Genomic DNA, 72,089 nt, shown 5'->3' on the forward strand with positions numbered 1-72,089 from the left:
ATAAAGTTTTTCTGATGAGTTTCATCAATAAAGTTTTTCTGATGAGTCTTTATTGATGAAACACAGTGGAAAATGAGAGAAATTTTTGTTTAGTGATTTTCAACTAAATATATATATATATATATATATATATATATATATATATATATATATATATAAATATATATATATATATATATATATATATATATATATATATATATATATATATATATATATATATATATATATATTGATAAATGTTGTATATTGCTGGAAATACAACTCTTGTCTGTTTAAGAGTGATCAATATCTTTTTGAAAAAAATAGATCAAATAATAATATTAAAATATTTTAAATGAGAAAATACAACTTTATAATGGAACTTGAAGTTTCATGCCATTCGGCAATCATCAGCCATATTATTCAAATATCAATAATATAAATAATATATTATTCAAATATATTATTCAAATATCAGATATTTGAATAATATGGCTGATGATTGCCGAATGGCATGAAACTTCAAGTTCCATTATAAAGTTGTTTTTTCTCATTTAAAATATCTTAATATTAATATTATATATATATATATATATATATATATATATATATATATATATATATATATATATATATATATATATATATATATATATATATAAGCAGTAATGAATTATTTTGCTTGGGTTCATGCACATATGTATTATATTGCATTAATGAACAATAGAAAATAATAATATTAAGTATTGATTCTTATAAAGCTTTCATCAGATTCAACTTCCATTCAGTTTAATTACTATCTATAGTCATATAAGTAAACAAAAATTACCACTTCTCATTCGTTGTTTAAACTCAAAATTCAATTGCTTTTGGTCAAGAATTAATAGATCAATATCTAGATCTCCTTCCATTGGAACAGGGTTTGTTTTCAATGATTTAAAAGGTAGCCATTTTTCACGTACCTTTTGATAAGAAAAAATTTAATCAAGATAACATAAAAATTTAAATTAAGGAATATATTATATAAAACCAACTTTTTAAAAATAACTTAAATTTCATAAAATCAACTGAAATGAAAATATTAACAATTTAAAAATATAAATTGTTAGAATGCTTTACTTTTTACTATGACGTGTATAAAACCTTTTTATAAGTAGGTTATTGATTTTTTTAATAACCTACTACTAATCTTTTGATTTTCTCCAAATAATTGCACAAGAGAAGAAACCATTTTTAAAAATAAAATAATTGCACAAGAGAAGCAACCACTTTTAAAAATAAAATGATAAATATAAATTTTGGGCCTGAATTAAGATTCAGACTCTAAATTCATCATATCGCATTAACGAATTGCAATCACCTACTATTGCCTTTTATATCGTCACAATTAGATTTTCCTTTAAAAAAAATTGTTTTGGGATTTTATTTTGTGTATACTTATTATTTTGTATATACATATTAGTTTCACTATCCTGATCATTTATTAACTTAATATGCCAAACATACTTACAATAATTAAAGTCATTATAATATTAATCTTATTAATTAATTTTTTATTTTAATCTATATTTTATTATTATAATTTTTATTACACTTGTTCTTATTAATCAAGTAACTTTATTGTTACTGTTGTTATTATTCTTATTACTATTACTATTATTGTTATCATTATTATCATTTTTATTATTATTACTATTACTACTATTATGAGAATTAGTTGTAGATGATAATCTAACTTTAATGATTAGAGAAATGATGTTGTTGCTTGGGTGTTAGAAAAAATACATTTTGAGTGTCTGTAAACTTGTTTTACAACTTGTTATCTAAAAATATCACTAACACTTTTGTCCATGAACACAATGGAATCCAAACTAGATCAAGTTCAATCTTTCTAGCTGATGTTCAGTGTGTACTGAGCACCAGCAACATAATGATAAATTTAGTATTACTTTTAATAAATTTTCACAAAAAAACTTTTAATTTTACCTAAATATAATTTTTTAGTTATATTAAATTATTAGATTATTTAACCACATTTGTCTGTAAAATATATTACTGATAATAATTATTTTTCAGTTAAATAAACTTCCTTAAGATGACTCTAGAACCAAAGATACTATTAAACTTTGTTTATCAATTTAGCTAAAAATATTTTTAAAAAATGTTTAAAGTTAATATTTATTTAGTTTTATGAATTATAATTTATAACTAAACACAATCTTACCTTAGAAAACAAAGGATGTCTGTTCCAACTAAACCCACAATATAACACACTCGCAGGACATACTTCCAAATGACGCATAAGACTAATGCTATTTAGTTTAAATGGACAACCATTAACAAAATTAATGCATGGGCGAAGTTGCTTTGTGCAAACAAATTCATGTTCCTTTTGTTTACAACTATGATAATGAAGACCACACTCAAATTTGCACTGTATAATTGGGCAGTTAGAAAACTTTAAACAGTGCTTGACGTAGCATGTCAAACAATGCAAATGAATGCCTTCTGAGTTCATAATCTTTTAAAAATTATCTCTAAAAAAATAAAAATTCTAACATAACAGCTAAATAATTTTGCCCGAACTGTATGGGTAGGTATGAGTAGAGATGTGACATGTTTTTTTGGTCATTTTTTTTGGAAAAAAAAACACAGGGGTCCGTTTTTTCGTTTTTTTAGGAAATATTTAAAAAATTAATTGTTTAAGCTACTAAATTTAATTTAATGGCAATATTTTAGTTCATATTTTAATTCCTGATTTAAATAGGACAATTAATACTGAAATTTATTGAAATTATTTTTATTTTGGTATGCTTAAAGGTTAACACAGTTGAAACAGTCCTGTATAAAAACTTCTTAGATAACTTTATCTTCCTTAATTTTATCTTTATTGGTTTTAGTGTAGATTGACACAATAAACATTGTTTATTTACATTTATTATATTTAATTAGTTTTAACAATTGATGAATGTGACTTGACTGAATGACAAGTCAAGCAAGAATGAGTTTTTGTTGATGGACTAGAGATGATAACTCTTTTGAGCAGTGACCATGATAGAATTTGTAGAATAGAGAAAGAGATGCAACTTTATGACATTGAGAAAGAGGCTCAAGCTTAGCATGCTTAGCATAGAAGAAAAAGAGCATCATTAGAAGAACCAGTCCAAATATGACAACAGCATTCTATACAGGGACAAATAAGAGATTTGTAGAGGTAGAGAATGGAATCAAGGGTAAGAAAATGACAATCATGATAAAGGGATGCTAATTTAGCAAACGATTGTATATTTTGTTTACATGAAAGGTCAGTAGTAAACAATAATCCAAGAAGGTGTAAAAAAGAAGACTCATTGAGAGGGTTGCCATTTATTAATATATGAATTCGAGAGTATTGTGGTAGTTGTTTGCAAGATTGGCTGCCTATTCTAAGCTATCAAAAAGAGAAGACTTTTTGTCAAGACAGGAGTAAGAAGTTGAGTCATCAGCAAAAAGAGCTACTTTAGATGCAGGGTTGTCGGGAAGATCAATAATGTAGATAAGAAACAAAACAGGACCAAGGATAGAACTTTGAGGTACCCCAGAAGTTACTGGAAATAGATAAGACTGTAGGCCCTTGAGGATGATTTTAATATAGCAGTTAGAAAGAAATGATTTGATAATACCAGATACACAATTTGAAACAAGCTCACGAAGAAGACCAGCATGCCAAACTTTGTTAAAAGCTTTAAATACATACATATATATATATATATATATATATATATATATATATATATATATATATATATATATATATATATATATATATATATATATATATATATATGTATATATATATATATATACACATATATATAACCCCCTCCCCTTTAGATAAAAAATCAGAACTCAGTTCTTTTTTATGTGCAGTGGTTATCTTTTGTAAATAATTCAAGTCTAATTTAAGTTTAATTGTCCAATAATTAGTTCATGCGTAAGGTCATTTTCTATTCAACAGATCCCTAAAATTGTTTAAAAAATGTTTATATTAAAAAGGTCAACTTGTTACTCAAATGAAGGGAAGTTTTATATAAACTTTACCACATTAAAAACACTGAGTAGTGATCGTCTATCTAAAGGGGTTTTAAAGCACCATAATATCTATATCTATATCTATCTATCTATCTATCTATCTATCTATCTATCTATCTATCTATCTATATATATATATATATATATATATATATATATATATATATATATATATATATATATATATATATATATATATATATATATATGTATATATATATATATATATATATATATATATATATATATATATATATATATATTTATAAAGAGAAAGAATATCTTTAAATTATTGAGTGATTTCTTTTTGTTCTTCTTGTTGGTAATCAATTATGATTAAGCTCTCTATACAGGGGGCAGAAATAAAATCTTAGTCACCCATTTATTACCCATTAGCTAATTTGGTTCAGAGGTTTAAACCTCTGAACCAAATTAGCAAAATGGAAAAAGTTAAATGTTCCTTTTGCCATAAGATTTATAAAAATTGAACTTGAAAAACAAGAATGTTAAAGAATTTTGCAAGTGTTCTGATATAGAGCTCTATGAAAATGTCTAGATAAATAAATCATGTCATTAGGAAAAAAATCCAGATAAAAATAAATTACAAATAAATTATGAATTATCAGGTGAAGGTGATCTGGGAAACTCCGTAAATAATAATAATTCAAAATTTTTAAATTTTTCTTGAAATTAAGTTTAGTATAGGGCTTTTTTTTTAAGGGCCTACTAGCGATATATATTTTTAAGTGATACCAGCAATAATATTAACTTAATTTCCTTGAAATTAAGTTCAGTATAAGGCTTTTTTTTAAAGGGCCTACTAGCGATATATATTAATAAGGGCCTACTAGCAATATATATTTTTTTTGACAAAAATAACAAACAAATAATGTAAAATTAAATTACTACACAATATACAAATGCTCAAATAAGTAAACAATCTTAATAGACTGCTTATTTTTTGAGCATTTGAAGTCTAATATTGAATTTTGCACGGTATTATGTACTAATATATTTACATTATCAAAATTAAAATGGTACCTTTCTTATATAACAAGAATAGTTTCACAGCTGTTAGTACAACAAAGCAAAAAATAAACATTCCACACAGTATGCGTAGATATATAACTAACCTAAAGCTAATTTAACTTTGCTATAAAAAATTTATGTTGCAAAACGTTTTTTTGCAACTCCAGGTATAAGACATAATATTTTCACATTTATCAAATACTGGATCGCTATATATCCCTGGAAAGAGCTATTTAAAACAGTATTTTTAAGATAAAAATTTTTAAATCGAACAATTCTACAAAAGGTTATTAGTGTTTTTTTGATATATGGATTTGTCGAAAAAGCTGTGACCAAATTTGGAGTTTTTGCTTAACCTAAAATATCATAACTTTGAAAATTTTTATCAAAATTCATAAGACTTTTTATAAAAAGAAACGTCTTAAAAAGGAGAAAATTATAAATAAATAAAAACAAATCTGGATCATTAAAATGTTATTTACAATACCCTCTAATATATTTTAAAATCATTTTAAAAAGAAAATGTTAAATGTTATGTTTTATTTAAATTTTGAACGTTTATTTGAAATTTTTAAATTTTTTTCTTCTGCCACTAATATATAAAATGAGGTATGTCTTCATCTATATTCTAGACCTGTAAAAAATCTTTTTGATTTAAGCCCAGAGTTTGCCATCAAACCATAAAATCACTCCTTAACAAGCCTATATTTGTAAAAAGCAAAAATATAATATAATATAAATGAACAAAAAATTGAGACAAAAATTTCCTATGAAAGTCTTAATTAAAACTAAAGTTGGTGCCAGATGCCAGTGTTAAAAATAGCTTTGAAGAAGCTTGTTATTATTATTAAAATCAGTTTATCAAAACTATTAAATCAATTCAGTAACTTACTGAATTGATTTAATAGTTTTGTAACTAAACTATTAAAACAATTCAGTAAAATCATAAAAATCTTGTATTAATGCATTTATAAAACCTTATAAAAATCAAATAAATTAACTAATAAAATACTACAACTAATTTGTTCTGTAACAGCTAAATTAAGAAAAAAATTTTGCTCTATTAAAAACTTATCATCCTAATCAACCTAAAGGGCTCACTGTAATATTTTGTTTAATTAATATTATTTTATAGGTTATGCTTGTTTGTGAATACATACTTGTAGTCTACAACTAGTAGACTACAAGTAAGTATTTGGAAATATTAATGTATATTGTCAATATTAATGTATGTATATATATATGTATATATATATATATATATATATATATATATATATATATATATATATATATATATATATATATATATATATATATATATATATATATATATATATATATATATGCATGTATGTATGTATGTATGTATGTATGCATGTATGAATGTATGTATGTATGTATGTATGTATGTATGTATGTATGTATGTATGTATGTATGTATGTATGTATGTATGTATGTATGTATGTATCTATCTATGTATGTATGTATGTATGTATGTATGTATGTATCTATGTATGTATGTATGTATGTATGTATGTATGTATGTATGTATGTATGTATATATGTATGTATGTATGTGTGTATGTATGATACATACGTACATACATACAAACATACATACATACATACATACATTAATTTGTATGTATACGTACATTGTATGTATACATACATATATAATTATTATATATGTATGTATGTATACATACAATGTACGTATATATATATATTCTATATATATATATATATATATATATATATATATATATATATATATATATATATATATATATATATATATATATATATATATATATATATATATATATTATATATATATTAATACTCAACCATTGCGAAGGTAATGCAAAATTTAAATACTTTTTAGCTACAATATTAAAAAAATTATTTTTGGGTCCATTGACAATAACAACAACAACAACAAAAACCTTAACAAAACTTAAAAAAATATTTAAAAAAGTTTAAAAAAACTTACAAAATGAATTTCGTTTAATCTTTACATGACGACCTATTAATTATAGAGAATAATTTATGTTATTGGATTATGAAATTTAATTAACATTTACCCCATTTAAATTAGGCGTGTTCAATACTATTGAAAGGAATTCGGTACTTGGTAAGTTTAGGACAAACTTACTAAATACAGTCGTCCCCCGGTTAACGAACCCCCCTGTTAGCGAACTTTCGGTTAACGAACCGAAAGTTTGCCCAAAATCCTCCCCCGTTTAACGAACCGGAACTCGGTTAACGAACCGGGACCGCCAAATGGCGTGCACACGCGCGTGAAGGTCGGGCGCGCCGTCCAGCATTTCCCCCTCAGTTTTGTGAGTGTCATGGAAGCCTGGGAGGTGAATGGTTGTGCTAAGTGTGCTTTTGTTGTTTCATTTTTTTCTTTTCTTGTTTCACTAATATTTTTCATGCATTTTTGTGCTTTTTTCTAGGTTTTTTTCCCACTTGCGATTTTTTCGATTTTTCAAAATGTCGAACCCTGCGAAAAAAAGCAGAAAAGTTTTCACTCTTGAAGAGAAAAAGACAATCATTCAAAGAGTGCAAAAAGGTGAAAAGCAAAGTGACCTGGCTAAGGAGTTTGGCCTTTGCCTATTTTATTTATCAAGTTGGACAATTTTTTGAATTTTTTCCCCCATTATTTCGGCAAAATCCACCAATTAAAAATTTTTTAATGGCGGCCTATGGGAAAACGCGTTTCGGTTAACGAACTTTTCGGATAACGAACTAGTTCGTACTCCGAATTAAGTTCGTTAACCGGGGGACGACTGTACCGTCGTCAGCGGGGGTGACAAAAATATTAGTTCCAAGTTTACTAAAAAGTGAGTAAAGCATACTTCACCTTTTGTGAAAGGCCCGTAGTAACGTGGGGGTGGAGGGGTAGAAGGAGTATTACCCTTCCCCTCCCCTCCACTCCCTCCCCCAACTTCCAAAATAATTTTCAAATAAACAATTTTGAAGTTTATAATTTAGAAAAAAGCAAGCGATAACAAATTAAGAAATAAAAGAAAAAAAGAATAGAAAGGACCTAAATTGTTTTCCGTATTTCCAAAGTATATTCCTTTGACTTAAAATTTTGACCTACGACTATTTGACCTACCCAGTAGTATTGCCCTCCTCAATATAACTTTTGTTTCTACGGGCCTGATGTGGGTTCATAGGGGTTCTATGTTCACAATAAAGCTAAATATTGTGTTGTTTTGATTCAGTTGCTTTAAATATAATATTTAGAAGCTAACTTTAGGGTGCGCAAAATATTTTCCTTTTCTGGGTTTTCACTATCACATATAAACATCAAGAGCTACGGGTTTCGGGCAGCTAGGTGACATATCAAGCTGTTTCACAAGAAGCGCTCATCAAAACACTATAAAAGTTGCTACACACCAAGTTCAGGTACATATTGTTCCAATAAAATCAAAATTGAGGGTTTTCCTGCATCTGATTGTTTGCTTCTTTAAAAATGACATTTTTATTCAAGAATTTAAGACATTACAAAAACTAATTAAATCGTTCAAATTCAATGTCCTTAAACTCTTTAAATTCATCTTGAGGCTCCTAAACCTCGCAGCCGTGGCTCTAATTGTTTTAGGGACAGTAAATGTTGCTTACACTGGCCTTGCTGTAAGTAGGCCACTGATACTATGCGCAAATGAAAACATTTACATAAATGGTTCTAAATTTTTCAATGTTGGCCAGAGAGTGAATATTTTTGAGATGGTTTGATTCAGAGAATGGTTGTCATAGCTAAACATATCATGGACCGGCGCTAGAAAGGGTTTTAATCATGGGCAGAAACCTATCATTAATATTTTCAAACTTAACAGGGAAGTAATAACTAAAACCGCGCAAATCAAATGTTGCAGCAAACTAAATGTTAAAGCCTTAAAGTTTTACTTTTTTGTATTACTTTTGTACAAGGTCCTGTCAAAGTTATTGTAAAATATAAGTAAGTTTACTTACTTTATATAAATTACTTTTAATTTACTTTACAAATTATGTAAAACGTAAGCTTATGTAATTTAAATTTTATTTTATATAGTTTATTTTTAAAAAAGATTTATTATTACTTTTAAAATAAAAAATTCATACTTAAAAAATATTATTTTATATGTAAATTGAATTTACATTTGGTAGCAAATTTCTTTTATATAATTTTATATGCAAGTTATTTTTTAATATAATTTTTTTTTAATTCGTTACTTTTATAGATAAGTGTAAGTTATAGTTTGAGGAACGTTTATACTATGTAATGTAATTTTCAAAAGTAATTAACTTTTAAATATAAAAGTAAACAGCTTTTTCATGTGAGTTACTTTTACATGTAAAAGCAAATTACTTTTTGATGTAATCTTCTTTTACATAACTTACTTTTGGAAGCAAAACAACTTACATTTATATTTGTAAATTTATATAAAAAACGTTGAAAATTACTTATGTAATTTATTTTTTGATAAAAATTAACTTACTCGTCTAAGTAAAAAAAAAGTAATTAAAAGAGCCATCCCTAGTTAAAAAACAGATTGCTTGCGCCCTCCTCTTCATATCCCCCTCCCGCTCTCGAGTTTGAAATGATTGTCTGCGGCCGTGCATTAAAAAAAAGTGAATAAAATAAACTTCATTTTACGCGCGTTTAAACTATTAGATTAGGTTTAAACGCGTTTAGATTAGGTTTAAATATTCATCTTTTTAATAATTCCCTATCACTTAGTATGTTCAAAGAATTGCTTATTCACCAATCACCAGCAAAAGATTAGTATCGAATAAAAAAATGCAATTTCAAATAAATAAATAAAATTCATTTTCCCCTATAAATTAAAAACTGACAACAAAATTTTTTTTGCTCGCATTTCGTCTGTTTACTTACTGAAATTGTAAATTATTGAGGAAGTGCAAGGAACACTGATGCTCTTAGTAGATTAGAGATAATGCGGGTTAAACCTTTTTTAAAAAAATAAAAAGATATTACCAGATTTACCAATTATTATATGTATAATGAAGGTTAATTATAATCATTGCCATTTAATGTATTGTTGAATGTAATATTCTGGTTTTACAAAAATGCCAGCCATTATGGCTTTATTTAATGGTTTAATTTAATTAACAAATCATGAATTAACATTAATGGCAAATAATGATTTATTTGAATGTTTCATTTTTCATTTAAACCAATTAGTTTAATACCACGTAATTGTTAATTATGTGTAACCGATATCAATTTGAAATGAACTGTCATACTTGTAAACGTTATAAATTAAAGTTCTGGTGGCTAAAAGCAAGTAATTGACGCAAGTAAATTATCGCAAATAAGATCTTAAATAGAAAATAAACTTTAAAATTATTATAATCTAAATCTGTAGAAACTAGTAAAACGTTAATAAAAAATGAGTCTTTCATGGAACTGTTTTGTTTTACTATGCACTGTCATACTAAGTGAAGCTATACCGCTCCCACAAGGTAATTTTTTTTTCATTCATTTAATTATATATATGTAGTGTACTATATATTTAACGAGTTAAAGTAAATAAATAAATAAATAAATAAATAAGAAAAGCTTTAATTTTTTGAAATTATCATAATTTATCATTATTAATCATAATCACAGTTTTTCAATAAATTTATGTAATGAACTTTTTTAAACATTTAAAGTTTGAAGTTAAAAGCTTTTTATAAAACGATCGTTATGTGTCATTGCTTTTTCCTGTGTTTTATTTTTTTGTGGATTAACTTTTTGAATGTTTTGTATTTTATTTTAAAGCTTCAACAACTTGTGACAACGGCAAATACTACCCCGATCCAAACAACTGTAATAAATTCTTTATATGCAGCAATGGTCAAAAATTATCACTTAGTTGCCCTTCTTCATTAGCTTGGGATAACACCATCAAAGCATGTTTAAAAAGCTCAACTTTGTGTCAAGTTTCTTCATTGCAAGTTACTGATTTGCCATTAGCTGTTTCTGTTGCATCAGCTCAAATCTTAAATACTGCAGCTCTCACCAAACCTATACTTTCTATTGCTACTGAATCTCAGCAAGCCGAAACTCCGCAAACGTCAACTTCTGCAACTGTATTACCTCCAATAATTAATTCAGTTGCAAACAAAACTGATGTTCTCACGCTTGTAACTGATTCTCCACAAACAACCAATGATATATTAGAAATCTTTTCTTTAAGTTCTATAACAGATGTATCAAAACTTACTGCTTCAGTAATGAAAGAAACCGAACAACTCAAAACTACCAGCGAAGCTCCAATATTAGCTACTCAGACGTTCAATGATGTAACCTCAACTCCTGCAACTCATTCGCTTATGTCTAATATTGCTGATGTGAATAAAACTGAAACTAATGTAACTGAATCTCCCTTAGCCACCACTCATGTTGATGAATTGAGCTCGAATTCTGCACTTGATGTATCAAAAGTTACCGTTTTAGTTTTAAATGAAACTGAACAACTTGCATCAACTTCTTCCACATCTGATATTGAGTTTTCTACAATTTTAAATACAGATCTAAACAAAACTGATCTAGTTACGCTTTCATCAGAATCTCTGCAAGATGTCACTCAAATAACAGACGAGCCAAGTACAACTTCTGCGATCGTTGTTGACACTACTTCAAAAAACTGAACAGCTTTTAACTGACGTTTGTAAATGAAGTTTTAGTATTTACCTTGGCAATGAAGTTAACAAAAACTTTTTTAGTTTTATTTAAATTGCAAACATTCTTGTTAGCATGCTTCTGTTTTGTACGTTACAAGTTGTTATGAACTCAAAAAAAAGCTTTATTAAAAAGTGTTTTAATTAAAATATACATTGTTTGTTTATCAAAGATAAATCTTAAGTTTATACGTTTTTTATTAAATAATATGTGTATATATTTATTTCGTATTTTTAATTTATTGAGTTTGAAATAACTTTTTAGACAACATTTTTGAAGTCGAACGTACACTCTAAACCCGACTAAAACTAAATGGTTCTTTAAAGAACTTATAAAAGTTCTTCACGCTTCTGCCAATGGAGCACCCGTAAAGGTTCTTTGAAGAACTATTAAAAAGGGTTCTTTGTAAGAACCCTATATAGCCGTTCTTTAAAGAACCATTAAAGGGTTCTTGATACACCCGTAAAGATTCTTGAAAGAACTGTCTGTTCGATTGTGTACGGTACAAATCGTACAGAGGGTTCTTTAAAGAATCGTCTGTACGATTTACGATTTTTTCAATATATAAAAATGGTCAAAAAATACTACTTTTTCAAATTATAAGTTCAGTTCATTCCAGGGGACGATTAAATCAACAAATTATAAATATTATAAAATTATATATATATAATCTTCAATAATAATTTGTTTACTTTTGGCGGCTATTTTCACTTATTCAAATATATATATATATATATATATATATATATATATATATATATATATATATATATATATATATATATATATATATATATATATATATATATATATATATATATATATATATTATTAAAATATTTTAAATGAGAAAATACAACTTTATAATGGAACTTGAATCACGTACACTTGACGTCAGATCTGACGTCAAGTGTACATGATTCAAGTTCCATTATAAAGTTGTATTTTCTCATTTAAAATATTTTAATATTATTTGATCTATTTTTTTCAAAAAGATATTGATAACTCTTAAATAGACAAGAGTTGTATTTCCAGCAATATACAACATTTATCAATAAAGAAATACATATTTAAAAAAACAAACAAATTAAACTACCATACAAATACATTTTAACATAATTTAAACATAATTTTATACAAAAGAAATACTGTCTATGGACATTCCAAAAACAGCAATGTATTCAGTCAGTTGTATATTCAATATTAAAAAGGTAATATGAAGCAACAAAACACGATATCGCTAAAGAAACATCGACATCACTACGATGCTCGATTACTTCTCACCCATCCAACATAATACTGCATTTTATTACATCATTTGTATTGCTGAATAAAATTTGTCATCATTACTTCTAAAAAGAAATTGTATATTTTTATCATAACCTATTAAAAATAAAAGAAAGAAAAAAGGAATTCTCTTTCTTTATATATATTAACAATAATAATAAAAATTTAGTTTCTTTTACTTTGTAACTTAATGTGTTCGCCATTCTGCAAACAGTTACAGGACGGTCGTTATTTGATATACCAAATACAACATGCTCAAAAAACAGTAATGTATTTTTCAGTTGCACAGGGTATTCAATATTAAAAAGGTAATACGAAGCAAAAACACACGACATCGCTAAAGACACATCGACATCACTACGATGCTCAATTATTTCACAGCCATCCAACATAATACTACAGTTTTTTGTTGTTATTTTTTTCCTACTCGGCATTTTAATAGTTGGTGTATGCTGTGTCGGCTGGCTGTCAAATGTAACCAAAAAATCTGTTGATTTTTTAAACAATCTTGACAATACAAGAATCGCTGCATTTAAGATGGCATCTATAATAATAACTATATATATGTACATATATTTATACATATATATATATATACATAAATATATATATATATATATATATATATATATATATATATATATATATATATATATATATAGATATATTTAGCAGTTATCGCATCCACATACTCATCTTTAAACTTGGACTTAGCGAGATTAATAATTCTATTGCCCATGGCACCCATCCATTGGTGGAGTTCTTTATCAAGGTCTTTTCCAAATCTTAACTTCATTTCATTTATAAACTTTAAATAAAATTTAAAATGTGACTAAAGTTAGACACACAAATCAAAACATCGAAAAGGTTTTACAATCAAAACGATTATATTTTCATTAAACACTTTTTTTCCCATTAATTTATCACTATATACAAAAAAAAATTATATTAAAAATTATATACAATTTAAATAAATGATAGATATCTAAAAACAGTAACTTTTTTTTTAAATCTATATAAAAATTAAAGTAAACTTAAAAACCAACCAATCTTGCAATGGAAAGCCATGGATAAATAGCTTTAATATCAACTGTGGAATTCAATTCAAAATCCTTTACTCTAGTTGACCAACTGCGTTGTTGTCGATCAAGCAGCATATTGATGTCTGGGCGGAGCTTATTACTTTCAGTTTTCATGGCATGGTGATGTTTGGCCACAGTTGTTTCATCTTAACCAACAGACAGTATGTTTGGCTAAAAAATAATAAAATCCATTATGACAATAAATATTTTGTTGATAAAGAAAATTTACTCATTATTGTTCATAACAAGCTAGCTGAATGTAAAAATAAAAATGGTATATATATAAAATTACAATATTACCAAAGCTTTAACTTTCCTAGTACTGGATTGAATATCGGCATCTTCCTTTCTTTTGCGCCCTCTACCTTATTGTCCAAATTTTTCTTTTGTGCTCAGCAACTATGTCTAAATGTACCAAAGAGGGCTCGTTCTTTCTTGAATTTATTCTTCAAACTTTCTAGCAGTGATGGCTGTCATTTATAGGATAACATACAGGTATAAAGAAAGAAATGTATTTTTAAAACATGAAAATATAAATTTAGAAATCTATAAGTGTGTGTGTATATATATATGTATACACACACACTTGACACATGCCTGTCGAAAACAGTTTAGAATAGCCCCTGATGTATGTATGTATGTATGTATGCATGTATGTATGCATGTATGTATGTATGTATGTATGTATGTATGTATGTATGTATGTATGTATGTATGTATGTATGTATGTATGTATGTATGTATGTATGTATATATATATATGTATATATATATATTTATATATTCATTGCGTGTTCTCCCTAAATCAGTCCTTAAATGTACTACTCCTTGTGGGACTTACTTGATGTATGTACACTCTGCTTTGTCAATTAATAAATAAAAAATAATAATAATAATAATAATAAAAGAAAAAAACCTACACAGATACCTAACTGATTTGGAGAAGAATTATTTCTTGATGGAAAATCACTCAAGTAGGGATATTTACTCCAAATTGAGGCAAGCACATCTGAATATTGAGTACTTGAGGGGTACCTATAGAAAACTCTTGAAGATTAGTTATGACAAAAATTTTAGTTGTAAAAACTTGGTAAATTTTAGGCAAAAAACTTGATGCTTACATGGTATATTTACTTATATCATCATATAAACATTGCAAAAGCTGGTTCCTGCAACTGTTTCTATGAAACTGAAGAAAGCAACCATCTTTGGCATCTAGTGCTGCATTAACTGATGGGGGCAAAATAGGAATTTGATAGCGCAATGGCCATGGCTTCATTGTTCTAATCAATGACTAGACGTTATTTAAATCATCACATTGGTTGTGAGTCATTCATAACTTCTAAATTACTAAAAAAAAAATTGTCTATTTTAATCAACTTGGAAGAATAATTACAACCTAGGAAATAGGAACAAACATTTATCAATCACAACAATTAGGGTGCATCCAACTCCACATAATTGCAAAAATAGATCTGTCCCTATTCTTAACACTTTCTATTGGTTCTCACAAGAAACTCTGCTAAATAATTTTAAAATTAAATAAGATTGTGGGGGGAGGGGGCAGCATTGTCCTAAAATTAGCAACAAGACCCTTGTGAGAACCAATAGAAAAATTTTAAGAATAGAGACAGATCTATTTTTGAAAGTATAGGGCGTTGGATGCATTATAACAAAAATTTATCAAGTACAAATTAAAAAAAGTAAATTAATAGTTATCAAGTTGTTAACTCACTTAAAACTATTGATTGGTCGTGGTGCAGATGGAGTTAAAAGGTTGTTAATTATCTTTAATAGCATGACTTGTTTACGCATTGTCTGGCATAAACTTGACATCATTGACTCTGTTAACGACACCAAAGTTTTTCCATCAATATCTTCCTCTGCAATGAAATTTTTATACAAATTGTTACGTATGTGTTATTATTCTAATGTAACTTTATATTAAACTTATATTGGGCACCACATTACTGGTCATCACGCTCAAATGATATACTTATAGAACAATCACATAAATTGTAGTATCTTATAAACAATTCAGAAAACACTAGCTTTGATAACAAGCATAAGCTTTAACAACAACTTAGTAAAATCACATTGTTGCCAGTTAACTCAAAAAATAACTGACTGTCAATGACGTGCAAAGAATTGAGAGTTGGTCAAGTTTAATTTCAATAATATTATATTCAAATTTGTATATAAAAAAATCTAGCTGATTTGTAAATATCTGGAAGATATTTACAAATCATCCAACTACAATAAGTAATTTAAAAAATGGAGATTCCCGCTATTTATAATATTCTAATTATATTTATTATATTTACTAATTAATTTAATAGAATTTAAATGAAATTAATTTAAAGTTAAAGCTAAAAGTAAAATAACTAAAAAATATAAACACCAGAGTAAAACTTTATTACACAAGCAACAAATTTGTTAAAATAAAAATAGATATTATAAAAAAGAACATTATCTAAGAGCAACCATCTTGCAATACATAAACGTCAAGTAATTGGTGATCACAAACATCTGATGGAAAGCACAGTTTCAATGTTTCTTCTTCTTTATCTCTAAATGCATGCAAGTGTTCAGAGTATTTATCACAAACAAGTAATTTGCCAAAAAATACCCAGTGATGTCGAAATCTTATTATATGATAAACTTTGAAAAATAATGGAATTTCTTTAGCATGTGTTTGGGGCTTAATGATAAGACTAAATTTGTCTTCTTCTAGCCCCGGTCATGTAATTATTTTTTTATAAGTTACGACTGTAAATTTTTTTTTATCGGCAAAAGTGTAAAAAAAAAAAAAAAAAAAAAAATGTACTAAAGCTAAAATTACTGTATCATTAACATGATACTGGATTCCATTACTAACATAAGTACTACACTTCCAGACTGTTTCTTTATTATCCGTAACATGTAACCAAAATTAGTCAGTAGTTTTTCTTGAATGCAAGCTGCCAAATTATCAAATGTTATAGAAGAAAGATTATAAGTTTTCTCGCTTTCATGAAAATAATCTAATGATGCTATCTCCCAACATTGCCGCAACTGATGTCATTTTGCAAGTGAGTAAGCAATGTTTTTAAAATTTCGAATTGTAGAAGCCAACTTTTTAAAATATAAATGCTTTGCTTCAAAACGCATACACCATAAATATCGAAGTGGCCCATAATCATTAATAAGTCTAGTGTAATGAAGCATAAAATGAAACTTGGGTGTAAAATTATTTGGAAAATATTCAACAAAATTCTGCAAAAAGTGCTCTACTAAAAATTGCACATATGGCAATACAGCCTTGGAAATTTTCGCAGCAAAAATGTAATCAGCTATTTCTCGGAGCTGTAGATACAACAACCAGTACGTATTAGACTTTGATACATGATTGCCAATCATAAATGGCAACAAATAAAAGATACAATATTTTTGTGAAGCCGAGCCGATAAAATTAATTGATGAAGCAGAGTGTTCAACAAATGGTACTGGCTTATTCATTCTACCATTTCTTCCTATTTCAAAAATGTTGAGCTCTATATTCATTTGCTGTATAGAAATTACCTTCTCTTCTTTAAGTTTTAATAACAATAAACTGGAATTGTACCTTCCATCATATCATGCATTATATCAGGTGGATATAATGCATGATATGATGGAAGATAAAGATTGTGAAATGTTAAAATAAGGTAAATCTAAAAAAGGGCAACGTTTTTCAACACCATACATACTTGAAGAAATCTTATCAGGACCTAAAATAGTTTCCAGGTGGTATAGATACATTTCATGAGTGCGAATTGTTGTATCAAACTCTGAGAAAACTTTGTTTTTGTTTGAATACGAAGTCATACACTGACGACAAAAAAGACCCGAATTAAAAACCCGACGAAAACCAGCAACTGCATGCAACGACAGATTATCTGCTGAGATTGTTGCCAAACCTCCAAATAATTGTATTGTACTATAACTGACACTCCGTCATTTTTTAATGTTATTAAATCCTTAATTAACGCTTTTATTATTTCTTAGTATGTTTTATGTTTATTAATTAATTTTTCTTTTACAAGAATACATAAATAAATATTTTGAAGCCTTGAGATGTATTTTTCTTCGATATTGCCAAGATAAAAGTAAAGTGCACAAATTTTGTGCACTGTGTGATGAGCACCAATAGGATTGCAAACCTCGAATTCATCAATATAAAAATGAAGTCTTAAAGCATATTTGTCATTTTTAAAAACATTATGATTATTGCAAATAAAACCATCTGAATATGAATAAAGTAAATTTGTTTTATTAGAATGGTCATTTTCTAATTTTCGTTAAATAGAACTCCATACTTCTTCTTTTTCAATTAACTTTTTAAGCAATGGTAATATAGGAACATACTGAAAAGTTTCTTTTTTTATATTTTGTTTTTCACTGAAAGTTTCATTACTAATGACATTTTCAATATTAGCTGAGTTTTTTTCAATATCATTTATACAACACAAATTTATTTCAATTGGTAAAATAAGGCCTAATTTAGACTTACTAAAAGAAATAATTTTCTTTCTCGAATTGACAACAGATAAAGCTTGATCTAAAAGCAAATGACTGTTCAATAGTTCATCTAAATTGTCAGTAGATACAAAGTTTTTGCATAATTGCTCTTTTTTAATATTGTACAGAAACTGTTATTATAATATGTTAAAAAAGATTGAACTTCATTTGCCACATCAACTTGGACAACAGATGGTATGGAGTGTTTCTCTGCTATTCCAACAATAAACATAGCAAAATGATTCTGCAAACTGCTTAGTAACTTGTCTAATGGGGAAATAGATAAATTAGCTTGAAATATATCTAAATTATTGTTAGCTATATCAACTACTAAATCATCAGAGTTGCTTTCGTCAATAAAATTTTCTGAAATTTGGCTTTCCAATACTTCAAAAGTGGAAACATTAAACTCATTTATAGTTGTTTGAGAATCATAATAAGTAGAACTATGCTTATTTCGCATGTGCTCACGTAAACATTTGACAGATTTGAAAGAAGCAGGACAGCCATCAATATTACAAACTACAACATAGCCAGCTGTATGTTCATGCATAATATGCATATGTTCTAAATACTTTTGCATTGAATATTTACAAACACCACATGTAGAACATGTAAAGCAAACAACATTATTTTTTGCTGCCATATTTATTGAATTCAAAAAACTAAATTAAAGAGAAAAAGAAATAATAGTCATTAAAAAGTTCATAGTATTAGAATTGACTGAAAAAAAAAAGAAAATTCTAACCAATAATTTTATTTCTAAGTTCTGGTAGTCCTTTTACCTCTAAGTATAAGCAAACATCTTCAACGCTCCAATTCAAATATTCTCCCATTTAATAAATGTAACAAGGGATTCTATAATATAGACTATATATGTTGATGTGTATGCTATATTAGTTATATAAATATATGTATATAACAAAAAATAACTTTCTTGAGGAAATCAAACCAGATTTTTTTAAAAAGCTTAAAAACCCTACTTTTTTCAAATAAACAAACATGCGGATATCAAATATCATGGCGTATTAAAAAAAATTGAAGAACCTTAATTGAGGGTTCTTAATTTAATCTTACTTTGAGGGTTCTTTTTACTTCTTTGTAAATAACCCGCCGGTTCTTCAAAGAACTACCGTGAATGGGGGTGACTATGAACGCTTTTTGAACATTTTTGCGTTATGGAAGAAAACTGTTTGCCTAATCACTACCATTTTTTTTGCAACAGAACATTATGCTTTTCAGCTTTCTGTAAAAGTTGTAAGCCTGATCAACACTATGAAGTACATACCTTAGTTTTCTGGTTTTACACAAGTATATACGTATTTCCGAAACGGGGTGAATATGAACCGCCGATTTGGGGTGACTTAAAACACTACATAACGTTTTCATATTACAATAATACAAAGGGGGAAAATAATGTTAAAGATCAAACAGATAACAAAAAATTTATTGTAAATAGAACAATTTTTTTTAAAATTCAGTTCATGTTAAAAAATTAACATACTACTTTTAAAACCTAGTTTTTTAATATATTTATATGTATCACAATATTTACAAAGCTATCCTACATAAAATAGCACATCAACTGTCACTATCCTTCAATTTCTCAAATGATTCACACATGCTGCATACAAAGTTGATATTTTCAATATTGAGCTCATAAAAATAATCTTTATCATAAATGAGGCTACAACACTGGAGGTGATATGGTTTACTGCAATTATCGCATTGAATCCATACATCATTGCTTAACTCTACCCACTTTTTGTTACATAAAGCACAGTACCAATTACTATCTGTGTTGTTGTTAAGCTCTGTTGAACTTGATGGCATTGAATTTTCTAAACAATGAATTCTTTTACCTGGTTCCACCTTTGGACCACGTGGTTTGCGTTTTGCAGGTGGATTTGCGCCTAATCCTAAATTATTTTTTAAAATATCTAAAACAGATTCATTAAGAATCATTACGGTGTCTTTACCACCAGGATCTTTATGTTTTCCTGGAAGGCGTTTTATAACCTCTGTTTTGTCCATAGATCCCCGTTGCTCTAAATCCGCTAATCAAAGTTTCTGGACGCAAAGTGTTATTCAATTTATTTAAAAGCGTAGGTAGGTGTTTGGGATTGCTCCTTTGATACGACTTTCTACTCTCCACTTCAAAAGAATACTCCTCCACGACTGCTTTAATCCTCTAAATACAGCAACATCTAGTGGTTGACAGAGATGAGTTGCATTTGGGGGCATTGTTATACACTTGATGTTATGTGTGTATTTTTGTGTGTAATTTATTTTCCAGAATAATATGAACAAGGTAAATTTACAATGAATATATTACTGGTAGGACTTCCAGAAGATCACATGATCTTATCATGAAGCCCTTTACAATCTATATATAAAGAAGGTCATACATTAAAAAATTACATATGCGTTATAATACTCTTCAGATGTTAAGCAAGTTTAACATAATATTTTATAATATGGGTATGTAACATTCTCAATATTGAATATTATAATATAAAGTATTCAATATATTTTGTATAAATTATATTCTTCATACAGTAAACAAAAATAATGTATTAAATCATATAAAATTGAAATACTAAAAATAGATGAATATATTTTGTGTTGAAAATATTATTTTTTTTAATTTCTTTTTAAAGGAAGGAAAAGACCACTTGAAAGAAAAATCAAAGTTAGGTAATACTATTTTATTCCAGAGAAATGGACCACGATAAGAAATACAAAACTGGTTATTTTTTGTTTTGCAAAATGGCTCTTGAATAGTTTTACTACAACGAAGTTCATATTTGTTTTTGGGTTTCAAATTATAGAGATTAGTAAATACACTAGGAGATACATTTTCTTTACATTTAAACATAAAACATAAAATATTAAAAATATTTAGTTCGTATATATTTAAAACTTTCATTTCTATAAGAAGTGGTGTTGAGCTTGAAAAACGATTTGCAAAATTAATTATGCGAGCTGCGTGTTTCTGATGCCGATAGAGAGATTTAAGTTTGGTTTTGTGAGCGCTTCCCCATATAATATTAGCATAGTTTACATGGCAATGAATAAATGAATAGTATAGTTGAGTTAGTTGTTGTTTATTTAGTATATATCTAGCTTTATATAGAATTCCAATGCTTTTAGCAACTTTCATGGAAATATTATCAATTTGTTGATGCCAAGATAAGTTTTCGTCTATCATGACTCCTAAGAATTTTATAACTTTTTCTCTTTTTATGATTGTATTGTCAATTAATAAATCAGGCAAGATATTTTGGATTCTCTTTTTTTTTAGAGGTTGGGTAAAAAAGTAAAAATTTTTTTTTATCTGTATTCAAAGATAATTTATTTTTTCTAAACCAATATGATATTATTTTTAGTTCATAATTCATTTTACTAAAAAGTATATCTATGTCTTCGTGCGACTGAAATAAATTCGTATCATCCGCAAAATTTACGGTCGTTAAGTTAGAAGCTTTGTAAAGATCATTTATGTATACTAAAAATAACAGTGGCCCAAGTATGGACCCTTGGGGGACACCACATGTTATATTCGTTATTATTTGCGATGAGGATTCTTTATTATAAACAAATTGTTTGCGATTACTTAGGTAGCTTTTGAACCAATTTAGGGTTTTATCTACTACACCGTAGCTCTCCAGCTTTTTAATTAAAATATGATGATTAACAGTATCAAAAGCCTTTGACAAGTCAATGAATACGCCTAGTGTGAATTGAGAATTCTTAAATGAGTCGGCAATACTGCGCGTTACTTGGAGAATAGCGTGTTCAGTAGAATTATTTTTTTGAAAACCAAATTGATTTTTATAGAGGAGTTTATTATCAATAAGATGAGTGTATATTCTGTTATACATTATTTTTTCCAATATTTTTGAAAAGACAGGTAGAACTGAGATAGGACGATAGTTTGTTATATTTGTATGATCACCTGTTTTAAAGATTGGAATTATTTTTGCTATTTTCAAACTATCTGGAAAAGATCCTTGAGTAATAGATGCTTCAAAGACTTTGAAGAGGATATCTTTGATCACATTAAAAGAGTCAATTATAATATTTCCATTTATATCATCAGGCCCAATTGCTTTATTCCTTTTAAATGATTTAAATGCTATTTCAAATTCATAATAACTTAGATTTGAAAAATTTATAGTTGAACTTGGTGACGATATAAATTCGTCAACAGAGTTGTTGCCTACATAAGGAATCTTATTTGATAGGTTATTTCCTATTGTTGAAAAAAACTTATTAAATTCGCCAGCTATTTCACTTGAATCGGTAACTAATTTATTTTCTACTTTTATAGCATTCGGCATCGAATTTGTGCTTGTTTTATGTTTGTTGAATCGTGGCTTCAATAACTTCAGGAGAAAAATGTGAACCAAGATTATCCCCAATTAACAATGTTGTTCTGGCTTTTGAAATAGCAACAGGTAAGTATATTTCCATAAACCATCTAGTAAATGTTCTGCTATCAAACCACCCATTAGGAGTGATGTCATAAACAGTTCCCGGTGGTCCACCTTGAGTCCAACCCTAATAAAGATTCTTTGCTTTATAAACAACAACAACCATGGGCGGCAAAAACTCTCCGACAGCATTGCCAGAAAACATTAAACTGGTCGACTGCTTTGAATATTCTTGTTTTTTTTCAACACAATTTCCATGGCCACGACGAACAATAACGGATTTGGACCCTGGATTATCTGTTATATTGGTCTCATCATAGTTGTAAATATTTTCTGGAGGTATATCCTTTAACTCTAGGTACAAATTATCAAAATATTTGTTAAGGGTTTCTTCGTTTACCACGGCTCTACTATGTTTTACATTGTCTGCAACCCTATTTGTTAAACAATGTCTCTTCATGAAAGACTGAACCCAATCTACCCCAGGCATATTATTTTTGAATCGAGCGTCCTTTATCTTCACTTTATCACAATAAGATTTGATTAAAAGTCTTATGCCCAACGAATCAAATGGTACTCTCCAGTCAGTCATATGAATAATTGTTTGGACAAATAAATTTTCAATTTTACAATCAAGTCTGGTTTGTCCGCCATGCTTTTTAGGAACTTGATCCCCAAGCTTTACTTTTTTATGTAATGTTCCTAATGGAAGCCTTCCTTATGGTAAATCCATGGTTTTTTACTTTAATTACAGCTGTTTCTATGTCTTTTTTTGTGTAGCTTGTTTTATAACCACGACTATTTTCCTTTCTTTTGTAATTTCGAGGCATAGTTCCTAAAATTTACAAAGAAAAGCCTAATTTCGTATTTAAAAAAATATCATTTTAAAATGAGCTTTTAACCGGATAAAGGCAAGCTATACTTTAAATTATTATTTTATTAAAACATTATGTACCTGAGCGTGATGCGAGCCAACTTTAATGACGTTTAGATGTGGGGTTCTTAAGATATTCCTTGATAAGTGAGTTAATTGCCCTAACCACGTAACTTGCAATGTTTATATGCGATGGAGATAAGACGGGAAAAGATAATTTTGAGGGCATCCGAAAATTATCTTCAACAGATTATTTTTAAGGCAAGTGAGTAAAAAAATTTCAATTTTTGGCTATATTTTATGTGCTACTTCATCATTTAGTAAAACTAGTACTGGTGTTCATTTTCACCCCGCTGTTCATAGTCACCCCCGATCACGGTAGTAAATAATATTTAGAACCCGCGAGTTCTTCAAAGAACCTTAAGTTTTCTCCAAGAACTTATAGGTTCTTCAAAGAACCGCGAAGAACCTTTTAGATTAACAGTGTATCCCTCGAGTATCCCTGGAGTAATAATATATTTTTGTTTAATATTCGATTTTAATAATTTTATTTTTTTAAATACTTAATTTAAATAATTTAAAAATCTTTTATTAAACTAAATCGATAATAAAAAAATTATCAAAACTCAAAAATATTATACAATTTAGTGCCGTAAGAAAATAAAATTGTGAAACCGATTACAAATTATGGAAATTACTAATTGAAAATAATTAAAATATTAGGATTATGAAACTGTTTATTAACATGAACATTTAAATTTCAAATTTTCTGAATAGTCTCTATCATTGAATATTAATAATAAACTAATGGGATTATTTTTCCATCTATATTGTAAAAAACGCCTACTTTCTTGTAACATGCTATTTTATTGATAATGTCATTATTAAAAAATTTTTTTAGGGTTTACATCGACAAAAATCATACATGGAAAAGCCACATTGCTAACTTGTGCGGTAATATTTCAAAAAATATCGGTATTTTATACAAAATAAAAAGCCTTTTTAACAAACATTTATTTACCCAATCATATTAGTTTTGAATTTGTTTTCATTTTAACTATGCAAATAGTTGTCCTAATTGAAACAGCTCCTTGTTAGCTTCGGAATAAGGTAAGGTGTGGAACATTTAACTTTATTCTGAAACAACAAAATCCTTTACTTTTATGAATTTATTATATTTTAGAGGGACTATTTTTCATTATTATATCGAATAACATTATATCGAACTTTTATATCATTATTATATATTTATATCATATATTATATATTTATAACATATTAACTTTATATCATTATATCGAACTTTTAGTATTGGAACTAAAAAACTGCACGCATGTAAACAAAATTATTATTTTTTGAACTTTTTTTTAAGTTTAAAGTAACATTAATGATTTATATAAACTTAAAAAGATTTTGAGTTTTTATAGTTAAAACTTTTTAAAAAATATTTTATTTTTTTAAACTAATTTCAGTGTCTGATTAAGATTTGTCACTGCTGACATCTTCGTCGCTTGTTACTTGCAATGTGTTTTTATCGAGTTCTCGGTAAGGCTTTACTACTGAATAAACTTGTAGGGTCAATTAGTAGCACAACAAATCTTTCAATTAAGTGGAACAAATTGATGATATTATACTTTGAGAGACAATAGGAATTTGATTGCAACGCGTTAAAGAGATCTTGAAGTTTTCCCCAAGTTATCCAGGAAAGTTTATTTTTTCTAGTAAAAAATGAAACTCGATCACAATCTGTCATTGGGTGAAATAGAGGTAAAAACTGCTGCTTAGGGCCGAAATATTCTACAAGATCGTACAAGAAATGAAGCGTTGGATCTTTCCAGTACCGAACTATATCCATAAATCTTCTGTAAAACTACAGCTTATGAAAAAGTCCTAAACCTAAAATTAGAAAAATATATTTGGTGCATTGAGCAACTGCTATACATATTGACATACTCTTGATCGTTGTAAAGCGCTCAATTTTTAAGAAATAAATATTTTTTTAAAAACAGAGCGTTTTATACTTAATTTTAGAAAAAACGACTTTTAATGGGGCTTAAAGTTTCATGTCTATCCGCAATCATCAGCTATGAAGAACAAAATCAAAAATATAAAAAACCGTTTAAAAATTACATAGGGGAGAACGGGGTGAGATGGGACATGGGGTGAAATGGGACTTGGCAATATCTCAGTGAAAAATTTAATAAAGCAAAAGTTTTTTATATATGTTATAAGTTTGGAATAGCTTCTTCATATTATTGTGTTTTTTAAGTTTCAGAAGTATTTTTTTTTTGGATTATTTGCAAATATGTAAATATCTAACAGTTTTCCTGGATTTTGAAGACATCATTAATATAAAATATTTATGTGTTGTTTGCATATATTTTTATGTTTAATGGTTTTTAATTATTCACTATTGTTTTATTTAACTACTGAAGAAATATAATTAGCATATGGCTACGAGAACTATATAAAATAAAGGTTTTCTCACACCTACTAGTGATGGGGTGACTTGGTACAGGAGAATTGGGGTGAAATGGGACACTGTTCAATTTTATCATTTTTCTAATTTACTGTACTTTAACTTTTATAATCAATATTTTTGTAAAAAAGCAAGTGAACAGAAAATCATGTTTATGTTTATGACAAGATTTCAATGTTTACTTTATAGTAAAGTGTTTTTTATCATAGAAAATAATAATAATTATATTGGATTTCTTTGTTACTATGTCCTGAAGACATCTTTCACAGAAAGTATTGTTTTAATGCCAATCATTTTTGTATTTTAAATTCAGTTTAAATAAAGTTCTTCACTATTAGCCTTATTAAATTTAATCACATTATAAGTTTTATAGGGTTGTGAGACTATTTTATTTTCATTAAAATAAATTTAAAAATTATAGCCTAATCTGGATTTTGGTTAATGCAATTAAAAAGATCATAATTATTTTTAATAATGGAGTGAGTAATATGAGTAATAGTTTTTCAGATGCCAAGCAAGTACAAACGAGTGACAAGTCGGTTAAAGCTGATGCTCATACAATAAAAGCTGCTGTGATGCCTGTCGAATCTGGCAGTTTATCACTACGAGCAGCTGCACAAGAGTATACAATTTCAAAAACAAGTTTACAGCGGAAAGTAAAGGTTAATAAAGAAACTTCTTACAGTAACTTATACTTTGATGAACAACATAAATATATTATTATTTAAGACACAAGAAGATGAACTTTCAATATATCTTCGTCAAGCATCTAATATGCATTATGGACTTGATGTTAGAGAAACAAAGCAACTTGCATATCAATACGCAATTAAAAATGACATTAAAATACCAGAAAACTGGAAAAAGAGTGAAACAGCTGGAACTGAATGGTTTTATTCATTCTTAAATCGTACAAAATTATCTATTTGTACGCCAGAAGCTACCAGCCTCAGTCGAACAACTAGTTTCAATCGCACAAATGTAGATACTTTTTTCAAAAACCTTGACAGTGTGCAGAAGCGCTATAACTTTTCTGCTGATTGCATTTACAATATTAATGAAACAGGTCTGACAATTGTTCATAAGCCAGTGAAAGTGATTGCTGGTAAAGGAGTAAAGCAAGTAGGACAGGTAACTTCTGCTGTAAGGGGAACCCTAGTTACAATGGTGGGTTGCATTAATGCCCTTGGAAATTTTATTCCACCGTTTTTGATATTTCCTCGTGTCTACTTTTTTAGCCATATGCTTAAAGGTGCACCAACAGGTACAAAAGGTGATGCTAATCCTAATGGATGGATAAATACAGAATTTTTTTTGAAATGGTTTGATCATTTTGTGGAGTATGGACATTCTAGCAAGGATCATCCATTACTTTTAATAATGGACAACCACAAAACTCATGTATATTGATTGAACTGATGAATAAAGCTAAGGAAAGCAATGTTGTGCTCTTGACATTGCCACCCCATTGCAGCCACAAACTCCAACCACTTGACAGATCAGTATTTGGGCCATTAAAGAAATTTTACAATTCAGCATGTGATTCATGGTTAAAGGCACATCCAAATGCTCCTATGACGATATATGACATTTCTGAAAATATAGGAATAGCTTATACGAGAGCCTTTACTTCCCAAAACATTCAAAGTAGTATTAAAGCAGCTGGCATTTTCCCGTACGATCCATATGTTTTCAGTGATGTCGACTTTTTATGTTCTTATGTATCTGATCGACCAATTCCAGCAAATGACAATTCTGACAAACAAACAATCCCCAATCACTGTGTATTGTATCTAAAGTTATTAATGAAAATAAACAGCAAATCAGCACTTCTGTCTACCATTGGACAGCAGAAGATATAAGGCCATTTCCAAAAGCGGGTGAAAGGGTGGCAAAGAGAAAAACTGCAAAAAGAAAATGTTCTAGGTCTCTGGTATTGACTGACACACCAACAAGAAATGAACTAGTTGAAAGTTTATCAGAATGTAAAAGAAAAAAAGAAGATAAAGATAAGAAAAAGGAAAAAAGTTACCCCCTCAGACATCAACATAATTTTGACTCAATTTAAACATCAAGTAACCTATTGAACAAAGTTACAAATGCATTTAGAATGGTATTTTATTTTTGTTAAACATAAATAAATTTTGTGTATTTTTATGTTTTATAAGGACTAGAATAAACAATAAAATAATGCTTAAAATTATTTGTTTCTATTTTTGTCCCATTTCACCCCAATCATTGTCCCATTTCACCCCAATATGGGGTGACATGGGACAAACAGTGTCACTTTAAAAAACCAAGCCCTTGAACTTAATTTGATGGTTAAATAATGGGTTTTGCAATAATTTAACATGACAATTCATTGGACTATAGTATTAAACCAATTTGTATGGTTTTTGTGTAAAATATAAAGCGCAGCACGCAAGCAAATTTTTTTGTCCCACCTCACCCCGTTCTCCCCTACTACGGTAGAATGAGTTCTGATGTTTAGTACAAGAAGACGTAATGGTAAACTAATCTCCGCTATCAAATAATGAAAGGAGAAATTTAATTTTGTGTCTACATTTAGAAACTAATTCGCCTCTTTTGTTTTGCAGATTGTTTTCTTTGTAAAATAATATTTTGAATTTTTCGTTTAAACAAAGCTTAAAAATTTTTGACGCAGGATTGTATGATTTACAGCGTTTAATAATATTCCACTTGATTGAAGATGTAAAATTGTTTTCTTTTAATTCCCATACTTCCCTAGACAACTCAGTGTCATTTTTGTTTTTTTTTATGTTAAATGATTTCAGTTAAATGATTTTTGTGTGAGTTAATAATAGATTTGATGTTTGGCATGCAGGAGTAGCTTATCTTAATTGTGTTTCTGTTAAATATTTTGTGTAGTTTGTGGTTTTTAGAAAGCATTTTCTTTGACAAGCATTTTTTTCTTATAACTATACTCCCTTTATCTCTGCTTTAATTTCGTTGTATGAATCCTTTCAGAAATGTTTCTACCGAGTTCACTGATCCTTTTAAAGTTACGCAAGGTCAACTAATTTAAAAGACATTTAAAACTAATATAAAAGATAATTTGAAGACAGTGTTGTCACTATCAGTTAAATTTTTCCATATGGTATTTTTGTATTTTTTGCTTCATTTTTATTGATTTATATTTTGATTGGTATATAAATTATTAGCTTTATATACCAATCAAAATATAAATCAATAAAAATAAAAAATTCAAATTTTTTTGCGATGGACGTGTGCTAGTTTACATATAGACTATTTGTGATCTTTTTATAAGCGTGTCTAAGTCTTAAAAGGAAAGTTACAACGCTATTAACATGTCTACCAAGTTTCATGCTTTTACCCTAAATAACTCAAATTTTGCACCAATTGACTGCTCTATTAAAAGAAGTCTTTAAAACATTAAATTGAACTCGTGTTCACTTAAATGCAATTAATTAGTTAAACGGAAAATACAATTAATTTGTATTTTCCGTTTTTGTTTCCTTTTTTTGTGATTCAATTCGAATTGCTTTTAAACTTGAAAAAATCTTTCAAGAATTTAATATTCAAAATTATATATTATGAGATAATTTATATGTAAGTTTGCATAAGATAGCGATGACGGGCTAGTTCTAAAACGTTTGTATTCGCATTATTAGGAAACTATTTAAATGTTATTTATGAATTTTTTAGTTTCAAACTAGATTTTTTAAACGTTTGTTATATTTGTAGTAAAATTACTTATAGTTGTTTTCTATTGTTTTCTATAGTTGGTTTACTTCAGTGATATGTCTTAAAAACGAAAAGGAAGCGCTGGTGCGGTAAAGAAGCGCCTTAAACAACTAAAGAAAAGATTGGTAGCGAAGATAAAAATCGCACTTTTTTATATTCAAAAAACAAACAAACTGTTTTCTCATCAAATTCTCATAGCACTGTCTCTACTGTTAAGAATACATCTCTTGCTAGCCATGCAACTACCACTACTACTTTATTTTTATTAGACCCTACTTCAATTTCAAGTGGTTTATACTGTACTTTTCACAAGTGCACTTACTGATCATTTACTTTAACACTTGCTGATCATATTACTACTGCTAATAACTGTTCTTCTGTTGACTCTGCATTTACTATTACTTTGGAAATTTCGAGTATTCTATAATGTCTTAAAAGGTCTTTTACTATATATAAAACTTGTTTTTCAAAACCAAACCTTGCATGCCGTTTCTTCTTTTCTTTAATTTTCCGCATCACGAAGATGCGGAAAATTAAAGAAAAGAAAATATGATATTTGAAAACCAAAATTTCATATATTTATACCATAAAAATCATTTTTAAATAATAAATTACCACAAGTTATCTAAAATTACAAAAAATTACGAGAAAAAATAGGAGTTGGTGTAACTTAACTTATATAAAAATGTTTTAAACACGTTATCGTATTTATAATATTTAAGCAATATGCAACCCATGTACAGCGTATCTATGCATGGGGCCATAAATAAACAGATCTCCAAAATAAATATTTGAATATCCTAAAAACATGCAGTATCGTTCTATGCATCATGTGTAGGTATTACAACTAAAGTTTTCGACGGGTACCTGGACAACCGTGTGGCTCGTTGGTTATTTTCAAATGACTGGTAACCGTTATATCATAAGTTTAAAGTTAATTTAATTCATTTTCATACTTTAAAACCATTAATCGTAATATATGAGTTTACCAATACTAATTTGGTATATAAAAGAAGATCTTTAAGATTTTGTTGTTAAAATTTTTAAGAGCTACGATTTCTTTATCACCATCAAAACATGTTTGGAATATTATTCGAGTTTCTGATTTAGATAATTACTTATTATTCCTTAATGGTTATTATTATACTCCTGTGTACAATGTTTTCCTTTACGTATAACAGAAGTTTATCCAACTCGTTTATTAATGTCTCTCGGACAAAAGCCTTTCAAAAAATGAAAGTTGGAAGATATAACTATAATACACGAGAACATGTGCATACATGCTTGGAGGCACTAGTATTTCTGAACCGTAATTGGGACTTGTGTAACTTAAAAATAAAATTGAGAAAAAGCAAACATTTCTTAGCTAAGTCACATCATCGATTTAGAAGATTTTATAATATTGAGTCTTTATAAGAGTCTTTATAAGAACAACTTTTTAAAAAAATATTAATTTTTTGTTGCCGAGTACCCGTCCATTTATTCGACGGATACCGGGACAGACATTTTCACAATATTCGGCAGCTCTAATTGCAACAGAATGTTGAAAATTTTTATTGTTAAAAGTCAGATTGCTTGCGCCCTCTTCTTCATAGCGCTCCCCCTCCTTTCAGGTTCCAAAACTTCTGCCAAAAAATTTGTCTATAGCCATGCATTTTTAAAAGAAGCAAACTTCAATTTACTCGCGTTAAAACCAATAAGTTAAGTTTTATGAACAATTTTTTTTAATAACTCCCTATCAGTTACTACGCTTGAAGAATTATTGTTTATTCATCAATCACCAGCGAAAGATTAGTTTCGAATAAACAAATTTAATTTGAAATAAATAAATAAAACTCATTTTTCCCTAATAATTCCCATAGAAAAAAATTAATATTAACTAGAAACAGATATAAGTTGAATTAAAATAGTCTAACAATTTCTACCCGCATTTCCTCTGTTTACTTACTGAAATTATTTACTTACGTAAATTATAGAGGAAGAGCGGGTAACGCTAATGCTGTTAGTAAATTAAATATAATGCGGGTTAAACCTTTAAATTAAAAAGAAAAAGATACTAACAGCATTACCAATTATTACATGTATAATGAAGGTTAATTATAATCATTGCCATTGAATGTATTGTTTAATATAATATTCTGGTTTTTCAAAAATGCTATATTATTTGATGGTTTAATTTAATTAACAAATCATAAATTAACATTAATGGCAAATAATGATTTATTTGAATGTTTTATTTTTCATTTAAACCAATTAGTTTAATACCACGTAATTGTTAATTATTTGTAACCGATATCAATTTGAAATGAATTGTCATACTGGTAAACGATATAAATTAAAATTCTGGTGGCTAAAAGCAAGTAATTGACGCAAGTAAATTATCGCAAATAAGATCTTAAATAGAAAATAAATTTTAAAATTATTATAATCTAAATCTGTAGAAACTAGTAAAACGTTAATAAAAAATGAGTCTTTCATGGAACTGTTTTGTTTTACTATGCACTGTCATACTAAGTGAAGCTATACCGCTCCCACAAGGTAATTTTTTTTTCATTCATTTAATTATATATATGTAATGTACTATATATTTAACGAGTTAAAGTAAATAAATAAAAAATAAATAAATAAGAAAAGCTTTAATTTTTTAAAATTATTAATCATAATCACAGTTTTTCAATAAATTTATGTAATGAACTTTTTCAAACATTTAAAGTTTGAAGATAAAAGCTTTTTTATAAAACGATCGTTATGTGTCATTGCTTTTTCCTGTGTTTTATTTTTTCGTGGATCAACTTTTTGAATGTTTTGTATTTTATTTTTACAGCTTCAACAACTTGTGACAACGGCCAATATTACCCCGATCCAAACAACTGTAATAAATTCTTTATATGCAGCAATGGTCAAAAATTATCACTTAGTTGCCCTTCTTCATTAGCTTGGGATAACACCATCAAAGCATGTTTAAAAAGCTCGACTTTGTGTCAAGTTTCTTCATTGCAAGTTACTGATTTGCCATTAGCTGTTTCTGTTGCATCAGCTCAAATCTTAAATACTGCAGCTCTCACCAAACCTATACTTTCTATTGCTACTGAATCTCAGCAAGCCGAAACTCCGCAAACGTCAACTTCTACAACTGAATTACCTCCAATAATTAATTCAGTTGCAAACAAAACTGATGTACTCACGCTTGTAACTGATTCTCCACAAACAACCAATGACATATTAGAAAGTTTTTCTTTAAGTTCTGTAACAGATGTATCAAAACTTACTGCTTCAGTAATGAAAGAAACTGAACAACTCAAAACTACCAGCGAAGCTCCAATATTAGCTACTCAGACGTTCAACGATGTAACCTCAACTCCTGCAACTCATTCGCTTATGTCTAATATTGCTGATGTGAATAAAACTGAAACTAATGTAACTGAATCTCCCTTAGCCACCACTCATGTTGATGAATTGAGCTCGACTTCTGCACTTGATGTAGGAAAAGTTACCATCTTAGTTTTAAATGAAACTGAACAACTTGCATCAACTTCTTCCACTTCTGATATTGAGTTTTCTACAATTATAAATGCAGATCCAAACAAAACCGATCTAGTTACGCTTGCATCAGAACCTCTGCAAGATGTCACTCAAATAAAAGACGAGCCAAGTACAACTTCTGCGATCGATGTTGACACTACTTCAAAAAACTGAACAGCTTTTAACTGACGTTTGTAAATAAAGTTTTAGTATTTACCTTGGCAATGAAGTTAACAAAAACTTGTTTAGTTTTATTTAAATTGCAAACATTCTTGTTAGTATGCTTCTGTTTTGTACGTTACAAGTTGTTATGAACTCAAAAAAAAGCTTTATTAAAAAGTGTTTTAATTAAAATATACATTGTTTGTTTATCAAAGATAAACCTTAAGTTTATACGTTTTTTCTTAAATAATATGTGTATATATTTATTTCGTATTTTTAATTTATTGAGTTTGAAATAACTTTTTAGAAAACATTTTTGAAGTCGTACGTATCCCTCGAGTATCTCTAGAGTAATAATATCTTTTTTTCAATATTAGGTTTTAATCATTCTATTTATTTAAATACTTAATTTAAATAATTTAAAAACCTATTATTAAACTAAATCGATAATAAAGAAAATTATCAAAATTCAGAAATATTATATAATTATGTGCCATAATAAAATAAAATTGTGAAAGTGATAACAAATTATGGAAATTACTAATTGAAAAAAATTAAAATAATAGGATTACGAAACTATTTATTAACATAAACATTAAAATTTCAAATTTACCGACTAAATTTTAAACTAAGTGGGTTTTCTTTTTTCCATATTTATTATAAAAAATCCCTACTTACTAGTAACAAGTTTATTTATTGATAATGTCATTATTCAAAAAGTTTTTTAGGTGTTTATATTGACAAAAATCTTAAATTAAAAATAATAAAATTTCAACGAATTAAATTTCAAAAAGCGGTAATATTTCAACAAAAATATGGTATTTTATGCATAATAAAAAGCAATTTTAACTAGCTTTTCTTAACTTATTCAAGTTAGTTGTGAATTTATTTTCATTTTAACTATGCAAATAGTAGGGAGTTGCCGTAATTGAAAGAGCTCCTTGATAGCTTCGGAATAAGGTTAAGTGTGAAACATTTAACTTTACGAAAATATAACTTCCTATACTTTTATGAGTTCATCATATTTTAGTTTTCATTTTTTTATCGAACTTTTAGTAACTAAGAAACTGCAAGTATGTAAACAGAGTTTTTTTTTTTAATTTACCCTTTGCGATTCAACTTTGTCGTTACATCGAAACTGTTACTACTAACAGTTTTATCTAATGTAAATTATTTCAACGTTTCAACGTTTCAAGGATTCAACGTTTACGTTATATAAAGAGTTAATACCGTAAGATGATCAAGTTTTAAGGGAAGTTGTTCAGACGAAAAATATGTCTCATGGTCATGCCATACGTTTTGAAACCGTGATGAATCCTACTTTCAGAAAGTAACACTTAGGGAAAAATTTTTCGAGATCTAGGAAAATAAATACTTTTTTTAAAAACACTTAAAGTCTTGTATTTTCCCTTATATTCACAATAAGTATTGTATTAAATCATTAAAAAATTTCGATAAGAGGTAACTCTAAAGACTAAACAGTTTATCAAATTTAATAATAATTGCATCAACAAATGTATAATAAAAAATGTAATAGTCTTGGAATAATTCCAAATTTAGAAATTTTTCCAAGATTATTCCATATTTTAAAAGCTTGTTGTTGTTTAAGTTATTGAATGATTTGTAAAAATAAAGTTTTTGACAAACATTTCAATATGAACATTAAAAAAACAACCGTTAAGCCAGGTATTTCCTGTCACAAGTACTTCAATTATGAAGTACTGGTGACAGAAAATACCTGGTGTCTGAGCTAATCAAGTAGTGGAAAAGATAGAAATATCCCCAAATCAAATAGTAAAGGTTGGGATAGATAGAGGAGGATTTTTAAAAGTTTATTTGAGTATTTTTGAATGTAAAGTAAATGAAATTAAAACCAAGTTCTCATACAAAGAGGGTTTAAATGACAAAAAGAGGTTTTTCATGACAAGTGTAAGGAAATGTATTTTTGATCATCGTACTTTTTGACGCAATCAAACTGTAATTATTTTCAGTTAAGTTATGTAACTAAGAACGTTTTTAGATATAAAACTAACAATATTGCTAACATATACGCTTATCTGGTTAGGGGTTAGAACCGAAGAAAGTGTCTGGCTAATGAGTAAACATCTTATAATAGTTAACTAAGTAATCTGGATTTTTTTCAACCTTCATACTATAATGTAAGTACATTTTTTGAAGTTTGAGAGTGTCTGGCCTTGCCAGACACTCTCAAACTTTGATAAGTGCCATCTTAATAAGTGTTTGGGAATGGATGCCATAATTTCTAATACTATTACAAAGAAAATTGTAAGAAAATTACGCATTAAAATTTGACGTAGTTTAGCCGGTACACCTTTGGTACCAGTTACCAGTCAAAACCACCATGATCTAAAGTATAGTTGACCATCGTTTTTACTAGTTTTAGGAGTATGCGCTGAGAAATTTTCAGCCTTTATAAAATAACGTAGGTCTGGCGGCCACAGGCTCTTAGACTATTGCAGAAGACCAAATAGTCTTATATAAAAACATACTAAAAAAACTTTTACATAAAATCATTACATTATAATGGTATAGTGATATAAATATTAGATAACAAGTATACAAATACATTTTTTACACATTTATTACTAATACAATTTACAAATTTATTACTAATGCAATGTTGAAAATATGTTTATATATAATAAAAAATAAGATTTTAATTAAGAAGCTTGCAGAGAACAAATTTAGAAAAAATCAATAACTTAATTTTTATACGTTAAAATACTCTTTTTAATAGTTTTTATAAGCAATTTAAGTTTTTAAAAATCAATATTATTTAAATTAATTAGTAAAAATTTATTCCAGATATGAGGTGCACGATAAGTAATTTTGAATTACTCAAGCTTTTAAATTATTCAAAAATCAACTATCATTACTGCACTGGAATAAATTTTAATGACAATGCTAATAATATCTATAGGACTCTTTTTTTTGAATGCAATGCTAATTTCCCAATCGTTGAAAATAAAATAACAGCTAAGAGTTGCAATACACCTTGGATTACCAAAGGCGTCAAAAAATCGTCCAAGATTAAACAAAAACTTTATACAAATTTTTTAAAAATAAAAACACCTACAAGCGAAAAAATTTACCAAGACTACAAAAATCTATTTAAAAAAAATTTGCAAAAACTTAAAAAAAAATTATTACTCCCAATTACTTAATACATTTAAAAATGTATTAAGTAATTGGGATCACCAAATTTTTATCTATAAACTTGAACGTTATTTGTCAAATCGTTAGCAATTTGTTCCGAGTAATGATGGTTATCACACCACTTGTCTTTCTATAACATGTAGAGTCCCACAAGGCTCAATTCTTAGGCCGCTCCTTTTTCTAATTTATATTATAGATTTAAGTAAAGCCTCTAAACTAACAACTATTATGTTTGCAGATGATACTAACTTATTCATATCTAAGATGATACTAACTTATTCATATCTAAGATGATACTAACTTATTCATATCTAAGATGATACTAACTTATTCATATCTAAGAGTGATATCTTTGAACTCTTTAAAACAATAAACAAAGAGCTTAGACATGTATCGAGTTGGTTTATGTGTAATTATTTAGAATAAGTTTACTCTAAATACTAATTAAATAAAGTGGACCTTATTCCATTCGCTTTCCAAAAAGCAGTTTTTTCCATTAAACCAACCTCAAATTTTTATTGATCAAATTGAAATAAAAAGGGATTCCGTAACAAAATTTTTAGGTGTTTATCTTGATGAAAACATTACTTGGAATCATCGTATTGACTATATAAGCGCTAGAATTTCAAAAAGCATAAAAGTTTTATATAAAGCACGAATCGGCCATAATAAGAAATATTTAATCAAACTTTATTATTCACTTATACGCAGTTATCTAAATTATGCTAATATTGCATAATTTAGATAACTGTGGAGAAGTACAGAAAAAAGTTGCAACGTCTTTATCGCCGTCAGAAACATGCAATCCGTTTAATCTGCTTTGCAAATCGATTTTCTTACGCAAAACAATATTTTATTGAAGTGAGAATTTTAAATATATACGAGCTAAATATATATAATATTTTATGCTTTGTGTACATAAGGAAAAATGAGTTGTCCCTATCTGCCTTCAAAGATTTTTTTACTCTGAAACCTATCAACAAATACAATTTGAGAAATACTGATTTTTTAAATAAATCTTTTTGTCAAACATACTTTAATCAATTTTGTATTGCCTATCGGGCACCACACCATTGGAATAAAATTGTTTTTCCGAATTTTGATTTTGAACTACCCATTACTTTTCGTCTTTTTAAAAGTAAATTAAAAACCCTAATTTATTTATTAGATGACGTATTATGTTATTATTTATAGTATGAATTAATAACTTTGCCTTTACTAATTTGCATTTATAAAAAATTTATTCTTATTTTGTCGGTTTTTATACTTTTTACTTAATATTTTATTATATTTTGGTGCTTATACGTTTATATAAAATATTGGTGAGTAGATCCGCGTGATCTCTCTTTTTATTATATACTATATACTTTGGAAACTTTAGAAGTTTGATATTGTTGTTGCGACCTTTGTTAAATGCTTGTTTGAATATATTTAAGGTTCTGACGACAAGATCCTTTGATCTTCTTTCAGATACCTTGATTATTTGTTATATCGTTTAGCGAAAATTTTTGAAAGTTTATTACTTTTATTTTTGACAATAAATAATTGTAATTCGACCAACAAATGTTGAAAATAATAAAAAAAAAATTTTCTCAAAATGAGCCAGCATAAGGCAAGACTTAAAAAAAAATGGAGATGGATCTGATTCTGTTGTGTACATAAAGACAAAGAATGTCTATCTTTTGAGAAAACCAGTTCATTACTTCAATAAAAAAAGACTTTGTTGACCCTGGATTCAGGGTCTTTCTAGTTAAAAATTGAACTTTCTAGTTAAATATTCTTTCGCGGTGCTCTGTGATAAGACCGTAAAGACTTCAGGGAGCAAATTAAAAATCACACATAAAAAAAAAAGATCTTCTTAAATATGCGGTGTAAGGTATAATAAAGGAGAGAATTGTTTATATGAAGCTTTGTTATCAAACAACTAAAGATATTTTATGTGTTGCTCAAAAAAGTAGTATATATTGTCGCATAATAATATATTGTATAAAAGTATTCTGCTGTATTTAAAAAAACTTTTTGGACACGAAATCTGATCTAACTTTTCGCAGTCACACGAAAAATAGAAAAAAGAACAAAAATGTCGGGAACTGTCAAAACTGTGCTAAAATCCAGTTTAATTTTAACTTAAAGTTTAATGCCTTTCGGCTATCAGCCATATTATTCAAAAGTATAAATACGCCGTCTCTGCATACCTGGCAGTCTGGTAAAACCTAGATACCCGGCAAACTTTGTTTAGATAAGTGCAGTTTTTTAGTTGAAATACTAAAAGATCGGTATAATAAAGAAAATTAATCCCTTAAAAATATAATAAATTCATAGAACACTGCTCATTTTTAGAGGTTTTAAGTTAAAGTTATTTTTACTTCAAATCTTATTTAACCACTCTTTCGAGCAGGTTGACATGAAATAGAAACCGTTGAAAACGAATTAAAAAGCGCATCTTTTTTCATTTTTTGACCATTTTTCTAAATATTTACAAATCTTCAAATAATGAGGGGGTTCTAAACTTTATGTAACTGTATCTTTTGAGCGCCAAAATATATTTTGATAAAATTTGAAACCTATTTACAATTTGTGTTTGAATTCAAGATAAAGAATTTTTTTTTTCAAAAAATAATTTCCTTCAACCAGGGGGATGCAGGAGTCATTTTTCAAGGGGTGTTCTTGCCCCTGTGATCTGACTGCCGTGATTTTTAGCAAAAAATTATCATTTTAATAAATATTAGCAAAATAATAGTTGCAATTATCTTCTTGTCAAAAATCTATTCGGAATGCAAAAAATTTTCCATCTCTACTGATACACACAAAACATGAATAAATCTCCGATAACAAAATCAGACAAATGAAATGCCACAAACAGTATTTTAAAAATTATAATATGAACAAAAATGAAAAAGAAATAGGTATTTTTTCAATCTAAACATATTCTTGAAAAATTTTCTTACAATCTCGTTGAACAGTATTCAACAACCATAGCTCTTAGCTTTTCACCGTGATGGTCGTATTTCTCAGATAAAACGAACCTTTTCAGTGTCTTGTTTAAGTTTTTATGCAATGGTTCAGATGTTTGTTCTGATGTAATACCGAGCGAGATTTGCTGCCTTTCGAGATACTCCTTGACATGGAACCTGATTATGTGAAACTTCCATCCAAGTGAAATCTTCATTGCAAATACATCATGGACATATACTTTTAAGTGAAGCATGGACTCCACAAACTTGTATATTTTTTCTTTGCAGGATATATCGAGTTTCATCACAAAACAACATTCAGCTAATAAATCAAACAAATTTAACCAAATATCAACTTGCTAAAAATAATAGTATTAACATATTCGTGTCTTCTAATTTTATTTAGGCTGGTAGGTCAATAGTCCCCTATCTGTACTAATTGAATTAAAAGCGATCTAAGAAGTGTTCAAAAAAATTTAAAAAGCAATGAATTATCTCCTTTAAACCTCCTCAGGGTTTCAATACATTCCAGATATTCAATTGGAGAATAAAGTGTCATTTCGTCCAATGATCTTAAAATTTTGGCACAGTTAGGTCCATCAAAGCCACCACCATTATATCCATGCCTGATAACCGTTTTCTTTTTAAGAAACTGCTTCAGATTTTTATCAGTGAAAAGAATATCAATAATTTTACTAACATGGTGTTCATAAATATGATATTTAGGTGGTGGAATTATGTTGATAATTTCTTCAGTCAATTTCTCATCCAACAGAGATGGATAAGTAACATTTTTATAATATTGCATCTTTACACGAGGTTTGTTATCAAATTGGTATTTTTTGAATTCATCTGCTAGTGATTTGAAAGTCCTTAGAACTCCTTTTTCATCCATCGGCCCATCACAATAGCAACACGAGTATTTGCTACCATGACCCTTGATTATAGAAAATAACTTATAGGTATTGCTTACTTAAAATATAAAATATAAATGAAATAAGATACTTACTGATAATCCATTGATGATGTTGATCAATTTGAGGTCAGAAGCCAAGGTAAACTTCAATTGATTGAGTTGAAGGAGTTAGAAAAGTGTTTTCAGATTGTGACGATTCTCTTCTACGTTTCGAACTATGTCTAAGATAATCACTTTGTTGACCTCTGTGTACTTCTGGTTTCTTGATTGAAAATCTAATACTGATGGGTCAAACACGTTCATGACAATCTTTAGAGATCCCTGTCCTCCATCAATACCAACGCGTACAACAGAGTTAAAAATATCCATTTTTCTGAAGGAGCAAACTTCAGTTACAAGCATAGATAGGTCAGTACAATAAACAATATCTTTTTCAAAAAAGTTTTTACTGATCTTGAGCTGACATTTTTTCACATCGTAAAACCTATTCAAGTAGCGTAACCTGTTTGTAACTTCAGCATAAGTGTTCTCCTGTATTCCAGATCGCCCAACATCCTTTCTTATCTCCTTCATTATTCCTAACACTGCATAATTTTGAAGATCATGGTTTATCTTCAAGTTCATGGTTGTTTCACTTCTTATATGCCTTATAGGTGATTGGTCTCTGTATACTTTAACAGGAAGAGCTTTTCCTCCTGTTGCAAGTTTTATTTTTATACAATCACCAACAGCAGATATTTTTTTTAGCGTACAAGAAATAACTCTGTCAGCGATATTTTGATTTTTTGAAGTAACTAAGGCGTAAAGATTTTAAACAGTTTTTTTTTTTGCTGCAAGGATGTTGAATACCAGGACCAACAATTTGACAGCATTCTGAGCAAAATGAATTTCTTTTTACGAATGTAATGTTTTCAGATTCTACGTAGGTGAATTCAGAAAGATTAAGTCTACTACTACTTTTAGTACATTGCCCTAACCAGCAGATAGTACAATTGCAGTTGCCATCTTTTTGTTTAATTCTTCACAACTTTTTAATTTGATCACGACCATTTATTCAGGAAGTCTCCACAGCTTTACTGATAGCTTTACCTTTCTGTTTTAAAAATAAGTTTGTCTTGCAGCTTCCGCATATTCCTGACGGATGAGACTTAGGCTCAGACTGAATCCAGGGTCCACAAAGTCTTTAATCAGATAAATCAATGAATCACTCTTCTCCAAAGATAGGCATTTTTTGTCTTTATTGACACAACAGAAACATATCCATCTCCTATTTTCTAAATGAGATCTTGCTTTTTGCGACTCATTTTGTACAAAAACGTTTTTATTTAGTATTTTCTGTATTAGATTTTTTAAATTTTATAAATCAATACTCTACAATATTGTTTAATTTAAACAAATTATCAGACAATTGACGTAATTTATTAAGACTAATTTGTCTAATTATTGTGTTTATGCCATTATTTTGATATTAGATCATTTGTAATTAGTCTCTAAATAAAATTAACTTCAATTTCAGGCACAAACCACGTGATTTGCAAACAAGAGTAGAAATACCCTTGAAAAACGCCCCCTGCATCCCCCTGTTTGAGGGCAAGTAATTTTTGAAAAGAAACAAAATATTATCTTAAATCCCATCATATATTGTAATTAGGCTTCAAATTTTATCAAAATATATTTTGACGCTCAAAAGATACAGCCACATAAAGTTTAGGACCTCCTCATTATTTAAAGGTTTTAAATATTTAGAAAAGTGGTCAAAAAATGAAAAAAGATGCGGTTATTAATTCGTTTTTAACGGTTTCTATTACGAGTCAACCTGATCGGAAGAGTGGTTGAAAAAAATCTGAAGTAAAAATAACTTTAACTTAAAACCTCTAAAAATGAGCAGTGAGAAGTATAGGATATTGTATCTTCGTAACAAAGTTAAATGTTCCACACTTAACCTTATTCCGAAGCTAACAAGGAGCTTTTCAAATTACGGTAACTCCCTTCTTTTTGCATAGTTAAAATGAAAATGTAATCACAATTAACTTGATTAAGTTAAGAAACGCTGGTCAAAATTGCTTTTTAATTATGGATAAAATACGTATGCTCGTTGAAACTTTACCGCTTTTTGAAATTTAATTCGTTGAAATTTTATTACTTTTAATTTAAGATTTTTGTCAATATAAACACCTAAAAAACTTTTTGAATAATGACATTATCAATACAATAACTTGTTACTAGTAAGCAGGTGTTTTTACAATAAATATGGAAGAAAAAAATTCACTTAGTTTATTAATAATATTCAATGATAGTCTCGACTATTCAATAGTCTCGACTATTCGGAAAATTTGAAATTTTAATGGATATGCTAATAAGTAGTTTCGTAATCCTATTATTTTAATTATTTTCAATTAGTAATTTCCATAATTTGTTATCACTTTCACAATTTTATTTTATTATGGCACATAATTATATAATATCTCTGAGTTTTGATAATTTCTTTATTATCGATTTAGTTTAATAATAGGTTTTTAAATTATTTAAATTAAGTATTTAAAAAAACAGAATTATTAAAACCTAATATTGAAAAAAAGATATTATTACTCTAGGGATACTCGAGGGATACGTACGACTTCAAAAATGTTTTCTAAAAAGTTATTTCAAACTCAATAAATTAAAAATACGAAATAAATATATGCACATATTATTTAAGAAAAAACGCATAAACTTATATCTTTGATAAACAAACAATGTATGTTTTAATTAAAACACTTTTTAATAAAGCTTTTTTTGAGTTCATAACAACTACTAACGTACAAAACAGAAGCATACTAACAAGAATGTTTGCAATTTAAATAAAACTAAACAAGTTTTTGTTAACTTCATTGCCAAGGTAAATACTGAAACTTCATTTACAAACGTCAGTTAAAAGCTGTTCAGTTTTTTGAAGTAGTGTCAACATTGATCGCAGAAATTGTACTTGGCTCGTCTGTTATTTGAGTGACATCTTGCAGAGGTTCTGATGCAAGCGTAACTAGATCAGTTTTGTTTGGATCTGCATTTATAATTGTAGAAAACTCAATATCAGAAGTGGAAGAAGTTGATGCAAGTTGTTCAGTTTCATTTAAAACTAAAATGGTAACTTTTGATACATCAAGTGCAGAAGTCGAGCTCAATTCATCAACATGAGTGGTGACTAAGGGAGATTCAGTTACATTAGTTTCAGTTTTATTCACATCAGCAATATTAGACATAAGCGAATGAGTTGCAGGAGTTGAGGTTACATCGTTGAACGTCTGAGTAGCTAATATTGGAGCTTCGCTGGTAGTTTTGAGTTGTTCAGTTTCTTTCATTACTGAAGCAGTAAGTTTTGATACATCTGTTATAGAACTTAAAGAAAAGCTTTTTAATATATCATTGGTTGTTTGTGGAGAATCAGTTACAAGCGTGAGTACATCAGTTTTGTTTGCAACTGAATTAATTATTGGAGGTAATTCAGTTGCAGAAGTTGACGTTTGCGGAGTTTCGGCTTGCTGAGATTCAGTAGCAATAGAAAGTATAGGTTTGGTGAGAGCTGCAGTATTTAAGATTTGAGCTGATGCAACAGAAACAGCTAATGGCAAATCAGTAACTTGCAATGAAGAAACTTGACACAAAGTCGAGCTTTTAAAACATGCTTTGATGGTGTTATCCCAAGCTAATGAAGAAGGGCAGCTAAGTGATAATTTTTGACCATTGCTGCATATAAAGAATTTATTACAGTTGTTTGGATCGGGGTAGTATTTGCCGTTGTCACAAGTTGTTGAAGCTGTAAAATAAAGTACAAAACATTCAAAAGGTTGATCCACAAAAAAAATAAAACGCAGGAATAAATAATGACACACAATGATCGTTTTATAAAAAGTTTTTATCCTCAACTTTTGAATGTTTATAGAGTACAGTTTAAATGTTTATAGTATACATTATCTAGATTTAATGTAAAATATTGATTAGGTGACAAAAATTTTAAATTATTGATTAATGATAAGTTATGATAATTTCAAAAGCATTCACTTTAAAGCTTTTACCCCGTTCATACTGACAAAAAAAACGTTTTTGTTTGGAATTTGTTTTAAATTATTATTTTAAAAAGCTGTATAAAACAATAGTAAAGCGAGATGGTTTTATATATATATATATATATATATATATATAAGTATGTATATATATATAAGTATGTTTATATATATATACATATATATATATATATATATATATATATATATATATATATATATATATATATATATATATATATATATATATATATATTTATATATATATATATATATATATATATATATATATATATATATATATATATATACATATATATATATATATATATATTTGGATTTATTTACTTTAACTCGTTAAATATATAGTACATTACATATATATATTTAAATGAATGAAAAAAAAATTACCTTGTGGGAGCGGTATAGCTTCACTTAGTATGACAGTGCATAGTAAAACAAAACAGTTCCATGAAAGACTCATTTTTTATTAACGTTTTACTAGTTTCTACAGATTTAAATTATAATAAAATTTTAAAATTTATTTTCTATTTAAGATCTTATTTGCAATAATTTACTTGCGTCAGCTACTTACTTTTAGCCACCAGAATTTTAATTTATATCGTTTACAAGTATGACAATTCATTACAACTTGATATCGGTTACAAATAATTAACAATTACGTGGTATTATACAAATTGGATTAAATCAAAAATAAAACATTAAGTATTAAAGCAAATCATTAATTGGCCATTACTTAATGATTTTTTAATTAACTTAAACCATCAAAATAAAGCCATTAGGGCTAGCATTTATGTATTTTTAATTTATTTTATTTATAAAACCAGAATATTACATTTCTCAACACATACAATTGCGTTGATTATTATTAGCCGTCATTATACAAATAATAATTGATAAGGTTGCTTATGCCTTCTTTTTTTATGGTCAAACCCGCGTTTTTTCTAATCTAATTACAGCATCACCTGCATCAGCATCAGCATCAGCATCACCTGCACTTCCTCTCTAACTTAAGAATCAAATCAAATATATTCTAATATTAGAATATATTTATATTAGAATGTATATTTATATTAGAATATATTTATATTAGAATATTTATAAATTTAATATATATATTCTTTAAATGGAATACCTTATATGAGTTACTCCATTTAAAGAAATTTACAAAGTGTTAATTTATTATATAACACTAAATTTGATATAATAGATCAAATAAATAGGATAAAATTGCAATAAAATGACTTTCATCACCAAATTTACACTTTTGTTAACACTGAAATTTTTTGGCGGTCCGTGAAATAACTCTTTTTAGTTTAATCATTGCACTTGAACATTTGTATTGTGGTCGGTTTTTATAAGATATAGTTTTATTTATAAGAAGCCATTTTGGTTCCAGTTGTGAAAAAACTTTTATTTTCACTATTTCGATCACAGTATTTATGGGCGAATGTAGGATTTTTGTGGGTAATGCGATATTGTTTATTCAACCCCATTTTATTTAACACCATTTTTATACGTCTTGTTTTCAAAAAGTCGTCGCTGTTTAGGTGCACTTAAAAAAAACTTAGTTTTTGTTAGAGTTGTTAACCGGAAGATTTCGTACAATTCCAGAAAAATAAAATTTTTTCGGAAGGATATTGAGAATCAGGAATTTTTTTTTGTACCGAATTTTACGAAACAAAAAAAACCGTCAATGTTCATTTCGCAAATGCAACTTACGAAATGCAGCCTTTCGCAAGTCGAATTACGAAATAAAACTATTTTGCTACTTACGAAAGTAGCGCTTACGTAAGTCGCACTTGCGAAACGAGCTCTTTCGCTAAACGACGTTTCGAAGTCTATAAAAAAATTTTGTTGGTCAAACGGATATAATTGTAAAAAAGAAAATTTTTATATACCAAAATGTTTATAAAGAAAGTTTTATTTTCAGTATTGCAACATTTGAACATTTTAAGGTTTTATTTTTTAAAATAATGATAAAAAATCAAATTTCTTTCGAAACGAAACTCTTTCGCGCCGCAACTTCTGAAACAGTTCTTAACGTAATTAAAATACTGATTTTTTATATGAAATTGATAAGTTTAAGTTTTAAAATTCTTTAAAGGAATTAAGACTTTCTTAAAATATACTTTTTAGAATGTCATTTAATGAATAAGAATTAAATAATGAAGATATCTTGAACAACGTTAACAAACGAATGTAATTGCGAAATCAGGAAACAACTCTTTTGTTGAAATCAAAAAGACCTAATTTAAGTGATGAATGCTAAAACTTAATTATATAATAAAATATAAAATGGGGCTATACAACTGCCGAAAGTTTTAAAACTCTAGCCGTTTCGGAGAGAAGTAAAAAATTTGTTGTAAGATTTTGTAGCAAAAAAATGGACACGTATAATACGACCTTCCCCGGGTCTTCGCCCCTGGAAAAAATTTTAACATAGAAGCTCACCAGGACTATACAAACGTTGAAAGATTCAGAGCTGTAGCTAGTCTGAGAGGTAGTGATAAATTAATTGCAAGATTAAGTAAGAACTGACAACAGCCAAACAACACTTAAAGTTCAATTAAAATTTGTAATGGAACTAAATATTTTACTAAGTTTTTATATATAAGAATATAAATAGTAAACCTCCATTTCTGCTAAGCCAAAGGCAATAAACAACCAAGTCGGAAGTTAACCAAAGTTGTCGATATATATATATATATATATATATATATATATATATATATATATATATATATATATATATATATATATAAACACTGGCATAGAGACATGTTGCGTAGGGAGCGTTGCCCTTTCCCTCAAAACTAACTCAAAGTTTCAGTTTTTTCTATTTAAACTTTAGCTGCGTTAAGCTCCCTTAATTTCTGTTTCAGCCCCCCCCCCCATCCTCTTCCTCTATCCTAACTTTCTTAACCTTTCTAGGTCACTGTATATATATATATATATATATATATATATATATATATATATATATATATATATATATACATATATATATATATATATATACATATACATATATATATATATATATACATATACATATATATATATATATATATATATATATATATATATATATATATATATATATATATATATATATATATATATATATATATATATATATATATATATATATATATATATATATATACAGGCCCGCCGAGAGCCATAATTTTAGACGGTGCAAGAGATATTTTTGGGCCCTTTACCCATAATTCTAATATTTTAAACTATTACTCTATGCTTTTGCTGAATCAATTGTGGTTTAATTCCACATTGGTTTTTGAAATCGGCAATTGTTCACTATGAGGATGCAATCTTGCATTACAGTTTTATTTCTAGCTACAATTATTTCATTTACTAAAGAATATTAATTTAAAGAATAATTATTAACCGTTTTGAAATATTGTTTTTTTTTTTTATGTAATTAGTTTTTCTTTCATTATTGGATTAAAGGATATTTCTGAAATAAAAATTCAGACGATTTGTTACGTTTCAACCATGTTCAATAATACAATAATCAACAAATCTCAACAAATATACTTTACTTTAAATAAATTTACTAATAAAAACAGAATTTTAACAAATAGTTTATTCCAAGAATAGTTCATTTACAAAAGCAAGAAAAGTACTTTTCTTGCTTTTTTTGAAGCGAAATTTCGAATAACTTTGTCAAAATCAATTGACCTAGATATTGAAGATTCGAGACTCAACATTGCCAAATCCACTAACCGTCCTCGTAGCATTGTAGTTCTTAAAAAGTTTTTAATCGGTTTTAGTTTGCTTAATGAGCGTTCGGCGGATGCAACTGTAGCAGGAATTGTTAAGAATATTCTCAAGCATACACAAGTATTTGGAAATAGGCCATGTAAATTAGTTCGACTAATCAAATTTAGAAGTTCAAAGGGGCTTAATTGATTCGATCCAAAATTTGCATAATGTATATTTTTAACTGTTTTATTTCCATTACAATATCTTCGCTAACATCTGCTGAATACTCTTCACCTAATAATTTTGCTTTCATTTCCAATGTATCCAAATCAATATTGAGATAATTCCACATGAAACTAAACTTATCTGAAATGCTCTGTGCTGCTTTGAATCTTACAGTATAGCCACCAATAACACTATCTAATACCACATAGAAAACAAATCTTCTAAAGCATGATTCCTCCATGGTCTCATCTTCATTTAAATCTGTAAACCCTTGATCCTCTGGCTCGCCAACAACTCTGGCTCTTTTGCAATTTGCACCACCACGTCCTCTTGATAGTTTGACTTCTATATTTAAATTCATTGCAACATTCTTTGATTCTGACCAGATATCTTTCCATTTATTCCGAAGCTCAAGAAGTTGTCTCAGTAAGTGGTTTATGTTGTCCACTTCCATATCTAAAGTTGCATTTCATCTTTTCAGTCGATTTCTTCAAAATTGTTTATTTTAAAAAATATGGAAAAGAGGGGAGGGGGGGGGGTTGCCTCAGCTGCCCCCCCACCCCAGGTTGCAACGAGCCTGTACCGTCGATATAATCACTATTTAAATATTTAAAAAGACAAGTTTTAAACAAAATGTAAAAATCATTTGAGATTCAATATTATTAGCCTTCTTAAAATGATACGTTAAGAATAAAAAAAAATATCAGTTAAAAAAGTTATTTATTTTGATTGAGCAGTTGATTAAAAGCTTTAGGATGGAATGCAAGAAGCGAACTTGACTCAAGTTCGACTTGAACTTTACATTGTAACCAATAGCGGCAGAGTATTTTTTGAGGGGAAAACCCATACTCTGCCGCTATTGGTTACAATGTAAAATTAAGTCGAACTTGACTCAATTTTGCTTCTTGCATTCTACACTAAATTTAATATTTTTATTAAAGTAGTTTGAAAAAAACACTACCAGAAGTGGGGTTCGAACCCACGCGGACATACGTCCATTGGATCTTAAGTCCAACGCCTTAACCACTCGGCCATCCTGGTAATACGTAGCCGTGGCTAATTTAAGATATTATTTTAAAAATTGTTCTTTTAATATTATTGAAATTTTATTAATAATTAAAAGGTTGACAGTGGTTTCACATTTTTTGTAAAATCAAGACCTGATTATAATAAGTGCTCGAATATCGAATTTGTTTAAATAGTCAATAAATTATAACAAACTATACTATATTATATTAAAAAAAGTGTTTGACAAAATAAACCTAATCTATAAAAATAATTATAAAAAAATGAGTATAAATGGTTTAAATAAATTTTAAATACATTGGGTCTTTTACAAAAAACGCGAAACCTGGATTTGCTCACTGGAAAAAAGTTTCAACCAGTTTTATATTTTCGCTGAGCCTTTCGATGGGTAACCGGGTACCAGCCCGTTTGTTACTGCCGGTGTAACATTATTTAATGACGGGTAACCGTTATTTGATAAGTTGTATACATTAAAATCATTGATATTAATTAATATTAACAATATTATCTTGTCATGTGAAAGATGATCTTAAAGATCTTGTTGTTAGAAATTTCAACAGTTACGATTTCTCTATGACCATCAAAATACCAGAAAACATTCAACGTGCGGAAAGTTAATCGAGTTTCTGATTCAGATCACTACTTATTATTACTCGATGATTATTATAACTCCTGTGTACAATGTATTCCTTTACGTTATTTTTTTAGAAATTTCTAGATATAGAGGATTGTTTTTTTAGAAATTGACGATTGTGCCCCTTCCCTTAGTTGACCCTGCATAAAACAGAACTCATGCAACTTGCTTATTGATTTGTCTGTCGGAAAAAAATCTTTCAAAACAAGGAAAATGAAAAAAATAGTTATGCTATTTTAAAGTTCTCACACAAGAACATGACCTCAGTACCATCAGAATACGCTTTAGATGCGGAAGATGATGGACCATAGTAATTATAATGGTAACTGATCAAATATCGCTTTGATAAGCTACCAATATAATTTATTTCAGTTAACGAAGTTGTCAGTGCTATCAGTTGGAACTGATAGCACTGACAACTTTGTTAGGTAGTGCATCCTATGGGTGAGCAACGCAGTTGTTGAAAAGGTTGAAGGAACAAGGCAATTGTTGACAAAATCACAAAAAAATGCGCTACTTTTTCACGTATTATTTGGTTGCAGCAAAAAAGAAAATCATAGCGTTTCATTTTTTAGGAAAATAAGCCGCATTGCCTCTAACAGAACCTGGCTAGTTATCAAGTGTTTGAGTTTTTGCATTCAGTTTAAGGTAGACTGAATGTTTACTAAATACCCAATACGAAAAAACAATCTTTTGCTCCAATTGTTGTTGGAAATGTCAATACTTCCATTCAATGAGCTGCACAGCGGTCCAGTACCATGCCATAAATACAAAGAAATTGTTTTTTTTAATAATAAAAACAATTTAAAAATTGAATTATATATGTTATGTGAAAATCTGATTTAAATTTTTAAGGTCCGTAAGATTTAAAAAAAATTTCTAAGGAGGGTTTAAAGTTCAAAATTTTTACACATGCTTGCTCCTGCCGATGTCACAGATATACCAATTATTTTTAAAATTTTTATAAAACATCGAGAACTAACATAAAACAATTTAAAATACATCATTTAATAAAAAAGATAAAATTAGCCGCATGTTGAACACTTTTATTTTAAATTGTTTTAAAATACAACTTGAATCAATCAGGAGAATTTTTGCCCAGGTATGTCCACTAATAAATTTTTTGCGTTTGAAAGAATGTTATTTATAGGAAATTTAAAAAAGTTTTGGCTGCTTTTGTTTGCTTTTGTACCAATAGGGTCAATTCAAACTAGATGTACTTAAACTAAAAAGCGGCTCCCCCTCTCGCTCCCGATTTCAACCGTGGTAATGAATAGCAGAATACTTTAGTATAAGGGGTTACCCATTAATTACATCACAATTTAAAGGTAGAGGGAGGGGATAGTGGTTTTGTGACGTTTCATATGGAACTTTTTACTAAAGAGTTACGATATTGTGACAAGGTGGGCGTGAGGATGGAGGATGGGTGTCTAAAACGGTCAAAAGTTACGTGACGTAATTTATGGACGACCCCTAAAAGCAAACAAAACAAAACATAAACAGAACAATCAAATAAACAAAATAATCAAAACAGATATTACTCAATAATTATTTAGTGGTGAAACCAATTGTAAACATGAAGAACAAAGACATTTTCGATTATTTCATTAAAGAAAAATATGAGAATAAATATGAAAGTTTAATTAGTAAGGAAGCAAAAATCGAAATTTGTATATTGATTTCTCAATGTTATCTAAATTACAATCAGAAAAGGTTACCAAAAAATTCATTAAAAACTTTAAAAAGAAATGAAATGTGACAGGTAGACAAAAAGGAAGATTTATAAATTGTTGCGAGAAATGGTTTAATGTGGAATTTATTGTAAATAAACCTCAACAGCAAGTTAGGATAAAAAACATACAACGAGGTGCACCTTTGAAGTGCACTCATTTGAAGATTTCTCAACAAGGTCTAAGGATAAAAGATTGTCAGAGATTACTGAAAAACTAGGTGTAACCACTGAAAGTCTGTTTCATGCCCTTATACTGAATCTTAATAAAGAAGGGCAATTTAAAGATGCCAAAGTTTTAAAACATTTAATGAAAAATAAAACTAATGGATCCTGTAATATACCATGCAACTTAGCAAAAGAAGTTTTAGCTTTAATGTTAGACTGTAAAAAGAGTACGGCTGACTATCAAAATATCCGTCAAGGGACCTTAGATAAAGCTTGCATGTTATACCCTGCCTGAAATTTTATTGTGAAAGCTAAAAGTGATTGCATTCCAGATTCTGGAATGTCACTTCAAACTACAGTGCTTCTGTGAATCTTTAAAGAATAATGGATCACACAACAAACAGGGTTTGGAAAGTTATGAATAAATTAAAACTACCTGAGCTTTGCAATTCTCTTCTTCTTATGAACAAAGTTGGATTTAATGGTTTATCTGGTCAGTCTGTTTATAAACAGTGAACTGAAGATGAAGAAGACAGATTGCCAGTTCAAGTTAAATAATCTTTGTTTCTTTCGTGTACAGTACCTGTGCAGATAAAAAGTACAGGAAACTAATGTTATTCTTTGCTCTAACTCCAAAACATCTTCAACCAAATATTGTTATCCTGTTCGAATGCAAAATTAGCAAATTGTTAAAACAGAATATAAATTTTTTATGTCAACTCAACTTAAAACAACAACCATAGACTTATTTCAAGTCAAGCACAATTTTGAATGTACTATGATTGATCAGAAAGTTTCCACTCATTTTTCTCCATTAAGTAAATCTTATCAAGTTTGCAATATATGCGGAAAAAATCCTTAAAAAATGAATGACTTTGTAATTGCTTACAATAGACAACCTAATCAAATGTCTTTTTATGACCTGGGAACTCATATCCATATCCACATCTCCATCTCTAGATACGTTGTTTTGAATATCTGTTACGTATTGGACAGAGAAGAAGATCAGGTGATTGCGGATGTACAATGATTGCGGATTTTTTCATGCAAGCACTCCTGAAAAAAAAAATTAGTATGTAAAAAAAAGGAATTCAAGAAAAAATTTAAGATACACACAGACTAGGTGTTAATGTACCAAAAAGTGGTGTCTCTGGTACATCCAATGATGGAAACACAGCGAAAAGAGCATTTAGAAGACATGAAACCTTTGCTGAAATACTTGGAATTGATAAGGGTTTTATTAAAGGATTTTTTATCATCCTTTGTGTGTTGTCCTGTAAGCACCCAATTAATCCAAATAATAGTTTATTTATAAAATATATTGCAACAGTACACTTAAGACATATGAAGCACATTTTAAATGGTATCCTATGTCTGCTGGAGTGCACAAGAGATTAGCCAGTTCCAACAGGCCTCTTATCTAAAGAAGTCCAGGAAAGTAGAAACAAAGATGTTAAAAATTTTCAAGAACATTTAACAAGGAAATTTTTTAGAAAAATTTCAAATGAAGATGTGATGTGAAGATTGCTTTACTCATCAGACCCGATGATTACTTCTATGAGTCTTCAGACCCGATGATTACTTCTATTACTTCTATCAAAGTTCTGAATCTAAGTAGGAACTTGCTCTTCCAGCAGAATGTTTAAACTTTCTTTTATAATTTTATTAATACAATTATATTCCTAATATCAAACTAATTGAAGTATTAAAAATATGGGTCCAAAATAGATTTACTTTATTGAAAAATAAGCTGAAAAAATGTAAAAAGCTCCATGTTTGCAATAGCACCTTTTTTGTTGAGTCGGGATGTGACACCTGTTTTATTGTTGCTTTTTAAAAACTCAAACCCTTTATAATCATGTACCTTTAAATAGCTCAATTTAGTAAAAAAAATTTTAAATATAGAAATGTTAAAGAAAATTTACTTTTGTTTTTAATATCGGTGTAAAACCAATATTAAGAGTTATTTTTAAGTTGTCGTATGTTCCTGCTGTGCTTCCATGCACAGAATATTAATGTCTCGGTAGTTATAAAATATATGGCCTTGATGATTTTGCTAATTAGACAACAAGGAAGTCAAACTATTGAAATCATTATTATGGAAATAAATTTTAACATATAGATCTAAATATAAATATATGTGTATAAAGCATGTCACATGTTATGTCAAGTATCCTTAGTGTGTTATTTTAGAGTTTGTTTATTCTCTACATTAATATTTTTAACATTTGTAAGTATACCATAAATCATGGAAATTATTAAATTACTTTAAACATTGTCATTTAACATGTGTCATATGTTGTGCCTACTTTTTTTCCTTGATGTTATCCTGAGTGTGCTACTCTACATTCTTATACAATCTGCCAAGATGTCATAAAAGTGAAATTTGTCCTCCAATATTTAGAGAATATTTAGTTAAAAGGTATTCCAAAAAAAATTCAGCTAAAATAAGTACATTAAACGTAAGTTATTACGCTATGTGTTCATGATGTTCTGCACGTGAATGACACCATGTATCAAAAATGCTGGTGACTATTTATAGTTAATAGAAAGTTGAACATTAATTATAAAATACGTATCACATGTTTATTATTGTTATTTCATTTGTCCTTGGTTTCGTTATATTTGTGTGCCTCTCAGAGGTTTGACAATTGAAAATACAATAATAGTTATTGTTGGCCAAGGTATAATGAACATTCACCAAAAAATTTAGCTTTTTAGCTTCAAAATATGATATAATTTTGAAGCTAAAAAGCTAAATTTTTTTAATTTAGCTTCAATTTAAATAAAAAGCGAAGATATGATTTTGCCTCTATAGTGACACTTTCGGATCACTGTGCGTTGGTGAAACTCTCTGAAGTAAGGCTTGTGGCTTATGGTTAGGCAGAGCCGTTGCTAGGCTATCCACACACCCCAAATAGAGGAAAGAAATTTAAGGCAGCAAATTCAGGGGGCCCATTTGCAAATTTAGGGGCCCTTTTGGATCTTCTCTTTTTTTTATTTGTTTAATAATGTTTCGTGGCAAATCTTTTAAGAAATTGGGGCCCAATTGACAGGTTTTTTAGGGGGGGGGGTCTTTGACCCATTAACAACAATACTGCGGTTAGGATAAGTGTCGATGTTGATTAAATAAGAATTTGGTTAAATAAGTTGATTGATAATTTAAAAAAGATTTTGAAAACTTGATATATATTTTTTAGATACTGATAGTGCACCTGCCTCAGAAGCATGAGAACACTAGTTCAAAGCCATCTCTGGGCAGATTTTACAAGATCGGTTAAGAATGAGGTGCTCTGTAATAAGACGTAAGGACTTCTTGAGGCAACTTAAAAAAAATTTAAAAATACTATAAATTTTTTTAAATTGTTATTTTTGCGGTTACCAAATTAGGAAGAATAAAAAGAGTATATCTTGGAAATTGATGTACTTGACCTATTTCAAACGTATTTTAATCTATTGTATGAAAGAATTCGCTGAATATAAAAATATTTTAAACAGTATCTTCAACAATAAAAAATCAGGCAATAGAATAGTTTTAAACCAAAGAAAATAAATACACAAGAAGCAGGTACTGTTGCAAACACTCTAACGCCAAAACCCTAAATAAAATATAACTAATTTATGTCCTTTTATTATTAAATTATTTTATAAAAAACTTGTTTTTTTTGAGTAAAATTTTCAATCTGTTTAAATTTCCGCACTTATGTTGAAACCTTTGTTTATAAATTAATTATAAACTACAAAACCTCTAATATTATAATCTTTTTTGTTGTTACAAACTTTTTTCCTTAAGGATCCCTATAATAATGACAATGACTCCCAGTCATGAAAGCCCATGAAAGCCAAGAGGAATCAACCATCTCCTCTTCTTTCAAGATCACCTGCTGCACTCAATATGTGTGATTTGAAACTGTTCCCACTGATATGTGAACCTAAAACAGTTCACCTAAAGCTGAGCAAAATGAATTTCAAAGTGAATCATTAGAAATAGCAGAAGAAAGTTTGTCCAACAGGAAAGAATGTGATGCTCAACCTGATCTGGTAATAACTAATGCCAGGGTCGCCGAGAGCTTTCATGACACCCGGGGCATAGAAGCAATTAGGCGCCCCTGTAAGCATGCACGTTTTTAAATTAAAAACATGTACAATTATAGAAATTGTTGACTATTTTTTATTTGTAATACTGTTAATTAACATTCAAATTTTTAAGAACCGCATTTTAACAACACTTATGGAGCACATTCACTGATTTGGATTAATAAACAGATTCTATGAAATTAATATTGAAATCTTTTCTTGCTTTTTAGCTAAATTCGAGTTGTAATGCATATAGATTGGAAAAGAGGCTATAAGCCCTTTGATTATATTTGTTGAGAAAGCCTAAAGTGATTCCACAAGTAAAAAATGAAGACTCCTTCAAACTATTAAAATGTAAAATATCCATTAAGTTGTCTTCTATTTCACAAGCTTTAATTTTTACCGATTGATGATCTTTCAACCAAAAGAATGAGAATCTTTGAGAAACAGTTTTACAGTCTTAATTTTAATTGTAAACGATAAGCAATTTTTTATTGCAGTACAAGGTCACTGCATTTTTCAAGTGTAGTTAAGCCGGGAACTTTTGATCGTAATTAAGACGTTTAATTAACAATATTGCGGACACGTTGTTGGACACGTTTGATTACAGAAATTTACAAATAATCTAGATGCGGTTTAATGTACGCTGGTACAGTTTTTTCTATAGCTAAAGAGCTCTGACATCAAAACAACTTATTGAGACAATCAAACATTCAATTGCCAACTCAAGCTGCTACTTCTACTTGTATTTGAGGTTGTTAGATATTAGTATTCTAAGGTCACACTCAATGCGTGTTGGAACTAGATTGCGTCCGTTACATTCAATGTAAACTATGGTATTATTAATTATTTTTTGCGGCAGCCAACTTGCATTACTTTGCACTTCTCGACGTTGAAATTTACATGGCAGTTGTGGGACCAATTTACAGCCCTGTCGGTGTCCGCTTGCAGTTTTTCAAAGTCAGAGGAATATTCATTGACATCGATAACTCATATAATTTTACCATCACCGGCTTATAATTTGGTATTGTAATAAATGCAGTCTGGTAAGTCGTTGTTGAAAAACAAAAATATCAGGTGATGCAAGAGCGAGTCCTTGAGGAATGCCTTCATCACCCTTCCACTCATACGTTTCCACTCAGACGTTTATTCTCCAATTATTACTCATTGTTGTCCATTAGCTAGCCAAAAAGAGATACATTTTAATAGCTGGTTTCAAATGGCACGAGTCTTATAAAAAAAGTTGTTGTGTGACACTGTGTTGAATGCTTTGGCAAAGCCAATTATCACTAATTATTATTAACAACTAATTATGTCAGTTAGGTGTCCACGGTAAATTGCTTCTGTTAAAATGTTACGAGAAAATGTCAGGTTTGTCAGCGATCTTTTTGATGTACAAATCACTTTTGAGACTTTGATATTAGATTGTATACAGTGCTTTGTATTCCAATCTATTATCAGTGTCGGATCCAGGATTTTTTGTTTGAGATTATGACCGCATAAAGTTTAAACCTCCTCAATTTGAGGGGGCTACAAATTTTATATGGTCATAATTTTTGAATTCTATGAAACTTAAAACTTATTGATGAATGTAAGTCTAGTTGAGAGTAGTACAAAAAACATTTTATCAATTTGCTCTCATGTTTGGGGAGGGGGAAAGGAAGGGGGGCGTTGTGGATGAGATTAAAGGGCTTTTTCGTTCCCAGCCTTCAATCATCGCAATTTTTTGCACAGCTTCATTATTTGTTAACTATCTTAAACAAGCTTGTAATTATAAATTTTGACTTTGGTTTTCTTTTCTGAGGGAAGGCGTGACACTTAATTTGCGTTGAGATTTTAACACTCCTTAGGGAGTTGTTAAACCTTAGCAAATAAAATTAGTTTAGTTTTTTTTTTTTATTTTGCTTTAAAATTATTAATAAACTTGTTAATAATAAATAATAATAAAATTATTAATAAACTTTGCTTTAAAATTATTAATAAACTTTTTTTCAGAATAATTATAAAAGCATTTATGAGATTTATGAATAAAATATTATATTTGAATAAGACCTAGTGTCTTCTTTAATATCGTAAATATGAAAAATAAGTCAACTTTTTTTTTTGGTTGGTCTGACCAACCAAAAAAAAGATAAATATTTAAACTATAATTTTTTGGTAATATAAATGAAAGTAGCATGTTTGCACGTAACCAAGTAAACTAATTATTTACCTCATCAATAAAAACAATTTATTTTTTGTAAATAAAATTTCATCATGGTTGTTTTTTTTTTATGCCTTGTCTTTTTACGCCCCTATTATCTTAGCGCCCGGGGCACGTATGCCTCTTTTGCCCCTCCCTCTCGGCAGTCCTGTTTAATGCTGACCCACTTTTGTGGCCAGTTGTGTTGAGTCAAAAAGATCAAAATGTAATCATTTTAAAGGGACCCCTTCACCTTCTTTAAAGCTCTGCCCCATGATTCTAAACAGAGAATCTTTAGTTTGAATGTTTTTTATCAATCTTTGTCAAGTAAAGAAAAGTTAGAAAAAGATTTTTTGGTTCGGACAAAAGCAGTATTCAAAAACTAGAGTTCATGATGGAGGAAACTCATAGATCATGTAAAGCAGGAATTAATCCAGGCCATTGCACCAAAAGTTTTACATGGATTGGAAAGATTGGCATGTATTCTTCTTACTAGCTTCACTGGTATACGTATATTTATATATATATATATATATATATATATATATATATATATATATATATATATATATATATATATATATATATATATATATATATATATATATATATATATATACTGGTATACAGATGCAAATCAATTCGGAGACAGCTAAATGGAGGACAGCTCTTTATGGCTTTTTGGATGTGACTCTTTTCTTGGCTTCTAAGAATATAGCTTTTCTAGGTAACTTATTATAAAGTTTGCTTAATATCGATTTTAATTATTTATATAATTATTGCAATAATTTATTTATAGTCATTATATACAATTATGTTTGCAGGTGAAGCAACACATATGAATGGGAAAGGAAATGGAAATGGTTGGCAATATGTTTTCATTTATCTGTTTGGATAATGATGATCTTTCCGTTCTAAATAAAGCTTGAAAACTTGCACGGTTTTATCTGAGGGATGTGAAAAAAGAGAATCTTGTTAAAGAAGTTCGCCGTTTTAACAATGACCGCAAAACATTTTTAAGAAGAAGCTGGAACAACTTTTTCCACACATTTGCATCATGTTACGCAGAATACAGTTGTTTATTTAATAAAAGTTTTTCAGTGCGATTGCGAGTGCGAGTGGGAGTGAAGCATATCTGCTAAGCAAAATAAAATCACAATCGCAAAATGAATGCAACATCTTTTGAAATACGACCAAAAATGATACATAATTTTATAATATATTTCAACTTAAGATTCTTGAGCCAGGAGAACGACCCAGCAATTACTTTTATAGAGTTGTTGCTGTGAATTCATTAGAGTTTTGTTCATCGGTAACTTAGTGGACCATTTGGAAAAAGAAAAAATTAATATCAAGAAAGAATTAAAGAAAAAATAGAGAAATATCAAGAAAGAATTAAAAAAAAAGAAAAAGAAATATCAAGAAAGAATTAAAAAAAAAGTAACAAAAGTATCAAGAAAGAATTAAAAACAAAGTAAAAGAAATATCAAGAAAGAATTAAAGTAAAAACAAAGAAATATCAAGAAAGAATTAAAGTAAAAACAAAGAAATATCAAGAAAGAATTAAAGTAAAAACAAAGAAATATCAAGAAAGAATTAAAGTAAAAACAAAGAAATATCAAGAAAGAATTAAAGTAAAAACAAAGAAATATCAAGAAAGAATTAAAGTAAAAACAAAGAAATATCAAGAAAGAATTAAAGTAAAAACAAAGAAATATCAAGAAAGAATTAAAGTAAAAACAAAGAAATATCAAGAAAGAATTAAAGTAAAAACAAAAAAATACGAAGAAAGATTTAAATTAGCTTAACAATAATCGCAAAAAACCAAAAAAAAAAGCGAAAGAAAAAAAAGCGAAAGAAAAAAAAGCTTTTCCTGCTTAAATCCTCTAAATTTTTAATCCTAAGACTGACTCTTAACTGAAGATTCATAAAGAGGCCAGAATTACTGTCAAAATTCAGATTGCTACTAACGATGCCGCTTCAGCTAACAAATAAAGATGCGAGACTTTAAAAACAATTAAATCTCTTGATAAGTTGACGTGAGTTTTGCAAAAAGATGGTTTCACAGTTAGCAGATCAACAGTCAGTTATTATCTTGCACCATCATACTTTCACATAATAGATGGTAAAAATGATGGTCAAAAAAATAAAAAGGCAAAAATCAGGTCATTACTGTTCCTGTAAGATTCATCAGGCAAAAATCTTTAAAAATCTTCTTGAATCAATTTCTCCATCATTTTATGCTGGGCTAAAAATGTGCGCAACTTAGATCCAACCTATATTTCAATAAGATCAGCAACACAATCAAAATCTTTTCCTTGTGCAAGAGATTATGCAAAATTATTTTTTCTTGCAAAAGATTATGAAAGTTATAATTTCGAATCATTTTGTTGAACATAAATGATAAGCCAACGTTTATAATGCTTATCAAAACACAATTAAAATTATTTCCTCGCTTTTTCTTTGAATCTTTTATTATTTTGCCAAAATGCAAGTATGTACACTCCTTGCACGTTCTACCTATTTGTCAGTCGATTTATGAAAAATGAAGGATTAAGGTTTGTTACATAATATGTATGTTCAAAATATTTATACTACAAACAACTATTATATTTATATATCTTTTATTTTTTGCGCTGTAAAAAAAATTCGGGAGGATTTTTTCTTGTGGGGATTTTTTTAGGAGATTATTTCCTGCAGGAAATGCTACCAAAAATAATTCGATAAATCAGTGTTCAGCATTACTAGGAAGTAGTTAGCTAGCGATTAGCGGTTAGTATAAAATAATGTCCTACAACGTTTGTATTAGATTTGCATCTATTGTTAATGACACATTCTTTAGTTAATTTGTGGAATCCATTTCGTGGTTTAATTCATTTAATTGACAACCGGTGTGTGAAAATACATACTTCCGCATCTGATTTTTCAAAGTTTCCTCCAACACAACAAATAGTTATATAGTTTTTTTAATTTTAAGCTTTTAATTTCTTATATTCTAAAACCATGTTCCTGTGTGAGAAATAGGAGAAGTGGGGGCATAACCGCATATGGTGGCACAGCCGTTTTTTAACATTTCCCTTTGAAAAATGTTATCTAATATGACAAAAAACATTCCACGCGTTAGTAAAACAGTTTCCTTCATTTCGTTAATGCCAAAAAGAGTGCCTGATACGTTTCTGAGAAGTTGTGCATAATAATGTTTATTTTGATAAAAATATTATATTTACATCTCATTTTTACAGACCTTTCTTTGAGGATTAGGCAGTATTTGATTTTAGTGTTAAAGATATGTGTTATCAGCGTTATTTCATCAAGTGAAAACCATTTTTGATATCAACATAACCTAATAAGCAAGCTATGATATTGCATTATTTATCCCTAATTAAAAGTCAATTTGACACAAAAAAGAAATTGTTTAAATTTATCAAAAATTTTTTAAAATTTTTGTCAATAATTTTGTTTAGAGTGCATTAATATACGTGCTTACAATGGTATCTGAAGTGTCTAAGTGATAACCAGGTTTTTAAAACTTAACTTTTCGTTTATTTTATGCGTTTAATTTCAAAATTAAAACGCATAAATATCTGTATAAACGTTAAAAACAACAAATTTGAACATTAACCATAATTAAAAATCCTCTAATCAAGTTTTAATATCGTACTTAGATTACAAAAAATCAATTTAAAGTTTATGCAAATTAAATAAAACTTTCTGAAAATGAATCAGAACTATATTTTTAAAACTAAACAACATCGTTATGGTCAGTACAAAAATTTATCTGCGGTTTGGATACAGCTAAGTGGTGAAAGCTGAATTAGAGTTTATTCAATACCAAAGCAAACTCAACTTAAAATTTTAAAGGAAAAAAAGAATGATTTAATCTAAAAAACATACATTCTTAGCCCAGAGGTTTTAAGAATCATTTAAATTATTTATTATAATATTTTAATAAATTAAGAATAGAATTTGTTAAAATTGTATATCTTTAGCCGTTCATAAAGTGAAACTAGTGAATAATCTTTCAATCATGGGTCTAAATATTCGTATTTTACATACGAAAGGGGAGGAGGAGGAAAAGCTATAGACTCGGAATAACGATAAATATATATATATATATATATATATATATATATATATATATATATATATATATATATATATATATATATATATATATATATATATATATATATATATATATATGTATATGTATATATATATATACACACACACACACACATATGTATATGTAATTTATATATTATATATACTTTATATTATATATTATATACATACATATATATATATATATATATATATATATATATATATATATATATATATATATATATATATATATATATATATATTATATATATATAATATAAACTAATACTTATATATATTTCATATAATACTTTACATATTATATATATATATATATATATATATATATATATATATATATATATATATATATATATATATATATATATATATATATATATATATATATATATATATATATATATATATATATATATATATATATATATATATATAGTATAAACTAATAATTAAGAAATAATTCTTTATTTGAATAAAATTATTTTATTAGTAAAAATTAATCAGTAACAGTTATTTATTACAAATATTTAATTGGTAATAGTTTAATCAGTAGATTTTAAAAAACTTTATCAGAAAACATAGTTTTAAAACAAAAAGAAAAAAAAAAAAAACTCGCATTTTAATTAAGAGAAACATGCCTGTTAGTTAATAAGAAAAAACTTAACAAACAAAAAACAAAATATCAATAGTAAACAACAATAAATACTTAAAAAAAGTATTTTTAGGGATATTATCAAGATTTATAATGATCCTCGAACGGTTTTTTTATTAAACGGAAATGCAAAGGCTTGATTACCGTTGCTTTTCCGTTTGATAAGAAAACTCTTATTTTCCCGTTCTTTTATCAATCTTATCATCAGTTCAAACAAAAAATTAAAATTAAAATGGTTAGACATTATTAACTTCATTTATAATATCCTATTTTTATTTAGTTAAATATACATTTTTTTTTCTTTTTATCGGTCCAACAAAAAGTCGATAAAGAAAAATGCGGGTTGAATCGGACTCGTTTCCAGTCCAAAATAGATGTAAAATCACGTTAGCATTATAGGTGTTCGAGGATTATTTTTAGTTTCAAGTGAACGTTTTGCAGGTAAAAAGGCCTTTCGAAGGGGTCATAGTTGGGTAAATGGCATCAAGCGATAACGATCACCGCAGAGATTCAGGAGAAAGAGGCAGCGGGGATCGAAGAGACGAATCGCAAGAAAGAAGTGGTAACTTATTAATTATTTGGTAATCAATGTTTATTAAATAGTTGAACTTGCTAGCTTGCTTTATCTAAAATAATAGATAAATCATAGAATTACAGTAACTACAAATAAATATAGCATTTAACTGTATATTAAAATAGTCTCCTACTTTATAAAAACTTTTACATAATGGTAGTGAAGTTGCGTACTTTTTATCCTAATAAATGTCTTTATTTTGAATTTTTCTAAAACATGTTTAGATGATGAAGTTTTGTTTAAATTTTCACCATTAACTTTGGTATCTTAAAAAAAAAAAACTATAGAAAATTGGAAATAGTATTCATTTTAAATTTATAGTTTTAATATATTTTTAAACACATTTAGAGGGTTGTTTGTAACTTTAGTAAAGCTGCAAAATCTTGCGTGTGCGCTGCACTACACCACACGATTTCAAAGTTGTAAAAGCAATACTATAAAACATGTTTCATCTTTTCCATGAGTTTCAACTTTTATATATATTTGATTAATGGAATTTTGGATAATTCTGTTAGGAGTTCAAACTAAAAAGTTTATTTTATATATGCATGCATTGCATTTGCCATTTTGTATGTAAAGGAAATGTACAAAAGTATAGTTACACAATATAAGTTTAAATTTATCCATAATAACGATTTATCATTAGTATTGTTCATATAAATAATTCTGTATAGTTTAGCACAAAATGTACAAACTGTGTTTTAATAACACTAGGGTAAATGCATATCAATCATTTTCTAAAATATAATTAAAATAGTTATAATAAAATAAAATAATAATTTTTATCAGGGCGCCTAAATAAAACATATTCACAACAAAATCACTTGTAAAATAGTTATCTATTCTGAGGATATCAATCTTTTGATATTTAGTTTATTTCTTGTTGATATTTCAACATTAGAGAATCAATGGTACTTGCATAAATGTAAATTAAGGAAATAAAAAAGACAAATTAATAAAAAAGGTAAATCTGTATTTAACCGTAAAATAGTTTTATTTTTTCGCTTGTCACTTGAGACTTGCTCAAAGTGGTGAACTTTTAATACATAACAGAATATTTTAAACATACAGAATATTTTATTATCCTTTTAGTTATTTTTATAAGTTTTTTTTAATTATTTAATAGGCTACCTGCCCCAACCAAACCCTCAGTTGATGTAGCGGCACTTGTAGCAGGAGGCTATAAGATAGTCAATGTTTCAGCACTCCCTTGTAGCAGCAGGCTATAAGGTAGTTGATGTAGTAATGTAGTAGCACTCCCTTGTAGCAGCAGGCTATAAGATAGTAGATGTATAAGCCAATAAATTTTCTTGTTTATATTAAAAAGTCACCAGTCAGAGCAAGTCTCAAGTGATAAGTAAAAAAATAAAACTATTTTATGCCGGTTAAATACAGATTTGCCTCTTAAACTTTTATGTATTTATTTGTCTTTTTTATTTCCTTAATGTTTTTTTTTTTAAATACTATTACTGGAGCCTTGGATCAAATAAATCTTGATCTTGATGATGAAAATGGGGCTTTCGATCTTTGGTTGAAAACAAAACTAGATCAAAATGTATCAATGTGATTCAAAAGTTTTAGATGCTCCAAGAGAGACCTAATGGTCGCATCACAGAGCACCGCAGAAGAGCACTTAACTTAGAAGTTTATGCTTGCTTCGTGTCAAAAAAAACCTGAAGTAGGCATCGAACCACAGATCAGTGAAGGATCCAGCATTTTTTGATGTTTGAAATAGCTAAAATGAAGCAAACTCCAAACATTTGCATGTTTATACTTATGTTAAATAATGAGGCTTTGCAAAATATTGCAGTGATTGGAGGCTGGAACAAAATAGCTCTAAAATTTCAATAATATAATAATATTTCAGAAATAAATATCCTGCACTACAATTAATTTTTAAAACAAGAAATATATTTCTTGTTTTAAGAAATAAATTTCTTAACCTATGGTCATTAGATTTACAATTTTGCTGTGAGTTCTGATGAGTTGTTAGTGACTTTGAAAGATTCTTAAAGTTTTGGAATTTTGTATCCAAAAAGTCTGAGGGAGTCTCATCCGTAGACATTTTCTAAAACCAATGACCAAGAATATCAAAAATTAACCAGTAGTCTGGTGAAATATACAACTCAAGACCCAGTGGCTGGTCTTTATCAATAAAAACTGCTTTCAGAAGGATTTCAGTTTTGATTCTATTGGTTTTTTTTTAACATTTTGGACCTCCGTTTGTTTTTGAAAACAGAACTTTTTACCATTTTTAACATTTAATTTTGACAAGATAAAATCAAAGTGCTATTTCTATCGATTTCATTTTTATTATATTTTTACTGATTTAAAAAAAGTCTGTCATTGGAAAAAAAAATTGTTTTAGAGTTGTTTTCTTTGTATTTTACATCTCATTTTAAACCATTTTGCAAGCTATTGTTTTTAAACAATTTGTTACTTTATGAAATAAATTATTCTTAAAAAATAAGACTAAAATATTAAAACTTATGAAATTAAGTTTTGCTTTAAAAATTGCAGAATCAGAAAAGTCGCAGGTCAAAAATTGCAATGCCCTGGAAAGAGAAATATTGTCAGTCATTTTATTGATCTCTTTGAGTATTTTATTACTCAGAATAAAAACCTGCCTGATTTTAGAGTAATGCAACTTGAATTTCATGAAATTCAAGGCGTGTGAAACAGTAAAGTATTAAAAAAAAAAAAGTAGTTTTATTTTTACCTTACTATTTTTTAACCTTTTATGGTTTTATGATGTAAGTAGTTTATTCGTCGGCTTAACAGATTTATTTACGGCTACGGCTATATGAAGCTCTCCAACATGATGGAAGGAGGTTATCAAGATTAATTGTTGGCCAGGAAACTTAGCTAATTTTGTGCAAACCCCTTTTAAATAGCCAGGATTTAAAGTAAGTGAACTGTATGAGATCAAAAGCATCTAACAAATTCATCTAAAGTATTGGGCCTCAATGCTGTTGTGTTTAAAAACCACGTCTTTTTAATTTCATATTGAATTTGTGCGTTTTTCAAATACCATCAATTAACAAAAATAATAGTAATAAAAATGCGCACAATCGGTATAGATGAAAAACCTTCCATTATTTGTAATTATGTTGTTATACATTTAATGATTTGTAAATTTCTACTCGCGCGGATTGTTTGAAAATGCCCTTAAAAACTCAAAAAAAAGAAAATTTTTAAACTTTAAAAATTTAAAATATTTATTTATTTGCTAGCATATATATTTCCGTCAGGACTTATAATAGATCACAGTATCTTATCATGAAGCCATTTACAATCTATATAACAACAACAACAACAAAATACAACATTCTAATATTCTTCACAATCTATATAATAAAGAAAATAAAGTAAAAATTATAAAATAACGAAAACTATATAATAAAGAAAAAAAAAAAAAATTATATAATAAAGAAAACTATATAATAAAGAAAATAAAGTAAAAATTAAAAAAAAAACTAAAGTACTAAAAATAGATATAAATATTTTGTGTTAAAAAGATAATTTCTTTTACTTTCCTAAGAATAAGACTATTTAAAAAAAATATTAAAATTAGATAAAATTATTTTATTCCAAAGAGAAGGACCACGATAAGAGATACAAAACTGGTCATTTTTAGTTTGGCAAAATGGCTCTTCGATACTTTTACTGGCACGAAGATCATATTTGTTTTTAGGTTTCAAATTATAAAGATTTATAAATATACTTAATGATATATTTTCTTTAGCTTTAAACATAAAATATTCCAAACATTTAGTTAGTAAATATTCAAAACTTTTATTTCTTTAAGAAATGGTCTTGAGCTTGAAAAACAATTCATAAAATTAATTGTGCAAGCTGCATGTTTCTGAGGTTGATAGAGAGATTTAAGTTTGGCTTTGTGAGCACTTCTCCATATTATATTTGCATAATTTAAATGGCAATGAATAGATGAATAATATAGCTGTGTTAATGTTTATTTAATATGTCTAACTTTATATAGAACTCTGATGCTTTAAGCAATTTTTATGGAAATATTTTCAATTTGTTGCCTCCAAGATATGTTTTCATCTATTATGACTCCTATGAATTTTGTATTTTTTTCTCTTTATGACTGTACTGTCAATAGTGTCATGTCAATAAGTCAGTCAAGATATTTTTTTTTTTAGAAGTTGGATTAAAAAGTATCCATTTTGTTTTGTCAGTATATAAAGATAATCTATTTTTTTTGAACAAATATGAAATTTTTTTATAATCGTCAGTTATTATTAAAAAGTATTTTAATGTCTTGGTGTGACTGAAATAAACTCGTATCGTCAGCAAAATTTTTAGTCGTTAAGGTAGAAGCTTTATAAAGATCATTTATATATAAGAGTCGCCCAAGTATGGATCCTTGGGGAACACCACATCTTATATTCATTAATAATTGCTGCAAAGATTCTTTGTTATAAACAAATTGTTTACAGTAGCTGAAATAACATTTGAACCAGTTTAGGGTTTTATCTCTTATACTACAGTTTTCCAGCTTTTTCAATAAAATATGGTAATTAACAGTGTCAAAAGTTTTCAACAAATCAATAAATATGCCTAGTGTAAATTGAGAATCCTTAAAGGAGTTGGCAATACTGCATGTTACTTAATAGTGTGTTCAGGTGAACTGTTTATCTGAAAACTAAACTGATTTTTATAAAAAAGTTTATTATCAATAAGATAAGTGTACAATCTGTTTTACATTATTCTTTTTAATATTTTTAAAAAGACTGGTAGAACTGTGATATGACAATAGTTTGTTATGTTTTTAGGGTCACCTGTTTTTAAGATTGGAGTTATTTTTGCTATTTTCAAGCTATCTGGGAAAAATCCTTAAGTAGTCGATGCTTTAAAAATTTTAAAGAGGGTATCTTTGATCACATCAAAAGTGTCAATTATAATGTTCCCATTTATATATAATCAGGCCTAGTTCTTTTTATTGCTTTAAATGCTATTTCAAATTCACTATATTTTAGATATGAAAATTTCAGACTTGAATTTGTTAATGAAATAAATACACTAACAGAGTTATTATCTACATTAGGAATTTTATTTGATAGACTTTGTCCTATTGTTAAAAAAAACTTGTTCAATTTAGCGGCAATTTCATTTGAATTTTATTTTCAATTTTTATTGCAGCCAGCATAGAATTTGTGTTTGTCTTTTGTTTAACAGTAATTTCTTTCATTATCTGTTTAACTCGAATTATTTTTTGTGCTTCATTAGCCCATTAGTAAATTTTTGAGGCTTTTTTGCAAGTCAATACATTTTTTAAGTAAAAATACTTTAATTCAATTATATTACTCATTTATTCATTGCCATATTAATTATGCTAATACTGCATGGGGTACTGTAAATAAAATTATACTAGAGCCTTTTTATCATCAACAGAAGCATATTACACATCTTATAAACTTTAAAGACCGTTCTACTCATGCCAGGCCTCCTTTACTTGAAATGAATATTCCTAATGCATATCAGCTTGATGTTTACAATGTTCTTTCCTTTATGTATAAATGTAAAACTAACACTTCCCCTTATCCTTTTTATAATTTAAACTCACATAAAAAAACAAAAAAAAAACTATCTTTAAAATAAAAATTTTATCCTGCTACTTTTGTTGCATACAAACTTTGGTAGATCTTGTATCTTTTATTGAGGAGCTTTTTTTTTGGAAAAAAATAGTTTTAAGATATTTTGAATTTTCTCAAGAGTGGGTTTACAGCACATTCAAAAGAAAACTTAAACAGATATTTTTATCTATTGATAACATACTTTTATATTTTCAATTTTTATTTTAAAATAAAATTCTAAACTTAAAATTTTTCACATTCAGCGGGTTTCTGGTATATTCTAATAATTTTTTATTATAAGGTTACATAAGTATAGGCTAGAAATAATTTGCATAAATAAAAGAAATATTGTAAAATATCGTTAACATTCTACTTTTAGAGAAAGCACATGCCAATATATACGCCATTAGGTTTTTAATTTGAATTGAAAGCTTATTATATCAAAAAAGTGTGCACTCTTTTTTACAACAACAAAGTATTAATAAATATAAAAAAGCAATACACCTTGTCGACCAGATTATTTTTTTTTTGTTAAACAAGACCACTGTTCAGTTTCTGATTGAACTTGGTAGCTCCACAGACTGCAAAATAATTTTTTGGGTTCGCATGACATTGCCAAGGTTCTGCGTATTTCAGGAATTTAGTAACAACATTGCTGAATTCATGAAATTCGCAAAATTTTGCTGAATTCACGAAATCGGCAAGTTTGCAAATCTGGCAAGTTTGAAAATCCGGCGTAACATACATATACAACTCTAATGTTCTAAATTTAAAATTTTGTTCTAAATTTTGGTATGTGTATGTATATATTAGGCCACTACCTACTAGGTGTTTTTTTTTAATCATAAAGAGTCACCCTGGCGTTTTTTTATTGCAATGTTAATAACACAAAACAATAACATTTACTTTTAAAAGTTATTTTCACTTTGGGAAATTGGATTTAATAATCATACTTTTTGGGCATTTTGATGTTTTCTAACCTATTTTTTAGTGGTCTAAAAGCCGGGTTTCTACTTCTGGTGCCCGGGTGCAATAATAATTTTAGGGGCCCATAAATATAAATATAGTTTTACACTAACAGGCTTCTTGAATTTTTGCAGTTGGTTGAAAAAAAAGGTTTCAAAGATAAAAAACAGAAAAACTATCGAAAACTAAGATTAAACCAAATTTTTAATAATTACAATAATTTTATGCGTATTTTTAGTCATTTTGAACAGTTATTAATTTAATTACAAAAAAAACAAGTTTCAATAGGAAGTTCATTAGCGTTTGGGGGCCCCTAAATCGTGGAGCCTGTGCTCATTTCACCAACTGCCCCCTCCCTAGAAAACCGGCCCTGGAAGTCTATGTAATTAGGAATTTAATATCAATAGAACTATACTTAGATTATTGACTACAGTAAATATTTCATTCAGCAGTTAAAGAAAAAAACAAATAAACAAAAAGTATAACCAACATACTTAACATTCATTTTATAAAATAGTCACACTTTTTTATGTTTCTTTTTTTTTTTGCTCTTCGACTTAGGGTTTTATTCAAAATGAATTTGTGTCTCTTTTCATAACCATAAACCTGTTTAGATGCCTCTGAGGTAAATTGTTAGGCATATCTATTACACAAGGTTTTAGGTTTGATTTAGTAGCATCTCTCAGCTTTTCTGATGTTATGCAAAGAGTTGTTGGGGTTTCAACCTGAATACCACCACAGAAACAAGATAATCCCAAGACTCAGCATCAAAATTTATTTTCATTATGGATTTCGGCTTAAGCTTTAGTTTAAAAGTTATGTCTTCTTTCAATGCTCTTATTTTAAGGGTTTAGTTGAGAGCTTGATTTCTTATATTTAGATTTTCATCCAGCAGCATGCAGTACAGGAAATTTTCTTACAAACAACAATATGAATTTCTTTGTAAGTTCTTAAAAACAATGCTCTGAATCCTGCTGTTTTGAAGTTTGACAAATTGAATGGTTTTGTACAGAAGTTGACAAGCATCTTTGTATTTTCCGGAGCGCTTAATAGCAAACCACATTACACGATAAACTTGAACAATATATTTAGTTATTACTAATAACTAAGGAGATGGTTTATCAGTCCTAATATAAACCATCATTATTCTTAAGGCTAGAGTTAGCCATCTAGCATGAAAAATTGGTCCAGGTTTTTTTGCAAGAAATTTTTCAGATATAAAACCTTTTGAGATACCCACACAATATTCATAAAGCTTTCGCTGGTCTGTACTAAGATCGCTTATAACCTCACTGCTAACAATCAACTCTATTTCCGAATATATGGGAACAAACTCAACCAATAGCTGTTCATGAAGAGTTTGATGAGATGCAGCATCTCCAATAGGCCCCTTATAAGATTTAGTACCATTTA

The 72,089-nt window shown here is 28.0% G+C and overlaps 6 protein-coding genes and 1 non-coding gene across 18 annotated transcripts in view; 3 read left to right on the forward strand and 4 right to left on the reverse strand.

Moving 5' to 3' along the window:
* The window catches only part of LOC101235737 (F-box only protein 40), an 18,906-nt gene extending 11,631 nt beyond the window's left edge, over nt 1-7,275 (reverse strand). For both annotated transcript variants that reach the window (XM_065798135.1, XM_065798134.1), the window contains exons 1-3: nt 7,083-7,275; nt 2,207-2,519; nt 812-944 (exon numbers count right to left, since the gene is read on the reverse strand). In XM_065798135.1, the coding sequence (XP_065654207.1) occupies nt 812-944; nt 2,207-2,500 (427 nt within the window). In that variant the 5' untranslated portion in view covers nt 2,501-2,519; nt 7,083-7,275. The remainder of the gene's footprint in view (nt 1-811; nt 945-2,206; nt 2,520-7,082) is intronic.
* A 3,090-nt stretch (nt 7,276-10,365) lies between these two features.
* LOC136080047 (mucin-17-like) lies at nt 10,366-11,877 on the forward strand. Its single transcript, XM_065796673.1, has 2 exons — nt 10,366-10,567; nt 10,869-11,877. The coding sequence occupies exons 1-2, from the start codon at nt 10,495-10,497 to the stop codon at nt 11,738-11,740; spliced, it is 945 nt and encodes a 314-aa protein (XP_065652745.1). The 5' UTR covers nt 10,366-10,494; the 3' UTR covers nt 11,741-11,877.
* Nucleotides 11,878-12,782: 905 nt separating this feature from the next.
* Nucleotides 12,783-19,917, reverse strand: LOC136080844 (uncharacterized). Of its 11 annotated transcripts, none has more exons than XM_065798139.1 (8): nt 19,757-19,917; nt 19,465-19,537; nt 15,876-19,344; nt 15,262-15,490; nt 14,441-15,175; nt 14,105-14,311; nt 13,238-13,602; nt 12,783-13,123 (listed from the first exon to the last, which is right to left on the reverse strand). In XM_065798139.1, exon 3 carries the CDS (start codon nt 19,323-19,325, stop codon nt 18,750-18,752), a length of 576 nt encoding a protein of 191 aa, XP_065654211.1. In that variant the 5' UTR covers nt 19,326-19,344; nt 19,465-19,537; nt 19,757-19,917; the 3' UTR covers nt 12,783-13,123; nt 13,238-13,602; nt 14,105-14,311; nt 14,441-15,175; nt 15,262-15,490; nt 15,876-18,749. The 11 variants fall into 11 exon arrangements, with proteins under 11 accessions (XP_065654211.1, XP_065654210.1, XP_065654212.1 ...); XM_065798138.1 differs by having other exon boundaries at nt 19,428-19,537; nt 19,757-19,916; XM_065798140.1 differs by lacking the exon at nt 19,757-19,917 and adding an exon at nt 19,663-19,744.
* A 12,639-nt stretch (nt 19,918-32,556) lies between these two features.
* On the forward strand, nt 32,557-34,109 carry LOC136080048 (mucin-17-like). Its single transcript, XM_065796674.1, has 2 exons — nt 32,557-32,732; nt 33,019-34,109. Exons 1-2 carry the CDS (start codon nt 32,660-32,662, stop codon nt 33,888-33,890), a joined length of 945 nt encoding a protein of 314 aa, XP_065652746.1. The 5' UTR covers nt 32,557-32,659; the 3' UTR covers nt 33,891-34,109.
* Nucleotides 34,110-43,756: 9,647 nt separating this feature from the next.
* Nucleotides 43,757-45,611, reverse strand: LOC124807443 (uncharacterized). The gene is made up of 2 exons (XM_065796675.1): nt 45,377-45,611; nt 43,757-44,718 (listed from the first exon to the last, which is right to left on the reverse strand). Exons 1-2 carry the CDS (start codon nt 45,447-45,449, stop codon nt 43,847-43,849), a joined length of 945 nt encoding a protein of 314 aa, XP_065652747.1. The 5' UTR covers nt 45,450-45,611; the 3' UTR covers nt 43,757-43,846.
* A 4,287-nt stretch (nt 45,612-49,898) lies between these two features.
* trnal-uaa (transfer RNA leucine (anticodon UAA)) lies at nt 49,899-49,981 on the reverse strand. Its single transcript has one exon. It is a non-coding gene; the product is annotated as a tRNA-Leu (tRNA).
* A 13,914-nt stretch (nt 49,982-63,895) lies between these two features.
* Nucleotides 63,896-72,089, forward strand: part of LOC100203528 (transcriptional activator protein Pur-alpha) — a 31,369-nt gene continuing 23,175 nt past the window's right edge. The window contains exon 1 of the mRNA XM_065798149.1: nt 63,896-64,098. Coding sequence (XP_065654221.1) covers nt 64,014-64,098 — 85 coding nt within the window. The 5' untranslated portion in view covers nt 63,896-64,013. The remainder of the gene's footprint in view (nt 64,099-72,089) is intronic.

Source organism: Hydra vulgaris, chromosome 05, assembly GCF_038396675.1.
Source record: "Hydra vulgaris chromosome 05, alternate assembly HydraT2T_AEP".
NCBI classification, from domain to species: Eukaryota; Metazoa; Cnidaria; class Hydrozoa; order Anthoathecata; family Hydridae; genus Hydra; species Hydra vulgaris.

Coding starts and splice junctions, on each gene's coding strand:
- LOC124807443 (XM_065796675.1), bottom strand. CDS start 45,449: ATGAGTCTTTCATGGAACTGTTTTGTTTTACTATGCACTGTCATACTA. Junction 44,719..45,376: donor AGCTATACCGCTCCCACAAG/GTAATTTTTTTT, acceptor TTTATTTTACAG/CTTCAACAACTTGTGACAAC.
- LOC136080844 (XM_065798139.1), bottom strand. CDS start 19,325: ATGGCAGCAAAAAATAATGTTGTTTGCTTTACATGTTCTACATGTGGT.
- LOC136080048 (XM_065796674.1), top strand. CDS start 32,660: ATGAGTCTTTCATGGAACTGTTTTGTTTTACTATGCACTGTCATACTA. Junction 32,733..33,018: donor AGCTATACCGCTCCCACAAG/GTAATTTTTTTT, acceptor TTATTTTTACAG/CTTCAACAACTTGTGACAAC.
- LOC136080047 (XM_065796673.1), top strand. CDS start 10,495: ATGAGTCTTTCATGGAACTGTTTTGTTTTACTATGCACTGTCATACTA. Junction 10,568..10,868: donor AGCTATACCGCTCCCACAAG/GTAATTTTTTTT, acceptor TTTATTTTAAAG/CTTCAACAACTTGTGACAAC.